The following is a 66,338-nucleotide window of genomic DNA, read 5'->3' on the forward strand; positions in this document are numbered from 1 at the left end:
TAGGCGACACCTAACACGTTCGCTAGATTTTATAGCCTACGTGTAGAGCCAGTCTCCTCCCGTGTTCTCACCCTAAACGGGTAGAAGCACTGATAGGCCCAGCTCTGTCGGCTTGCTGCACCATACTGTGCTCCTTATTGCTCAAGAGTGAAAAACCTTTGAGTCCTCCAACACCCTCGGCCCGTTGAATCCTTGAGAACCGGGTCTAGGCTGGGTCCCATATGTGTGACCCTACGGGGATCCAATATGTGTATTCTTCCACGGCTGCTCCTAATCGAAGCCTGTGTCTTTCCCTTGGGCCAAGTCACCCAGTATTCATATGCAGTGCAATCTTCGGGCTAGTCCATATGTATTTTTCCACATAACTCTTTCGAAGAATGTGGCTTCCGCAGCGTTCCCCTTTCCCATAGAAATGGCATGCTTTCCCAGTGTTATCCAAAAATCTCACTGCTTAGGTTATCACAGAACAACAGTGACAGATACACTCTGTGTAAGCCCTCTCCTATTGTCCTTCCAGGCAAGAAGGGCTAGAGGCTTGCACAGGGCGCTGAATGGGGTGCAGAAGCTATGGCGCTTTGGTAGGGATTCCTATTCGTCGGTCACAGCGTGCGCCGAGAGTGACCGACTAGATAGGGAACATCTCGGTTACGTATGGTAACCCTCGTTAGGGAACGGAGACATACGTCCCGTCGTCACATCTGCTGCTCATTATATACCCGCGCTGCGTGGCTGAACAGCTGATGCAAATGATTGCACGCTAATGTGCATTGGCTCATTTAGTTTCACTCGAAGTAGATTGGCCTCTCTAGCAAGATTCCTATCTGTTGGTCATGACGTACGTCTCCGTTCCCTCCTTCAGGGAACGAGGGTTACCATACGTCACAGAGACGTTATACAGTATAATTACAGTACACAGAAACAGTGGTTTAGATGAGGGGAAACTCACAATTTTCAAATTTATTCGTAGCCAATTTTTTACATGTACTGTATTTTTTGCAGAAATGAGAAACGACTGCCTCAGGGAGGTAAGAGAGTTTCTTGTCAGAAGACCAAGAAATTGCTAAAGAACTGCTGTAAAATGCTGCAATGAAATTTATTGAATATATTTGAATATATTTATTTTCTAGTGTACTGTAATTGACAGTATACTCTTCTGAGTTGCATACAGAGTTCTTATTCAATTCTTTGGTATTCATCTACTGTAAGATCACTTTACAGTAGTGTAATGAAAATCGTTTTTTCCTAAAGCTTATTGTTGTATTTTACTGAATCTGCACTTTTATGTTATATACTGTAATAGACAATGAGCTGCAAAATCATTGCTGATTTCCAATATGAGGTGTTTGTTACAGTGTTATGAATTGATCTCACCAGTTTTCTCCAGGCAGGAAAATAGTCAGTCTATTTGTTATTTGTGTGATATCTGGGGCCAAAGTTTGATTCTGACAAAAGATAATTTGTTTTTGACCGAAATATTTGAGTTTGATGTCGAAGTTTGAGGTTTGTAAAAACTGGTGTGTAGTTATGAGATTGTTTACATTTGTCAGAAAATGGTGAATTGTTTCATGAATTGTGTGTTAGCAATCAAGAAAATCTGTAATAAAAAAAATCTGAAAAGAATCCACATTCAGTGACTTATGTACACCGTGTTAATTGGGGTGGCCATGCTGGTGGCAATTTTTAGGGGACAATTCGCATTACCTTAAATGTAAAATATACATGTTTTATACGTTTCAAGCTTGTTGACATGGCCCCACCTTAGAAATGCCCAATAAATCAAAACAGAGCAAATTAGTCAGATAAATGAAGCACAGCTAAGGAACACAAATTTCAGTTTCAGCACTAATAAAGCATGTTTCAGTATTAGCATTTATTTTATAAAGCTTTGCAGTTTGTTTGACATTCTGTTAAAGAAATATATCAAGACCACTGAGTGAATGTAATTACACAATATGGGGAAATCCAGTACTGCATTTTGCTGTAATAATAAAACCCTAAACCATCAAACAGAAATGACTTATATACCCTTATGCATCAATTGGCTTGTAAGAAGCTTTATGATGAGGTACAATATCAGCATAGATACACAAAGAAAAGGCACATTACAAAACACATAGTGAGGTTGCTTCTAAGAGATAACATGCCGAACACAAGATATTTCTACACAGGAAGTCGTAGGAGGAGGGAAAACATTCTTTGTATGTTAAGACACAACCAAAAAGGAAATGTCTGATTGACATTTTGGTGTTAATGTAACTAGATGAAACTGAAAGGTTTGATGGACATTAATAGTATAGATAAACGTATTTTAAGAACAAAAATTATACATTCCTCCCATATATTTAAAATATATTAAATTAAAATATAAATTACACATGCTCAGCTGGTGCAAGAGAATTACTTAGTGTAAACAATCATTGGAAGACACAAAGTGCCCTCAGAAACCAATATTGCCTCGTGCTAAGCAATAGCCCAGCTTGTTTTGGTTGCCTATGACAGACATCAGACCAACATATGCTTCGATTAGAATGGGTTGATTCAGCACAAGAACCCCGTTGGCTTTTCCAGGTACAGGATTCTTGCTGTGGGCTTTCTGCGCTGCTAAAGTCAGCTCCTCCCTGAAGTTTTCAATCTAAATGAGGAAGAAAAATATGGAAAAGTAATTTATTCAGTACTAAAACACATGGCAAAAACAACTTTTATATGATTATTTGGCTCAACTCGTGTTTGTCAGGTTGGTGGTTTCTGCTTGTCAAAACAATCCTGTTTACGTTTTCTCTTTTTTTTTTTTATCAACCGTTCTTAATTTTTGTTGAACCTGCTGTTCACCTCAGTAGGTGGGGTGGAATGTGAGGAATGGGAATGTGTGGCTGTGGGATTAGACACCCCCCTTAGTCCAAATGACTGGTTATGCGATCTTTGAGGTCACCTGCATAAGACCCTTTGCTCACACCAAGAGTGAGCCAGGGACCAAAACAAATCTAATTTAAAAATGTTGGATTTCAGTGATTTTTCTATATGCACTATTTCTTGTTTATTGTCTAATTAAATGACACAGCCTTAAATCGGGGGTTTACGTATCTAAAAATTATGTACTTTTTCTAAACCAATGACCACTTAACCTCAAACTGTCTACGGGCCCCCTAACTCCAAAAAGATGAATGTGACATAATATAAGGTCTACTTCAGATAATTAGATGATCAAAGATGATCATGACATAATATTTGTCATGCTTTAAATAAGTACACTTACTTTATGTTGGCTAACATACTACACATACAGTACTAAAGTAACTGTAGTGTGTTATTCAGTATTAGGGTAAAACGGGGTTGAAGGCACACCCCAATTATACTCCCATAGTGTATGATTGAAGGAAAAATCTATATGTTTTATTAAACATTGATGGAGCAATAGATTTTGTGTGAAAATAAATCATAAAAGTGGTTAGTTTGTTTAAAAAGTGTATAAATGTATGAGATGGCAAGATGGACCTTTTATCCCACACACAAGGTAAAAGGCTCACCAGCATAGGGCAAAAGGCACATATTATTCATACAAATAATAGAGAATAAAGTCAAATGCACCTTTTACCCCAGTACACCTTTAGCCCCATTGTACGCAATATTTTAAGTTTAATTTATTTAAAAATGTAGTAAATTACAATTTCATCATTAAAAAATGTCTAATTAAGACTAAATATATCTAAATACATAAATACATAACATACAAGTGACATTTAAGTATATTTTAGTTTCCCATAAATGCTTGTCAGCACATTTAGCAGTACACTTTAAATATATTTCAAAGACAGTAGAGAAATTATGAAATTACATATAAAGATGTACTTAAGTCCTAGTTAAGTGGGTCAAAAGGCACTCTAATTTCAGCTAATTGCATTTAATAAATTTAAGTAATAATATATTTTCATTTATTGCAATTAACATAATTGTCTGAAAACATTACGTTCCGTTCGCACTACAGTATATTCTTTTAAAGTGTATTATTAGGTACTTTTTTTTAAAAAGTATGCTAAAATGTACTTTTTTCACAAGGGAAAGATAGATATAAATAAAAGAGGTTGTTTTTATATGCATATAAAAATAAGCAAAAAAAGCATACCAAAAAACCTGCACACATAAAATAAAAAGGTTTTTGGTAAGCAGATGGTAAAAAAAAAAACTTAATTTTTTTAACAATGGCATATAAACTATAATTATCGCCAAATCTAAATGATCAACTTTCAGTGCTCAGCCTCTTAAAACCTGGATCACAAATGTTTTTATTGTCAGGAAATTACTTAATGGCATGTATAAACACAGATAAAAAGTCCAGGTGGAACTGGTGAGCCTTTCATAGATTAATACTTATATTCAGTAACTTGAGTCAATTTATTTATACAGGAAATTTCCACTGACCCCATTTGATTTCGATTGACCCCAGTTTGAGAAACGCTGCCTTGAGTAACCTTGCCTCTAGCCTCAAGCTGTCATTCTTTGAAATCTTAATCATATAGAGAAATAAATATTGCACCACTAATGTTAACTGAACACGTCATTTCTTCCTAAGACGACTTCCAAGAAATTGTGGATTCTTACTCCCCCTCTGCAAGTCCTCTGGCAGGTTCTGTAACACTTGTGAGTAACTGGTTTTGAGAGTGGCTACTGGCTAACTGAGCTCATTTAATGGTTGGGTTTAGTCTGATAGTTTGAAGATCTTATAGGAATATGTCTGAGGTAAGGAATGAGACCTGACTGTGATAAACGTGTTCTGTGTGTTGCATTGTAATACTCACCTCACACAGGTGACCCAGCTGCTCATTGGCACCCCTGACAGGGTGATAGGTGAATGAACAGAAAGGATAGTCAACAGAAAAAGGATTCCAACGAGATGTGAAAGATGGTTCTCTGAGTTTATCCCAAAACACCCGCACACCCTCACCTTCTCTCCTGAAAAACAAAGACATATCGTAATGCTTGTATGCTGGAAGACAATGACAGATAGATGATAGCATTGCTAGAGAAATCTACATTTACAATAAACTCTACAGGGGACTCTACAAGGAAATGCTATGGGATCCACAGAAAAGTTCAGAGAAAATAAATAAATAAATATATTTATTTCTATATATCCTATTTCTATTTATTCATTCTATTTTTTCAATTTCTAATTATTTATTTATTCTGTTTTTCTATTTCTATTTATTTATTCTTTCTATTTTTCTATTTCTATTTATTTATTCTATATTTTTCTATTACTATTTGTTTGTTAATTCTATTTATGCTTATTCATTTACTCATTTTTTCTATTTATTTTTATTTATTCTATTTCTATCTATATTTATTCTATTTCTATTTATTTATTTATTTATTTATTCCATGTGTCATTATAGAAATTAATAAATAAATAAAACTAGAAAAAATATAAATGAATAAATAAATAGATAGAACTAGAAAAATAGAACTGACTGAATGATGTTTATAAAAATATATATATTTTAGGAAGGGGGTATACCTCACAAGAGAACAGTCACATTTGGGTGTCCCTGAAAACCCCTGACATACTGATTGCAAGTCTAGTGGGAGAATTCGATGAGAGCAGAGAAAAACACTATGGAAATGCATAAACGCAGATTTTACAAATATAAAAAAATAGAGTTTCATGAGTTTGCTGAAGCATGCACAAAAAGCACTCGGTACAAAAACAGGAACACGTGGCACATATCTTTTGTTGCAACATCTGTAATCCCTTACTACTAACAAGTGCATTATCTACTCAGGGATTCACAATGTCATGCTTTCAATTAGGTCAGCTTGACCCCAGACCCCCCAGCTTCCCTCCCTGCCAAAACTGTCACCATTTCTCTTCAGGTCGCCTCCTTTATTTACAGCCCAATGTAATGTTTGCTAAGCTTAGAGGCAATTCCCTCCGCTCATCAGATTTTCTTTCATCCCCTCTGCCTTTCTCTTTTGCCATTTTAAGTAAATATTTTTTTTAATGAAAAGCCTAGAGGGGATGTCTTTATTTTCCAGGCTGATGAAACCTCATAAGACAAGAGAGTGCCTGGCAGCAAACACAGGGCTTTAAAACCTCCAAACATTCGCTCTTTGTAATGTGTTGGCACCCTTCCATGTTTTACAAGCATCTTTCACAACAGACAATGTACTGTTTCTCCATCAGTCATGGAATGAAAGGCTGTAATTTTTACAACTGTCCATGCAGTCACACTAAGAGACATTCTTCATTTAACACCAATTTGTAAGTATTGCATCATGTATTGGTGCAACAAAATAAATCAACAAGCAATAAATCGTTTTTTCCTGTTAATATGAGTTTTTGTCATGCTTTCTATTTCTGTGTCATTGCTCCGGGTAGCCCCGCCCACAGTGAAATGTCATTGGTTTAAAATCACATTCCTCGTAAATGTATATTAAACTTTGAATGTGTTCTGATTGGCTGTTACTGTGCCGCATCCCACAGCATTTTCACAAGAAATCTGACACATCATGCCTGGTTATAATATTCTAAATGAGGCAGTATAAAAAACACATTTAACAGTTTTTTACTTCTATACAGAATGATTAGTAATCAAACATATCTGTGAAATCTGAGAAGTTTTCTTAACTTCATGAAAGCTAGCTTTTAATGGAATGAGCTTGGTATGAATTCAATTTCAGGAACTTTCTATCCTTGATAGAGTTTTTGAAATGGAAGTAAAAGTAGTTATGCTTCGCTAGTGACATTTGATAAACGTGTGGCCTGTAAAAAAACTTCAGCACAACACCATAGCCATTAAACAAACGCAACCACATAACCAGTGACCTAGCGGCACCTCCTTCACTCTCATACAGAGAGACTGGGCTCCAGGTAAAGTCAAGAATCTACTGTAATCATTACAAAGCATTCAGTCTTTAGCCTCAGGAGGTCTAATTTTTGTTTAGCTGATAGATGGATACATACTTTTCTCCACATTCACTCGCCCCTCCACTTGACTGAAATATTTCTAAATTATGACACACAGTTCTTGCATTCTAAAAAAAAAATGGTCACATCTAAATCATTTAAATCTAAATCTTTAATTTAAGTAAAAAATATTGATTAATATCACAGAATTGATCTAAATAAAACTAATGTTTATGTGCTAAAATCAGGTAGAAATAGCTCTTTAAGGTAACAATTGGTGGTTATCATTTTTTGCAGTTTAGTAACCACAGTCATGATCATATGATTTTAAGATATGATATCATAATATATGTTGCAGATATATTAAGGGAGGATACATGAGAAATAAACATATCTAACATCAATATCCTGCTACTTTGTAGCACAGAAACAAAAAATAAAGGCTTTAAGGTATGTAATGAAATGAAAGTGGGTAAATCATGACTAAAATATTGAGTAAATAAATGATAAAAGCTTTGTTTTGGGCGGGGGGGGGGGGGTGATTCCTTTAAGTATGTGTAATTTATGATTTTTCATTTGAGCATATGACTCTTTGTTTTAAGAGTACACAGAGGTGTCAGTGCTTGGAATCTTTAAGCATAAAGCCTTTTATGAATTCAGATGCATATCTTCAACACGAGACAATTGATGCAAACATGTGCACACAGTTGCTTAAAACGTGCCTGTTGCATTTCCAGGTGTGTCGTATTTTGGCAAAAACCAACAGACTCCAGAACACACCTTAAGCAGGACCAGTTCCTGCCAAACACACATACCTTAAAGCTACAGAGAAAGAGTGACTCTTTAGATAAAAAAAAAAACTAAAAAAACACAAAAAACATAACTACAGGGCAAGGCTGTGTCTCCAGCTCTCACGATGCTGCCTATGTTTACACTAACACTCTCAGACCTTGACAATGGCTGCTGAGGTCTCGCGGGCTACACCCTGCTGAATAAACTGTTGTGTTGAGAGAAAAAGAGAAGAAAGGTGATCATGGGGTGGCACAAAGCCCGACTCAGAAAAAAGGCTGAAAATTTGACTTTGTTGAGTAAGGTTTTTGTATGTTTGCTTAAAAGCGTAAAGTGTGCTTTTGTGTGTACATGAGCAAGTGCACACGCATACATTGTTTGTGCCAAAGCAGTTGTGTATTTTACTGTGTGTGTGTGTGAGTTGATCCAGATGATTCCAGAGGAAAGCTATCAGTACGCGTGGGCCAGTTGAGACAGGCAGAGGGCTGGGCTGCAGCAGCCAGCGGGCTGGGACATTCACTGTTTGTGGTAAAGGCTTGAGCTTTCACTGATCATTGCCACTCACTCTCTTACACACACACACACACACACACACACACACACACACACACACACACACACACACACACACACACACACACACACACACACACACACACACACACACACACACACACACACACACACACACACACACACACACACACACACACACACACACACACACACACACACACACACACACACACACTATTTCATTCCATCACTCTACATGATTGAGAAAGATTGAGAAGGGGAGGGAAAGAGAGGGATGAAAAGAAAAGGTGAAAAATGGATGCTAAGATTTGTCATGCATGAAGCTTCTCCGAGACAAGTTACACACATGGGTGCATTCCTAGAAATAAAGTCACACTAAATTTGATATTTCCTGCTTGCCATAAAATTGAAATAATGGCCAAGAGGAAACATTAAATTTAGTGTACAGTACTTATGTACAGTACACTAAATGTACAGTACTTGCAGGAACGTTTCTCAAACATAAAAATGAAAGAGTGATTTTTAAAAATGTCAATTGTAAAAAAAAAGTGATACAAAATACAGAATATTTTAAAACAATTTAGATAGTATATATAATCTTATAACTTATATTTAATTTTATTAATATTCAATTGTGTAAAACAAATATTTTGAAAGTTGTTTTAAGCATGAAAATGTCTTATTATTCCATAGTGCATATTGTTTAAATAAAGTAATAATCATAGATGTGTTGTAACATATCACATTTTTGTAAAAAGGTTCATTACTAAAATTCAAGTTAAAAAAAATGTATTTGTAAAATTTATATTTATTAGGAGGGCTGTCAAAATTAACGTGTTAACCAAGTGGCAACCTTCCGGTCTTCTCTTGAATCCAACACGGAAGTGACTTAAAATGCAATTCATCGACTGGTTGCTAGAGACAGGCTCCAAAAGAGAGTCAATCCCATATACCCCCAATGTTAATATGCCCAACTTTACAGAAGAAAAAAAAAAATGTTTATAGCCTGGTACAAAAAGTGGTTTTGGTCTTTATAGCTAATTTTGCCCTTCATGACAACTGTGAGGGGGTGAATATTTTTACAACATCCTCTTTAAAGGGGTGGTTGATTATGATTTTACTTTTCTAACATAAGTTAGTGTGTAATGTTGCTGTTTGACCATAAACAACATCTGTAAAGTCACAATGCTCAAAGTTCAAAGCAAAAGAAGATATTTGCTTTTAAAGAAATTGTTTTTGAAGGGCTACAACAAACGGCTGGTAGGTACTACACGAGATTCCTCCCGGGTTAGTGACATCACTAACCCTACAATTTACATAGACCCCGCTCCCAGGAACACGCAGTCCATGTTGAGAAGAGGAAGAGTTGTTGTAGTAGAGCACATTTGTGAGTCTGCTCAAGCTGTCACAGTACATAACACAAATGCAATAGCATGTCACTCTGTAGGCATCTTACAACAGTTCCCACAGATTATCATGACAGAATATGCTAATCAAAAACTTGAAGATAGTTAGCTCCACATCAGCAACATAAATTTATCAAATAACCATTCAGAAATCCTGTTGCTTTCTACATGTTGTCACTCTTCTTGAGTCTCTCCATCATTGTCCGACTCCAGTTTAAACATAAAAGGCAGAGCGGTTTCTGACTTTTTAGTGCTTGTCAGCGTGAGGTAATTGAAGCTGCTAACACACAAGCTCTTGAAGTTTCACCCTCTGTGACGGGAGCAGCAGCTCATTTGCATTTAAAGGGACAGACACAAAACGACACGTTTTTGCTCACCCTCAAAAAGGGACAATTTTAACATGCTGTAAAAAATAATCTGTGGGGTATTTTGAGCTAAAACTTCACATACACACTCTGGGGACATCAGAGACTTATTTTACATCTTGTGAAAAGGGGCATTATACCACCCCTTTAAATAATATTAAGCCTTAAAGTTCTGCATAATTCCGGTGTGGCCACTTGAGTGACAGGTGGATTATGGCTGCTGTCACTACTAGCCGCTTGTCTGCTGTCTGTTAACCGTCACCTCAGCTAATCCCGCCTCTTTGCCCATTTTCAGTTATCTGGGATTGACAGGCGGTGACGTGCTGCCAAGATGTCGACGGCAGGTTCCGCCCACTTTGGCCTTCAAAAATGCTCTTCAGAAACCTACGGGTGACGTAACAGACACTACGTCCATTTTTTTTTACAGTCTATTAACATATGCGCTTAATTTTTTCAGTTTAACTCAGTTTAACTCAGTTTAACTGGTTTAACCATGTCGTTATTACCATAGTCCCGAGATGACAACACGTGTCAAATTATATTCAGAGCTGTTCACGTCCTCGGACTAGGAATTACTGGCGTTTCTATGGCACCACTAAATCTATGGCGGTCAGGTGGTACAGTAGTCGCATGGTACAAGTAGGAACTCTAAGACAACTCCAAGCTGCAATTACGAGCTCAACGAGGACGTGAATGCTTTTTACAAGTTTTTACAAATCACGTAATTGCAGTAATTACGACCTACACACACGACTCGTGCGCACAGAAAGCCACTTCAGACAGCACCTGAATGGACAAAAACAAAATTATGCCAAAATGCCTGTCTTGCCGAGTATCCCCGCAAGCACAGTCTTAAATTAGTTAAATGAACTTAAAGAGTAGTGAGAAAATGAGATGTGTCAGATCCTCATCATGAGCGGCAAGTCTTAAAGTGAGAGTAGCCCAATAAACCTGCTGTTGTTTGTCATTAAAGGGCACCTATTATGAAAAATTCACTTTTACATGGTGTTTGAACATAAATGTGTGTTGTCAGTGTGTGAGCAAAACCACCCTAGAATGATAAAAATCCACCCAGTAGTTGTTTTACTATCTCAATAAATCACAAGCACTGTCTCAGAACGAGCTGTTCTAAGATTGCTCTCACTGTGACGTAGAATTGCGCTAAGCCCCACCGACGTGTTTGATTGACAGTCTGGTTTTGGCATAGATCCCGCCCTCGGTGATCTGTCAGCTGGTAATGTCTCCTAAGAAGTGTAGGTGTTCTGTTGTGGGATGTAAGAATGGACATACTAGTCTTCATTGACATCAGAGCCACTGAAAACGCAGCGGATGGATTTTATTTATGAAGAAAAGGCGCCACTTAAAACTTCCTAAATACAAGAATCATTTTCTGACTGACTGTTTAGTGAACGAGGGTCAAAGTTAATCCTCAAGTGTGGATCGTTGCCTACTGTTCGCGATCCAACGTCACCTCCAGAAGAATTAAATGTATTTTATTATTTTTGAGCAAATAGTCATTTCAATCAATGTCAGCCAGTTCAACAACAAATCTGCGTCTAAAGCTATTTATTGTCGTCGTCATAGGATGTCTCAACAAAACAACGTCAGACAGTTTTATGTCACGTACATTATTTTTTGCAGCAATAACAAATGTAAAATGAATACCTCTATCTCCATAGACAGTATATAAACGTCTATCACCCTTCAGCATTTGTTTTCTGGTTCTGTAACGTTAGCCATCTTCTCATATTTGCCACATAAGCGTGTGTGTAAGTTAGTTTAAAAAATTGCGCGAAAGTTATCACAATTTGTTTGTGTGTGTGTGTGTGTGTGTGTGTGTGTGTGTGTTGCACATCCATAATTGCAAAGGGGACGCGATTAAAACTCTATAAGTACATAAATGTATCAAATAACCATTCCGAGACGTTTAGTCCATTCTCTTTCGTGTTTATTCTGCCGGAGTCTCTTCATCATCTGGGTCCAGAAGGGCGGGGATATGCAGCTCATTTACATTTAAGGTGGTACACACCAAAACAGCTCTTTTTAAAACAGGCCCCAAAAATGACATTTTCAAATGGTTATAATAAATTAACTGTGCTGAAACTTCACAAATACATTCTGGGGACACCCAAGACCAATATTACACCTTGTAAAAAGGGGCATAATAGGTACCCTTTAAGGATAATCAAAAAACAAAGGAAAAAGAGAAAATCACTCACTGCTCTTGACTGAATAACATTTGTAGCTTTAATAAGGATTAATCTACATTTAATTTATAATTTATGCAGTGAAGACTGAAGTATTTGATAACTATTCAATTCCTGTATATACCCTTAGACCTACCTAAAAATCTTAAAGCATTATTTACAAGGTTACACGGGTCAAAAACAATGAAAATAATTCATTTTTGTGCATTTTGACAGGGCAAGAAAAAATCTGAACTGGTCTGACTGGGCCAATAGAAAAAATTGAGCCCTGATATATTGAAGGGCTCATTTATATGTGACATTAATTAATGGGTTTATGTGAATATTGTTTTAACTTCACTTAAATTAAAAGTTTTTAGATTTTTTTAATAAATATTAAGCGTAGCGTCAGTTCTGGCAAGTCACGTTAGTCAAGCTCGCATCAGCTGATTCACGTCTACCTATAGGAATACGACTCCTATTACAGTATACATATATAAGCTCCTTTAGTATTATCAGCAGCTATCGCGTTTCTCAGGAGCTAATTACCCTCCTCCATCCCCAGCTCCTCCTCTCATACAGTCAGTATGGCATTCTGATTCCCCTTGAATCAGAATAAATTCTCGAATTATGTTGTACTTTAAAATCTTGAATTAATGATATCTACAATACATTCATGTTGGTTCTGTTCTGTTTACCCCAAGGGTAGGCAGCATGGATGCGCAGGGAGTTCTCGCCCAGGGGTGCGTTTCCCGAAAGCATCGTTTGGCCAACTATGGTCGCAAGTTCATCGCAATGTCCATTGAACTCTATTGGTAACGACGGAACTTGCGATCATAGTTGGCCAACGATGCTTTCGGGAAACGCACCCCAGAACAGAACCATACCGCCAATCCTAACTGTATGCAATTGCCAATTGTATTTGACGATAGTGGTCCTGACAGAAATTAAAATGTATAGCTTTCAATTATACTGTAATGATTAATAGCTATGATTATTGGCTAAAATTGAGAAAAAAAAAAAAAAAAAATTCATAGACACATCAGTAGCACTAGCAGTATTGGTATCGGTGATGCCTTTCATAAAAAGATGACATGAAACAAATATTTAAAATATAGGCTACTGTCTTTGTAGTTTCTACATGTGAAATTGTAGAAATTTCAATATATTCAATATTATTACAATATAAAAATATATTAAAAACTTTAATGTTAGGTGTGATTAATCGTGATTAATTACAGAAAAATGTGTGACTGATTACTTAATTTTTTAATTGATTGACAGCACTATTTATTTATTTTTCATATTTACACAAAAGCAACTGTCACTCTTAATGATGTTTTATTAACAAAGTTCGAGAAAAGCACGTTCAGATAATTAAACCTAATTAAACACAGGTGGAGCACATTCAGATAATCAAACCTAATTAGACACGAGTGGAGCACACTCTGTTAATCAACCCAATCAACGAGTTAAGAGGTGTATATATACAGCAAACTTACCTCCGTTCGTTGACAGTTTAACAGCATCCCTCCACCACCCCATCTCCTCACTTCTAGTCCTAAATACTCTCAATGGGGGGAGTACTCTGGGTTCAGGCAAAAATTCTGAGCTTGGAGCCCTCCCCCCCGGACAGCACGCAAAATACATATAATCTTTACTCTGTTTAATTGATGTAAGTGTGAACTCGTGAAATGTCAGTAGTGTCCTAGTCCCTCCCCCAGAGGAAAACTTCAAAATCAAATTCCTTAAACTGCTTTTGTATGAAAACCGCTTCTCATGTTATAAACTGACAGCCTGTCTATTAATTTTCATCATGTTTACATGTTTGTTTTGGAGTCTTACAAAAAACAACAACTGTGGTTTATTTAAAGATTTTGGACACTTATGCAACAGTTGTGACTCATTATACGCAATTACTCGTTGATTTCAAATGTATCTGCAAATGGTGACAAGTAAATCACTGAAAGTGATTCAGTGACATCAGGGCCCTTATATGGTTGGCTTACTGGATACTCGTTAGGATCATTGGAGAAATTTTCGAATGCCATTTCATCCTTCAATGCTAGAATCTAGTCTATTGCAATACTGAAACATCAAAAAGAACCTTTATAGAAAAAAGCTTCATTCCTCATTACATCAGTGCCACTGAACGCCTAATGAGTTATATATTTTTGTGAAGTCACAAATGTTACTAGTTGCTATTAGCTTTAATAAGGAGCAATCTCACTGACAAGAACATAGCAGTCAATGGTAAATTGTTTTAACTATAATCATTTATCATAACCTCGAATGACACAAGAAGATACATTTAATCAAATAGCACATTTGAAATTAGGATTGATGGGTTTAGTTTTTGAACAACTTCCATATTGAAATGTCACCTCAATTGTAGAATGACTCAAAAATAAACACAACAAGAAACACACACACACTCAAATGTATTCTTAGTTAATCTCTGGTGCAGCGTCTTGAAATTCCTGTAGCGGTCGACTGCACTTATGTATGGCTGAGGACTAGTAAGTCAACACTCTAGATGAATATCAGAGGTCTGCTACAGCTGTCAGGGCAAGTGGCTCGCGGAGTGCCAGAGCCAACAAACAAATCCCCAGATTGCTCAACAGATACTACTATTGAGCAGCACGGCCATTCACTGTGGTGGGCCATCCGTGAACCAGTCTTTTACTTGACATGATCGTAAAATAAAATTCATGCAAAATATTTCAGAGCAAGAGAATAAGGGCGAGAGGAAAAAACAGGTGGGGCTTTATCCCAGTGACTAATTTCCTTCAGGAGGTGAAGATCCAGGAAAGTAAATGCCAAGAAATTATGCATCATAATGCTTCTGTTTTACGTAGGCATATCTTATTGCAATTAGGCATAAATCAGCGCTCTCCATATACTGTAAAACACCACAAGATTTAGAGATTTAGCGCTATGCTTCCATTTCCTGACAATGACAAATGAAACTAGAGTCTCTCAGGTCCAAACAGTGCTGACACATTATTCTACATGCGCGCAGTGGACACAGTCAATACAGTAAATGACCTGGCAAGCACTAGCATGTTGACACATAGTTAAGAAATGGTTAACAAATCCCTATGTAAACTTTAGCTAATCCTTCCCAGGAAGTCAATCACAATGAATGCTTCAATACAGTTCTTTTGTTTGTGTAGTTTTTACCCCACCCAGTGCACTTAATGGAAACAGCTCAGATTGATTGCAAGGTCTAGGAAATCTGAAAAATTAAAAAGCTTAAAGTAATTCACAAGTTATATCGGCAATGTTGTTCTTAATCAGGTAATGTGTGCAAGTTGGTTTTGGTTACGGTGCAGTTGTGGGAGGATATGAACTGGATGAGGACGCTGTGCACAGCTGGTCTAAATGTGTGAAATTGCCCCCTCTGCTGACAAAATGATTCATTATCAAGTGTCTTATATATATATATATATATTCCATCCTATACAGTCTTTTGAACTTTCTACTCAACAAGAACTTCTTGAACAACAAGAAATCTTTCTTGAGCATCAAAGTTTATAGAAAGACTTCATGTGACACTGAAGACTGGAGTAATCGTGGGCTTAGAATTATAAGGTTCTATCTCAACTTTTGGTCGAAATTGAGTTTGAGACATAATCTAATCCATTAGGTGTTTATTAATGCCTGTGTGGTGTTATTTTTGTAAAAAAAAATATTTTGTTAGTAGTTATTAATAAAATAAAAAGGTTCCATTTCTCCATTGCCAGGTGGGATGTAAAAACTTTGATGCTCAATATCTCAGAACTACCCTAAACGGAGATAGAACCTCATAATTCTTAGCTCACGTAATGGCTGCTGAAAATTCAGCTTTGCCATCACAGGAATAAATGACATTTTAAAGTATATTAACATAGAAAACTAGTTGTTCTCTACGTCTTCTCTGTGGCAATATACAGTTATCGCTTTGCCTATCCAAGTTTTGTAATGACAATCTTCATGCTTAATTTCATATTTGGTTTTCTGCATGTTTTCATTTGACAGAAAGCTGAAAATTGCCTTCAAGTCTGACACATTTTATGTTTCATAAACATCCTCTTTACACTTGAAATGCTGGATATATTTTTATAGCAACATTCCGTCAAAAAAGACACACAAAAAAAGGCTCGTCAGCACGAGCTACCGAGGACTCATGAGTGATGTTCAGGATAGATGGCTAATTACCTTGTCTAGACAGTCTGGGTGAAAAGCACTTTTTGAAAACAGCCACAGTGAATGAACTCTCTTTGCACCACACTGAGGCTAAGACTCATTCAAAACCACCGTGAACCATTCTCCCTGCAGTTAAAGGAAGGTATCAGTGGCCTACAGACATCTGGAGTAAACCCTTACTATAACCCATGATAGAACTTGGTCATGGTGGAGCCACTGCATTTTCTGGGCTGCACTGTAAATAAATCTGATTATCATGCACAAAATAAAATAAAAAAAAATTACTGGACGGTATGAATATCCATCCAGTGCTCTTTCTTAAGAGGTGTACTGTCTACACAGTACAAAATTAAAAACAGAAAGGGTAGAGAGTCTCAAATAGAATTGCATGTCTCTCTCATTCTCAGTAGTCCAATCATTTATCACTGTAATGACCCATGGTAAAAGCCCACAAGGTTTTATGTATGACTAAACGTTTTCAAAAGAGCTGAGAATATAGGAATGCACATTTATATTCTGGCTGATATAGTTAATTATTTTAATTTTAATGTTAATAATTAAATTCTATACTACTTTGAAAAAAAGTAAAAAAATACTATACACAAAATTAAAATCAATAGTTTTAAATTCTACAGCTGAATTTAGGCATCACAACGTTACGTACAATATGAAAAATGAATATTCATATTGAGATCTTCTAAAATCATGCAGTACATAAAATACTACTAGAGATGACAATAAAGGTAACCTAAATGTGAAAACAGGTGGACATAAATATACAATATTGGCCGATATACACTACCATTTAAAAGTTTGGGGTCACTATGATTTTTAAAGAAATTAATCATTTTATTCAGCAAGGATACAATAAATTGATCAAAAGTGAAAGTAAAGAAATTTGTAATGCTACAAAATATTTGTCAAATAAATGCTGTTCTTTTGAATTTCCTATTCATCAAAGAAAAAACAATCACAGTTTACATTGATAATAATAAGAAATGTTTCTAAAGCAACAAATCAACATTTAAAGGTATAAAGGAGGATCTTTCTGAATTTTAGATAAGACCCGCCCTCTCCACTTTTTGAAAAGTTTGATTGATTCACCAGAATGATTGACAATTAGGAGGACCAATAGTACAGTATAAGTTATCCACCCGGAAGTAAAAAATCCTCCGCTATACCTTTAAGAATGACTTGTCAAGGATCATGTGACACTGAAGTTTGGAGTAATGATGCTGAAAATTCAGCTATTGCCATCACAGGAATAAATTACATTTTGAAATATGTTACAAACAGCTGTTTAAAATTGTAATATTTCACTAAACTTTTGAATGGTAGTGCATTTAATCTTGACTGATACTGATAAATTAATAAAGAACACATCCATATCGGTAACAAAATGGTAATATATTCCAGTAATATACTCATAGTGGTAGCAGAAAATTTGTCAGATGATACAAAACCCATGGGGTCCTGATCACCCTGTCTGGGATATTACAATAATATTCAGCTGATACTTTGATAAACTAATGACCAAAAAATCCCCAAGTGTCAACATCCAATTGTTTAAAGCAACACAAACACAACTGCACAAAAAGTCACACACTAAGGGTGTGCTGAGGGTGTGTTTGGTTCAACTTAAACAGACTCTCCCTTACAAAAAAGTAGTTTATTCAAGTGTTCTATTAGTATACTTCTTTTAGACTAAAAATAAGAAAGTATCCTTTCAGTCTACATTTTATATACTTCTCAAAAATACTTTTTGTATTTCTCAGAAATATACTTAAAATTACACTTAAGTGTACTTGACTTATACTGACAGAAAAGTCCAAGTATATTTGGCCTGTACTAGTACTCAATCTTTTGATCGAGATATACTTAACCCATTTAATCCCACTGGTCACAATTGTGACCACAATTTTTCTTTGCATATTTTAGTGTGAAATTAAAAAGTAACTCATATTATGAAGTACATATTCATATATAATGAAAATGTAAGATGTCTATAAGAGTTTATGGCAGGTATAACATGATTAGTTTGTTTGGTTATGTGACCACACACATTTATTTCTTGGTACTGTCGTCTTAACGAAAGGATGACATAAAAGCTCAGAAAGGACAGGTAAGAATACTAAGTTCCTTTTTGAATAGCTTATACATTTTTTGCACATATCATCATGAAAGGGTTACCTATACATACACATTGAAATTAAATTAATACATGCTTTATTCTGTTGTGAAACTGCAGATAAATGAAGACGGTCACAATAGTGACCGGTGGTAGAACACAGGGAGTCTATGTTCCCCATATGTAATTCTGTGTTATTTTTATGAACTCTCTTTCAGACTGACTTTAAGTCAAGTTTTGGATTTACTTAATAATAATAATAATAATAATTAATAATTTGTTACATTTATAAAGCGCTTGGGTACTTTAAGCGCTTCACATATGGAAGGGGGAATCTCCTCAACCACCACCAATGTGCAGCATCCACTTGGATGATGCAACGGCAGCCATATTGGACCAGAACACCCACCACACACCAGCTTACTGGTGGAAAGGAGACAGTGATGAAGCCAGTCAGTATATGGGGATGATTAGAAGGCCATGATGGACAGAGGCCAAGGGGCAAATTTGGCCAAGATGCCGTGGTTAAACCCCTACTGTTTTTCGAAGGACATTCTGGGATTTTTAATGACCCCAGAGTGACTCTCTGAGCACCGTTATTCTCACCCGAAGGACGTTCCTCTTTGCCAGTAGTGTCCCCGATCACTACACTGGGGTGTTAGGACCGACACAGACCACAGGGTGAGCGCCCCCTGCTGGCCTCACTAACACCTCCTCCAGCACCAACTCCTGGTTTTCTCAGGAGGCCTCCCATCCAGGTACTAACCAGCCTCAGCCCTGCTTAGCTTCAGTGGGAGACCACTCTTGGGCTACAGGGTGATATGGCTGCTGGAGCTGGATATGCTCTGTCTTCCAGAGACTGGGTTAGGTCATGGGCCCAGTGTAGTGATGGGTTTGGCTGAACAAGCTGGTGTTCCAGGTGGATGCAACTTCAAGCATGACATGACTGCAGGTTGTGGTCAACAGTTGTGGTCAACAGTTGTGGTCACAGTGCTGTGGTCAACAGTTGGCTGTTCCACAGAGATGTCATGAATTGTGACTATGATCTCCTTGGATTTCAGCAAGTAGTTGCCCAAAGTCTCCTGAAAATATTTGGTACTGCACCAAAAGGACAAGGGAGGCCATCCTCAATGTCAGCTGCTGTGACTGATATACCCAGGTTTGATGGTGTTGCCCACTGGCTGATAAACACAGGTAGGCAGGACACAGTTGTGATTTAAAAAAAAAAATATATAATTCCACTGTTATTTCTTTAGGACGGTGATATATAATGAGTTCCACACCAGCACACAGTTGTGACTGTTGATTGATAATTTTTGTGATGCTTTCCTGTTATTCATGAATTGTTACATGTTCCTTGACATTGTTACGTGTTTCCTACCATAGGCTAATTTTTAATCATTTGTTTATTTTAATTTGTTTATTTTAATTTATTATTTTATTTCTGTAAGTTTTTTTCTTTTCATTTTGTAATTTTAAGTATTTTGCATCATTTATAATGATTGAATTCTAAGCAATTTCCTATAATTTATTATTTCATCATAATTTAATTAAAATATTTGTGCCATGTTACTGCATAGGATTGCTATTTTGTAATTTTTTAAACTGGGCCAGACAATGTTTAACTATTTGTTAATCGAATAAACACTTCAACAATTTAATTCTGTCTTCAAACTAATTTCTGGAGATTTTTGATTTATTATATACCCCATAGACTTAGACTCCCTGTGTTCTACCACCGGTCACAATTGTGACCAGAGATAAAACTCTTATTTTCATGGACTTTTCAAATATTTTTTTACATTATTGACATTGATTGTTTAATATACTTGCAAATACCACACAAACTCATAAATTTCATCTCTGGGAAAAATTTGGGATTAAATGGGTTAAAGTATAATTAAGTATTCAAAGTATACTTGGCTTGTAGTTGTGTTAACTCTGTTGATCAAGTAGCCTGTTAAATATTTTTTTTACTTTTCATTTACAGTCTTATGAAGCTTACATTGTTTGAAAATGTTGATTAGGATATTGATATAAAACAGATATGTTTCTAATTCTGCGTATCTGGATTTTTGTGTAGGCTAGTCCACTGGTAGTGTATAGGAATTTACTTTAATTCTACTTTACTCTTTACCCACCACTGACTGAATTTTCCAGCTATCCATGTTTTCACTGGTATACGGTAGGGGGGCCTATATGACACATCTTCTAGTACAGAATCTCCGGATCAAAACAAAGGAGAAGAAGAAGCTGAAACAAGTGATAGAAGATTGCTCACTTAAATGTAAAATAACGTGATCATCAAACATTAAACAGCGTGTAAATCAAAACTGCTTAATGTTACCAAATTAAATTAAGCGTACCCAATGAAGAGAAAACGACTGTGAAGCTTTGGGGGTGTTGGACTCGATCTACTCCATCTGTGTTTTGATCATCATTCTGAATCTAATCAAGATGTAGTCTTTGACAAAAATGTGATTTTCTCAACTTTTTTGTTTAAAATGTTATGTTCACTTAAAGAAAACTTACAAGTATACTTGCAGTATAAACTACTAGTAGTTTACTGAGAGTACATTTCAGTGTGTACTTTCATAAACTAAAAAATGTACTACTTGTATTAGAATAGTAAACTACTAGTATACTTATAAGTTCACTTGTAGTACAGATGCATTATAAATGAGAAACCTAGTTGTGTACTTAAAGTTTACTACTCTTACACTTACTCTTAAACGTATATTTTTAAATACTAAAAGTGGGCCAATTTAGTCCCAAGCAGTATTGAAATTGTACACTTACAAGTTTACTACAAGTACACATTGATATTAGTATACTTAGGCCTACAACATAAAGTATACTTAAAAATATACTTGAACATTACTTAAGTATACTTCATAAAATGAACTTGAAGTATACTTCTTTTTCGTAAGGGCTGGTGCGATTGCTCTGTTAGTGCGGTCCATTTGAATAAGCTTGAAACCTGGTGCATACCAAACAAGCATACAGAGACCACTGAAAAGGGTCAATTTCCAAAGAAAAGGTGCGGTTTAACTGAAATACAAATGCAAAAGACAAATGACATCTAAACTAACAAAAAACAGGATGTGATGTAACAATATGCAACCCTAAAAAGGACAGAATACTCAAGCAAACCTGCGCTGCATCCAAAATCATATACTTCCCTCAAATGTAGATTTCGGACAGTTTTTCTCATCAAAGGAGCTACGTTACCCATTAGTTCGGTAGTTTTGACTCCTTTACACATTTTATAAGCTCTTCACGAGTTCTCAGCTGGTAAAAATACTATGTATGCACTTACAACTAGCGCATTTAGCCCAGCACACAGTACTGGTTTAGATGTTCGGTAAGTTCCGTCTCAAAATATATGTCATAAAAGCTGTATCTTTTTGTTTTGTATCTTTAGGTTCGGTCTTAAAAATGACAGTGTGAACGCTAAGTGAACCAACGTTAAATGTATCATTTTCTTTGACCAAAAGAACAAGAAGATTGAACTACAAGTGTGAACACACCTTAAGTTTCCTTAGAATGCACAAATGCATGCAACTATACTGTGATGTGGGGCAACACAATTTGCTGTATACATGATTTATTCCATTCACTCAATATTCACTAATTCATCGGACTGATGCTGGACAATGACTGCTGTCCCACTACTGTATTGTAAATTGGGTTCTGTACAGAAACATCTAACAGGTGACTGACAATAACAGAATGAAGGACTGATCAACTGGAGTGATTAAAGCTGAAGAGACGAAAAATATGTTGTTGAAATGACAGCCTGGATATCAGTAAGAATAATATTTAAGTGGTGTGTTGAGAGTAAAAAGGAGAACATGAGCGGAGAACTGCATGCATAGTTGTTTAAAAGAAAGAAGTGCAGACAGCTTGAGCATGAGATTAAGTTTGCGAAAAGACAAAATAATGAGGGAGATGGAAAGAAATTAAGCAAAAATGGAAGGAAAAGGAAAACGAAAGAGAGTGGCTTTAAAGCTTGCCTTTCTCCTCCAGCACTCTAGGGTGGTTTTCATTGGCGTTTTATTTATAATTGAATGTAATGTGGGGAGATAAAGTCAGCCCAATACGGCCTGCCTCTCCTAAGCACTTCATGCCACATTACGTTTTATTCATCAAATTAGTTTTACTTGGGTTGGTGTCCCCTGAGCCAGCTTTAAAAGGTTTGGATGAAAGGACTACATTAATTTCTACCACTAATCGGTTACACAAGAGCTGTACTGACAGCTCTCCCCTCCCTGCGTTATAAAGTCCTCCTTACATCCCATTTCTATTCACATAATCCCTCCACAAAAAAATTAAGAGAAGAAAAGAGGCTCTGGCCTCCTTCCCCTCTGATACCATTTGTCAAATCCTGCTGCATTGTGGGTATTATCACCCTGTAAAAACTGCTAATACGGTTAGGAAAAATGACTCATGGTCTCAGATTTTCCTCATTTGTCTGTTTAAGGCTTTATGGAGGATGGAGAAATGTATAGAAATGAATGAGAGTCAAAAGCCATTGGCTTAAATATTCACAAACATACAAAGTGCTTTAATGTGAGAATATTACAGGCTACTGATGCCAGTTGGAACACCTGGGTACTTCAGTGGCAAGTTATGAGTCTTATGAAAATGTTACTGACATAAATCTAACGACTTAATTCAGTAATGAATTAATTTTGATGTGCAATAACAGTATATATTGCAATCAATTTAGCATTTACTACAGTAATAAAACAAAATAAAACATTAAAAACAGTAATATTGTATAACTTTTTCAAATATAAATAGAAAATGTTTAGAATTATTTAATGAAAAGAAAGTTAAAGGACAACATTTATTTGATTATATTTATTTATTTATTTATTTTTGTAACAATGCAAACGTCAATTTAATGCATTCTTGCTGAATAAAAGTATGGCAAAATAATAATAATAATAATAATAATATTGTACTGACCCCAAACCTTTTGAACAGTAGTGTATCTTCTAATCATATTTCTTTTCAATAACCAACTATTTTCAACCAGGTGTCCAGCTATTATTAAGACCACCAAGAAGATAAAGTAACACTGGCCTCTGTTTACTTGCAGTTATCACATCCACAATGTCCTTACTGAAGCAGAACAGGAGTCCATCTCTCATTCTCGACAAGCCCTGCAAGTTTGTCATCTACATATGGAGCACCTCTCTTTGTGTTCTATCTCTCGCCAGACTTTCCTCTTATCATGCAATTAAGCATGACATGCAAAAGGTGAGGAGGAATTTGCAACTGATTAACAGAACTGGCAATAAGCCAGTGTGGAAGATGTTTCTTAGAAAAATACCTTCTGAGCGCTCTTGAATGTACAAGGCTTCATTACACATGGCAACAGGTGGCACAATAACAATCAGTGGAGCATAGAAAATTTTTCGTGCTAGTATTTTTGGTTCTGACAGTCACAGTTGATCAGAAACTATGAAAATCAGATGTACGGTTAAAAGTTGAGGAACTGCTGGCAAATGAAGAACGTTCAGAAACTTTTTGTTGCATTAGGGAGATGTGACATTTTCAACAAGAAATGAACTGATACTAATGAAGGAAAGGGTGTTACTCACTTCAGGAGGGAATTTGGTGGAAAGCAGAAGGTACCATGGCAGATGCGGTCGATGAAGTTGAGTGGAATCTTCTGGATCTGCTCACAGTGAAGCATGATGAAGTCATACTTGCAGATGAGAAGGGTGTTCTCTGTGATGAGCACCAAACGCTCTTTCTCATTGTTCCAATGATCGATCCTACACCGGAAAAATATGGGTATTACTTGTAAAAATGCACAATATTAAAATTCTGGCCAATGTCAGAGCCAAAGCCTTGTGGGCAGTACTCTGATATATGATGCAGTAGCACCTTGAACAATACTCAACTTCATAAGCAGTTGCTACTTTTCGGAAACTGTTGCTTTAGACTACTTTGACAACACTGAGATGACGTACTAGTGCTCTGCTGCTTCACCCTGAAATATGTCTCAACAGTATGTTTGTGGTAGTCTGGCAGGAACTTCACAGCGCTTAATCGTTTACAGCATCTTTAATTAACATGAGTTTAATTATTTGAAACATGTTAGCATGGGTCCCCTACTGGGCCCGACTGCAGACCTCTGCTGTGTTGCATACAGTACATCAATGTAACTACACCAGCACCGACCTACATTCCCATAAATCTGTCGCTCACAATCCTTCCACAGCTTTGATCAAGCACAGAAGGATTCTAAAACAAGTTCTTGGACTTATGTTAATTTAGAGTTTGACAGATTAGTTTGGCACATATAGATGAATGAATCTTGTCACAGTATTGTTTCTATACCAGTTATTCTAAATGGCAACAGCAGGCTTTTCCATGTCAAGTATGTTATGTAGAAAATATTTACTTTGTATTAAACTGACAGTGTATCTTTTATTGTACCCAATATAAGAGTACAGTTCAAGACAGAATACTGTCTTTAAAAACATGGCTACAACAAAATCAAGCATTCTTGACCTTCACTGTCAGAAGTAATGTGATTTTTTTTTTAACAAAACAATGCAAATGTGATTATATGCTTTTGGTTCTTACTGTTAAAATCTATGGTTGCCAATAGAATGCCTTTTTTCTTTCAAATTTTCCATGGATCCCCTAGCATTTCCCCTGACCCCAATTTTAAAGCTGTTAATACTTTTTATTTTTTAGAGAGAAACATTACTGCAGCTGCAGTAGGTCTGTTTGAACCTACAGCCTATTTAGTAAGAAAAAGAGACCAAACTATTTTATTTTATGTTCATCCACACAAAATGTTCTATAAGCATGTGGGTTTCAATTATATAGGCATACGTATTCTAAAAGCTACAACATATCTGCAATTGCCTTTGGCATTCTTCTTAAAATATGTATGCCCACATTTTTAGATCCCAGATGTTATGTCAAAACAAAGATATGTGCTTGGAAAATGCATAACTAATGCATAAGCTACTTTTGATATGAATTTTCTTTCTTTTTTAAAACACCAAATCTCATTTCTTTTGTCAGAGCTTTCGCTCCAATTGGCGAGTGAAAAGTGCCTTACGTTCTGTTGAATGTATGGAGAGCTCCTGCCCATGAGACAAAGACAGCGAGAGGCTGTGCATGTTCTCCATTTCTTAAAACTTTCTCTCAGCAAGTAATTGTGAAACTTACTCAGTGATGGTAAGGTAAGGTAAACACACAAGACATATCCAGATGTGTATACTTCTATTTGAATGTATTTTCTCTTACTCACAACATCAGATCTGGACAGTAAAAGAAACAGCACATGAGAATCTTACTGAAATAAAGGGCCTTTATGCACCCTGGTGTCTTATTTAGGTATATTTTCACACCACATAGACACAAACACAACTAACAGGCCCTCTGACTCTCAGCAGTGCCCCAAAGCCTTTGGATGTAATACTGCAAGCATAGTGTAAGAGTTGCCCTTGATGTCACAAGACTTGTTAAACTCTACAGTCTTCTGTTACCCCTAACTTACAGGGCTCCAGACTTTTTGCGAATAAAATTTCTGCCAGTGTGATTAAATTTTGTTAGAGGTCGCACTGGTTCCACCATCACGTTACCCAACTGAGATGTGCTATTTCTGTTGCATATGAGAAATATCAAACAGTTAATGAAACAAAAGTGGAACAAAACCGTGCCACTCGTTTGAGCTGTGCAGTGTGGACCGTTTATCAGCTCGTAGCAATAATAGACACGCGACACCATTACTACACAGCGCTGGGAGATCCAGCGAGAAAGCGTTGGAATTCGTTGCAGAATTAACAACATCACAGTGAGATCTCGTAGGAAGCATTCAAATTTACAGATATCAGATCAAACAGCGCTGACATGGAAACCAGGAGAAACATTGTGCCATGAATGAACAAGTAATAGAAGGCTTTTCCAGTCCACAAAACACCAACATTCATCATAGATTTAATGTAGTAATGCAAACTGTAACCATGGTATTGTGGCAGAAATAGTTAGAAATATATATATATTTTTTTCATTATTTATCTCAGGGTTCTTAAAACCTCTTGAGAGTGAATTAGTGCTTCACACTATTACAGAACTTCAAAGCTCTAAAAATTATCCAATTTAAATGTTATTTTTAATGTGATGATTTGTAAAACTAAAAGATGTAAGAAAACCATGGGCCCTATCATACACCCGGCGCAATAGAGTGCCAGGCGTGACGTGAGTGTTTTTTGCGAGTTTCACCCTGACGCAGTTATCATTTTCTAGTCCTGCGCCACGTTGTTTAAATAGCAAATGCATTTGCGCCCATTTGTGCGCCCATGGGCGTGCTGGTCTGAAAACGAGGTGTGTTCAGGGCAGGCGCAATGATGGCGCATTGCTATTTTGAGGCAACTGAAATAGACTGTGCCATTGACCAACTGAAACCTGGTCTAAAGTCGATGGCGCAATATTTTTTTTGTTATTTAAAGAGCGCGTTAGTAATGTGCGCCTATAGGCGGGTCCACAACGCGCGTACACTCTGCTTACGCAGCATCACACAAACATGTCAAATATTAAAAATAAAAGGTTTACAATTTAAAAGATTATTATTGTGTACATATATGACGGAATTCGGCTTGTCCCGTAGATGGTCTGCTCGCGCTCTTTAACCTCATGCAAGAGCAGATCCGTTTGCGCTCTGGAGACGCGTTCAGTCTTTACACTATCAAATTCCGTCATGTAAATGGCAAATCCGCCATGGCGCGAGCGCAGCTGGCATTTAAAGGGAATAGGAGATGAGACTCTGATTGGTTTATTGCATGCAAAGCCCAAAACACACCCATTACTCATTAAGGGACAACCCTTTTAGACCATGCGCCTGGCGTGCCGACCATATTTCCCGTCTAGCAAAAGTGGATTTCAGTGCGCTTTAGACTATGAGCTTAGATCGTAAAATATGGCCCTAACACTTTGTGGCAGAGAAAAACTTTTATTAAAAAAAAAAGACATGAAATGACCACTATAACCAGTAGATGGGGGCAAAGGAGCACTTATTGAGTGGAAGAGTTGGAAGTCACAAAGTCTTATAAAAAACAACAACCTTTCTTCAAATTGTGACTGAATTACACAAACTAAAGTAAAAGTAAAGAGCGCTCCTTTTATAATCACTGAAGCTGTCAGTCAGTAAAGTATGATAATGTAGAAGAAAAATGGTACATTTAATAATAGTAGAATATAACATTTTTCCCCTCAAAAATTTTAGGTTTTTGCAACTGTTGTTAATAAGTTAATTTTACCTGCATCTCAATTCAAGCTCAATGCTTTACTGTTGAATTTCCAATAAACAAATGTGTAATAGTATTATTAGTAACTGTACTTATTAATGCAAAACAGTAGTAATTTTATGAGTAAATTAACTATGATTAAAAATTCCCCCAGCGCTACCAAATCAGGAGCCGGCACCACCATCTGTAGAACTTAGTGGCACCAGTGCTACTGCTCCCAAATGTTAGTCTGGAGCCCTAAATTACTGCTAGGTTTTCAAAGAGTTGAACGACTGTTCACATACAAGGCTTTATGATCTTTTTAAATTAAAAATGCAATGAAATGGTATTACTTCATGTATTACTATGAGGAAGTAAAAGTATATCAAACTTTTACATGGTACTGTAAATTTTTGTATGAGCTTATTTTACATTTATTTTAAATTATGCACATAATCATGCACAGGGCAAGATAATGCATTTAATTATTATAGGAATCCTTTGATAATGAACACATGTGGAATACGAGACTATTTAAAGCTAATTTAAAGGAGCTGTATGTAAGAAATCTATTTCAATTAATCATAAAATTGCCCTGATGTGTCACTAGACATTAAGAAATCATGTTCATTTCAAATACTTATATCACTGACAACAGTAGTATGGCTAGGATATTGTCATTTAAAAAGTGGACTTGCAGCCCTCAACTGATGTTGATGTTGTCATTTTGTGTTTTGGCCTGAGCGCCTCCCTCCACCTATCTACCAATCACGAAGTCAGTAGTGTTTCGGGATCCGGGTTGCCAGCTTTGCTCTAACCTAACCTACCCTAACTCTAGTCGGATAAAAATGTCTAACGTTACTAAATCAAAAAGACCTCGTTATAATTCAGAAATTCGTTGTGACAAAGTCCGAAATAAAACCAGAATTTGTATAGGAGATGCTTTTGAAAGATGGAGACGGCTGAAAACGGAGAAGAATTTGAACACAGACGCCAACGTTGCTAATTTTCTCCTAGACAGGTAAGATTCATCTATGCTTGGCTAACTTGTACTGGATGTCAATGGACATTTCATATATTCATGACAGTCGAACAAAGTTATGCGTGTTCAAGCAACGTAACGTTAGCTCACATGGACGTATGCATTTGCAATGCATTATAGGAGCCCGTTTCTCTGTCATTATGCTGAGACGCTGATGAAAACATTAGCACGACCATTATGGCAATTTGAAACGTAATTGAGACAAGCCTAACTTTACCTCAGAAAAAAATATTCGTCATTCGTTCTTCACGTATATCGTGGACTAAGTTACACATGCTGCAAGTTGACCTGTATGACCATTGCTAATGTAATTTAGTTACTCTAACAATATTTTCTGATGGGACTGAAAACAACCCTGTGATAGCCATTGGTGATATTGAATTTGTCCCGTGTTATAATTTCTGTGGCAAATGTTTATTCTGTTTTTAGCCTATAATATGACAAAAACTTTAGCACTTGTAAATCAAGGTGTTTTTTTTTCGTATTGAAAAATAAGGAAGTATTATTTTGTTGTTTAAGTCTATATGTTTTTTTGTTTTCTTTTACTATTATCCTTTTTTTTTTCTCAGATTTTTTTTTAATTGTAATTGTATTTATATGTTCAAAATAAAGAAATCAAATCAAATTAAATATCAAATCAAAAACGCTTATCTCTTCAGCTATTATGGCCCCAGCACCTCAACAATTAGTAATTTTTTAAAATAAGTAATTACTCATCAAAATATCTCTCATAAAGCATAAACACAATTAACAGAAAAAAAAAAACTTACTGTGTACGTCTCGTCATCACTTGCCATTGGAAGCTCATTGAAGCAGCCTACGTTTCTGCTGAATCCTGCAGCTTATCTGGCAACCTCGAGTCAGGGGGGAGGGGGAGGGGATACACGGCTCTACAGTATTTTTAAAGTGATTGCAGTACCAGTTTTGTCCACAATCCTACATACGGTACCTTTAACGCAACTAACCTATTATGCCTATTAATGTCTTTGTTTTGACAGCCCGAAAAGGCAAGGTACAGCTAAAGCTATTTCTTACAATGTCTATCACAATAAATTTATATCAGTCAAAAAGAATGAATTCCATGAACTTGATTTTTTGTTTCAAGCCTAAGCTCAAACCATGGGAAATATAATATATATTATTAATTATCACAGAGCAAAGCCTTCAAACTGTTTCTTGAAAGCCTGCTCACAGACAGATAGAAGTTGTCATCTGCCAACACATTTATCAAAATGTATTTTAGCAGCTCCATTCTGCTCCCTGTTTATTTCACTTTATTTCCTGTACATTTTACTTATTTACAGAACACAGAGCGAGATAATGGGTTGCGTCCTGGAATGAGTGCCATGTGATGAAAGAACTAAATGAGATTCTCTTACTTCACATGAATGTTGCACATAAGCAGAGCAGTCAATATTTGGTTACTTCAAAAGTGCTCTTAAACTAGGGTGTTTTTTTTTTTTTAGAGAGAAAAAAAAAACAACAACACTTACTCAGCCATGAGCCAAACACCCTGGACAGCACCATCTAGAGTGGGATCCACCAGAGATTTAACATCTTCAATGCCTTGGTCCAATGTTCCAGGCTAAAATGTGACAGAGCACAACAATTACAACATATTACAAACAGTGACATCTGTGCATTAGGGGAAAGTGGGGCCATGACCCACTAGAGGGTGCTCACATTAAAATATGTTTTTCCGCAAACTAAACTTGTTCTAAGTTCCTTTAACAAGACAATTTTATTATGTGAAACTATTTGTTAAACAATGCCTGTGATGTTGAAGCCATATAACTGTACACATTTTTTTCAGTAAATCACTGGAGAAGTGGAGAATGTCACATGTTCACAATGTTCTTCCAATGTTCATATAAAAAAAAATGTTTTTCAAAAAAGGTGTTTGACACTGACCAAATATTAGCATTTCATAATATTTTTGTGCACATTGTGTCCATATGAAAGAAACATTGAAATGGATTAAAACTTTAAAATAAGTAAGCCTTGATGTGCTTTGTATGCCAGATAAAAGTTCCTACAAATTATCTACAAGCAAGTTTGATTTAATTGAACTAATGTGATTCTAAATATTATAAGATTTGATTCTAACTACTATGACAATAACTATTAATTTGTTAAGTGTTGTACCACACCATGAATACAGAGACAAAGATGCCACTGATTACAATAGACACAATACAATATAGTGCTTAGTCATAAAAATGGATTTCTATTTTAGAGTAAGTGGGAACAATGGTTTTGAGGGATGAGTCTCCCATTTCACCACTTTAACAAAACAAAATCTGGTCTTTGAGCAGGCCAACAGATACCATTTGCTAATCAAATGTCCTCAGGTAGACTGAGGAAACAGAAAACAGGAAGACAGCTTTCAGTGATCTCTGCAGGTGAGGAATATATGTTTGACTGAATATTGGCAGACATATGTCAGTACTCGACAAGTGAAGAGTATTAAGACTATCATTGTTTGCTGAGGATATTCATTCAAAAGGTGTGGTCAGCAGATTTTACTACTTCTATTTTACTGCAGGGCAACCGTGGTTTGTTTGCCCCACACCACTCAACATACAAAAGAAGTGTAGATTATGTGACAGAATGATTATAAACACAGTAGAACATAGATTTGCGGTCAACACAGAAAACAGAAACTTCGATGAGACTTTAAAAAAAAGTAGACATTACCCTAAGAACAAAAAATTTCTTGACTTTAAACTGTTCTGCAGATGTTTTCCATTTAGCTTTGACTGCTGAGGCACGTGGAGAGGGGTTGGTTTCTGCCTTGGCCTCTGCAGCAGGTGTGCTGGTTTTTTCTGTTTCACTGGGAGATTGTTGAGGATGGATGTCTGGTTCCGGAGACTTTTGAGTTTGCTGCTTCAGGTCCACAGACTTGAATGTTTCCTCATCTTTCTCTGACATAGTGACCGGAGACTTTTGAGTTTGTTGCTCCAAGTCCACAGAATTGAATGTTTCCTCATCTCTCTCAGACATAGTGACCTAAAAAGCCTAGCTCGTTTGAAAAGATAATTAAGATAAAGCTGTCATTAAAAACATACATTAAGCATAAATGATCAATAATATGTATAGGCCTAAGTTTAAGAAGCAAAACGTATTCGACGGCATGAAACGTTCGACAATAGTTCGATTCCCAGACAACGAATCTTTTGTGTCGGTTCTTTTAAGTGAATAAGCAATAGTAGACCGATATCCAAACTCTTGAACCGATTTTTTATAATGAATCAAAACACCTGTTGAAATCTCGTAAATGTTTGTTTATTTATGTTTTGCCCTCACTATTAAAAGAATGAAATATCGCAATCTAAACGATGTCGCATAATTCTTACAATTTCCATATCTATTCTGTAACAGTATCCGCTTAAGTTATAGGACTACTATTATAGATTTATTATAAAATGCGGGCAAGAAATGTTGTATCTTACCGATGGCTGAATGTTTTAGGCTACTAGACGGTTTGACTCTGCGTCAGGGGCACCAGAAACTATTTCCTGCTTCCGTGACCTGATGGGCGTTTCGCAAAGTACGCAAAGTTTGGACTTGTCAGGTTCGACTCAGGAGAACGAACCTCTGCAAATGGAACAGCAGCGTTCTTGATGGCGCCTCTCAGCTCGCTCGTATAGTCAACAATAAAACGAAATAAAACAGCACGCTACCTCCTTTCGTTTTCATTTTTAAAAATCTTAAAACATAGCCACACAAATGTGGTTCAGGCAAAGCGTGCATTGATTAGGCTTCACTGCATGTATTTATAAAACATAATATAAGCACAACCCTATAGCTGCCTCTTTTACATTTGAAAAATATTAAACATATTAATATGTGCATATAATCTGATAATAAAATGAAATATGACCTAAACAACCCTTTCTCTTTTTGTTAAACGTCATTTTTTTAATGATCAATAATAGAAATTTTAAAAGTAGTAAAATGAATAAGAAGCTATACAATGAGAAATAAAGACAAGCAAACAAGTCAAGTTACAGAGCCTAAATTTGCCCTCAGCCAAAACGATAAGCAGGGAACAATAGATGGGCGATCTTTGGTCTCATGAATCGATCTTTGATCTCGTTACACACGAGAATAATTATATTAGTCTAGATGGAAATAAGGGTCCACGCGCACCCCCCGGCTTTTTTATGCCACCTGATTTTTTTAAATCTTTAAAGTGTCTATTTTCAGAATCTGCCAGGTACCAAGCTGAAATAATGTCCCAAAGGCTTCATTTTTAACCCTTTGCTGCACCCGACCGGAACCCGAAAAATCTAAAAAATATATAGAGAGTGGAATAACATTTGAAGTAAACAACATACAGAGACAAATGAACACATTTTCCCATACAATTCTGACCCCAGGAATTTAATGGAATGGTTATTTTTGACATTTGACAACATATTGACCCTATTTCTGGACAAAAATAGCAAAAAATGGCCAAAGATGTGTAGAGGAGCAACTATATTTTCGTTTTCTCAAGGGCATAGGGTGATTTTTTTTCACAACCTGTTATTTCTTCATCATTCAAGTGTCTATTTTAAGATTAAATTGGGTACCAAGCTGAAATAATGTCCAAAATTCTTTATTTTTAACTCTTTCAAACCCGAAAAATCTAAATATGATTTGTGGCACAACTTTTGATGTAAACAACTCAAAATGGACACATTTTTCTATACAATTCTGACCCAGGGAAATTGTTATTTGTTATATTTTACAACATCTTGACCATCTATGGTCAAAAACATAAAAAAAAGCTAATTTGACAACGTTTTTATTAGTTAATAGCAGCCTGAAATGGGGTTTATTTTAACCTTTTACTGCACCTATTCTGAACCTGGAGAAATTGAAAATAGCTTTACTTTTGAAGTAAACAAAACAAAGCAAATTCACTTAAAAAAAAAAAACTACAGAAAAAATTTCAAAAAGGTCCAAAAAGTTGACTAACTGCCAGTTAGGGAATGTTGGGGCTTTGCAGTTGGCAGTTGGTGGCCATTGGTTGGTACCTGCAGATTGCCATCTCCCACTGCTCTCTCTTTTGGAACAATTTCAGTAAGTATTTGAAACTATAATTAAGATATACCTTTATAGTCATAACTTAAAGTAATTTATCAACAGTTTTTACTATAATTACAAGCTTTCGGAAAGCGAGAAGCTATCATATCTACAGTATCCGAGATATGAGACTCTGTTAAGCAGCTATGCAGTTCACCATACCGCATGATAGATATTTGTGACAGATTCCATTAGGACTTGCTTTTGGATACAATTTGATATCACCAATACTGCTATAAAAGCTTTACAGGGAAAATAGATTGTTTACAAGTGTCAAAGGCACTTGTGGTGAATCATCATCATTGAAAAAGGACTCTCTGCGCCATGTCAAATCTCTGTCAATTCAATCTGAAGGAGTTCCAAGAAGGTGTTCCTTCTTGTTTCCCAATCAGTACATTTTCTGTGACAAAGCAAAATCCAAGTTCAAGGGCAAGACTGAAGAGCTTACAAAGTTTCAGAGTTGGAAACACAAGGAACCAGCCTGGAAAGTTATTGAACCTAGGGCACAGGAATTATAGAAATAGGCTCTTTATCACAAGGTGCAGGACAAGGACCTTTTTGCAATGGAAGCTAAGCACAACTGCGGCAACTGCACAACCTATGGCCAAGCGCTTCTGACGTGCGACCCAATCAGATGACTTGGCGCCCAACACGTCAGAGCGCGCCTAAATGGGCGTGGCCTTAGTCTATAAAGGATGCCCATTCTGGCCAAATAGCAGGTTTAAAACGAATGAAGTGATAAATTCCGACAGATTGCAATAGTGCGGCAGGCTACGCAATACTCGTTCCCTTACTCTCAGGGAACCAAGGTTACATTAGTAACCGAGTACGTTCCCTTTCGAGAATCGTCACTTCGTATTAAGTAGCTAATACGCAGTGGGGACGCAATGTAAAGCGTTGCACTATTAGCAACTGGCTGCATACAACTGGAGCCAAGAGATGCACCCCGAGGCTCACAGAAACAAGCCATAACAAACCCCAACATAGTGACAGTAACCAGACGTGAGTATGGTTTCATGAATAAGGGGCTGGAGTATAAGAGCTGGGCTCGCTCCAAACATACGTCCCAGGAAAATTGTGCTAATGGGCAGTAGGTAGACTGATAAGATCGGACCCTAGCTGGAGTACTGACGATGCAGCGGCCATGAGACCGAGAAGCTTCTGAAACTTTCAGCATGCGCTGATAGTTCAGCACGCGCACTCCGTTGCCTCAGGGGAGAAAGCGCTGCGTCCATGCACTTTGTGAAAGTACGGGCTGCTAGAGACAGACCGAACGGTATGACCGTGTATTGATAAGCCTGCCCCTCGAAGGCGAATCTCAAGAATGGCCTGTGATGGGGCGTTATCTGAATGTGAAAGTAAGCGTCTTTCAGATCCACCGTAAAAAAAACAATCCACCGGGCGAACCTGTGCGAGGATTTGTTTGGTAGTTATCATTCTGAATGGCCATCTCATGAGAGCTTTGTTCAGATGTCTCAGATCTAGAATGGGGCGAGTGCCATTGTCCTTTTTTGGTACAAGGTAGTAACGGCTGTAAAAGCCGAACCGGCTCAGCGCAGGGGGGACTAATTCTATCACCCTTTTTTCTAGCAGATTTTGTACTTCGGTGCGAAGCACGTGAGACACTCCGCTTCTCACCGAGGTCTCGACGACCGCCTGAACCGTGGGGATCTGCGAGCGAATTGGAGCGAGTAACCTCGCTTTATAATGTACAAAACCCATTTCGACACTCTGGGATGGCTTGCCAGACCTGGGCCCTTGTGGCTAGGGTTTGAATATACATTGGGGCTGGGCCGCCTAGCATGTGCACAAAACACAACACAAGGGTATTAGGTCCCCCACCTAATACCCTTGTGTTGTGTTTTGTGCACATTTTCTCTTCTGGGCTGTGACAGGCCCGACACAGAGATAGAGTGACAACAGGTGGGGCCGCCTAGTGAAGGGGGACCGATTACCCATGAAACATACTCTTTTTGTGCTTTATTTGGGTCGCTGTGAAAACAGTGTTTGTTTGTATAGGCGCGTGCCGTGCAACGGGTCCATTGGCTACAATATAAAAATCTCCAGCCGCCTGAACTTAACAGGGAGCTGCGAGATTTAAATGAGTTCTTTTCGAGGGCAGTCCGGCTAGAGCGAGACTCAGACCTTCTCTCTTCCCTCCTGTGGCTAGGAGGGCTTCGGCGGCTCGGGGTCCAACACAACACGAGGTCACAGAATTTGGCACCGGGGCAGCGGGTAGCGGGTAGCGCTTAGCTGGTCTTGAGCGATGACGGGTATCAGCCACAGGGCGGGGCTGAGAGACCCGATTTGCTGGCTGAGGAGTCGGCGTGCTCTTGTGGCGGCTTAAGGCAAAGCTGGAGCGCTTAGGCAGGAAGTGCTTCATAGCTTGTGAAGATTTCTGTGCCTAGGTGAATCTCTCAGAAAACCCTTTCACAGCCGGGCCAAAGAGACCGGTGCTGGAGATAGGAGATAGGAGAAAGCCGTTTTATCCGCCTCCTTGATGTCTGTGAGGTTCAGCCACAGATGGTGCTCGAGCACGACAAGGTTAGCCATACCTCTGCCGATCGTTTGGGCGGTAGCCTTTGTAGTGCGCAGTGCTAGGTCTGTGGCGCTGCGCAGGTCACTGAACGCCTCAGGGTTCGGGCCAGACTCGTCCATTGCCTGGAGAAGCTTGGCCTGAAATACCTGTAACACCGCCATGGTGTGTGGAGCCGATGCAGCCTGACCAGAAGCAGAAAAGCCGTGTCCAGCGAGGGCTAAAGTGTTTCGGCAGGGGTTAGAAGGGTGAACCGCTCTGGATCTCCAGCCAACAGCAGTGGGCGGGCATAGATGGGCGGCAACTGCTTCTTCGAGCAGAGGCAGCTTCTCATAACCTTTTTTCGCTGCGTCGTCAACAGAGGAGAGCGTGGCGGAAGTAGAAGCGCTCGTGCGAGCTGAGTACGGTACACGCCATGATTCGTGAGTTCGTCGTGGACCACAGGGAAAAAAGGGGCTGGCTTGTGACGGGGGCCTGCTGGTGCCAAGGCAGAAACCATCCATCCAGCCTGCTTCTAGGTGGCTCCTCAGGCGAAGCCCATTCGAGACCGAGGTCTGAAACGGCCATAGTGAGGATACGCAGCATCTCAGCGTCCGAATTAGTTCCGGTAGCAGCAGCGCTAGCATCAGACTGTGAGAGGGCGGGGTCAACCAAGCCTGTCCACTCTTCCTCAGATGCAGCAATGGAGAGGCTGTTGTCGTGTTCTTCGTGTGATCCGCCGAAGGAGACGAGACCTGCCGCTTGAAGGGAGAGGGGCGTTGGTCTGCCTGAGTGAACAGGATCGGCGAAGTAGACTGAGATGGAGAAAGTGAGTGAGAAAGCATCGGTGTCGCCGTCTCAAAAGAGAGCAGATGGGCAGGCTCTCGCAGTGAGAGCAGCCTGCGGCAGAGAGTGCAGCTTCAGTGGGGGTGGGTCTCAGCCACGTGGCGCACTCCGAGTGCCCATCTTCCTTGTGTATGCGTGCTCCGCACGAGGTGCACGAGGTGCACGAGGGGCGAGACATTTGAAACAACATTCGCTAAATTTGACTCTTTTAGAACTGAGTGTCGCAGCGGCGAACACAACAGTAGCAGTAAAAGGATATAGAGTTTTTCTCGCCGGATGGCCTCAGGAGAGCAGTGACAGAAGAGAAGCGGCTTCGAGGTGAGTTGAAGGCACTGTCTGCTGTATGCAAACCTTGCTCTAGCTGTTCTGGCTTGTTTCGACTGCAAAATCTTCAGAGGGGGTCAGAGACGTGAAGAATCGCTGAAGGAGAGAAAATATGCTATTTGGCCAGAATGGGCATCCTTTATAGACTAAGGCCACGCCCATTTAGGCGCGCTCTGACGTGTTGGGCGCCAAGTCATCTGATTGGGTCGCGCATCAGAGGCGCTTGGCCATAGGTTGTGCAGTTGCCGCAGCACAGCCAATGGGCGAGCTAGATGCTCTGCTGTGTTCGCTGTGCAGCTGCACTGCGTTTTAAATTATTAGCTTCAATATTCTTGAGGAAAGGAGTTTCCCACTGCGTATTAGCTATGCAATACGAAGTGATCCAATGTCTCCATGTACAAGTTGCACATGGGTCTTAGCTGGACAACCTCTTTGCATTCAATCACATTCCTAAGAGTGTAATCCTTTACCACACAATACGACTTGTTATGTGCTGCTATCTTCTGGGCCTACAGGCTGTCAATGTTGTCTGCTGCCTTTTCTGCTCTCTCCCTTCCACGCTCATGGGTTTGGTACTCTGTGTTGAAGTTGTTTCTGCATGATAGATGATACTTAGCTTCCATTGCAAAACGATCCTTGTCCTGCACCTTGCGATAAAGAGCCTCTTTCTTTAATTCCTGTGCCCTAGGTTCAATAACTGTCCAGGCTGGTTCCTTGTGTTTCCAACTCTGAAACTTTGAAAGCTCTTCAGTCTTGCCCTTGAACTTGGATTTAGCTTTGTCACAGAAAATGTAATGATTGGGAAACAAGAAGGAACACCTTCTTGGAGCTCCTTCAGATTGAATTGACAGAGATTTGACATGGGGCAGAGAGTCCTTTTTCAAAGATGATGATTCTCCAGATGTAGAAGCCTTTGACACTTGTAAACAATCTATTTTCCCTGTAAAGCTTTTATAGCAGTATTGGTGATAGCCAATTGTATCCAAAAGCAAGTCCTCTAATGTTAATGGAATCTGTTCACAAATATCTATCATGCGGTATGGTGAACTGCATAGCTGCTTAACAGAGTCTCATATCTCGGATACTGTGTAGATATGATAGCTTCTCGCTTTCCGAAAGCCTGTGATTATAGTAAAAACTGTTGAAAAATTACTCATGACTTAGTTATGACTACAAAGGTATATCTTAATTATAGTTTCAAATACTTACTGAAATTGTTCCAAAAGAGAGAGCAGTGGGAGATGGCGATCTGCAGGTACCAACCAACGGCCGCCAACTGCAAAGCACCAACATTCCCAAACTGGCAGTTAGTCAACTTTTTGGACCTTTTTGGATTTTTTTCTGTAGTTTTTTTCTTTTAATTTCTTTTAATTCTTAAGTTAATTTGCTTTGTTTTGTTTACTTCAAAAGTAAAGCTATTTTCAATTTCTTCAGGTTCAGAATAGGTGCAGTAAAAGGTTAAAATAAACCCCATTTCAGGCTGCTATTAGTATAATTAAAACGTTGTCAAATTAGCTTTTTTTTATGTTTTTGACCATAGATGGTCAAGATGTTGTAAAATATAACAAATAAAAATTTCCCTGGGTCAGAATTGTATGGAAAAATGTGTCCACTTGTCTCTGTGAGTTGTTTACATCAAAAGTTATGGCACTTTATGTCACATTAGATTTTTCGGGTTTGGTGCAAAGGGATAAAGGGGTCATATAATGCCATTTTTGTACAAGCTAATATGATTCTTTAGGGTCTAAATTAAAAGTTTGTAATATACTTTAATTAAAAATTCTCATTAGTATTGTAAGAAAACACTAATTTTACCTGGTCAAAAACAGCTCTGTTTTCAGCACTCCGTTCAAGTGCATGTGTGTGCCTTTAAATGATAATGAGCTTTGCTCACCCCACCCCTCTGTTCTGTGTGTACACCGTTTGTAACACAATAACCATAACGCGTTGTTCATTATAAACGTGGGATTATGAATTATATTGAGAACTTCGTACATAGAAAACATGCCGTAATGTACCTGAGTGTAAAAATAGCTGCATTCTTTGTGAAGCGTGCAGCAAGCGATTTGCAAAGATTAATATAAAGATTAATATAAAGGTCAATAAAACGTTACACTCACTTCAGTTCTTCTGGAGGTGCAGCAGGAACACGAAGTTGGTACCGATCCTTTTTTCAGGAACAGCTTTTAACAAAACCAGCTTTATACGGACCCTCGTTTATAAAGCAGTCTGGTGAAATGATTCGCGCAAACATGAAAGCATGGACGTTGATCGTGGGGAATATTCCCTTCGAAAACAAACTCAGCCACTGCGTCTTCAGTGGTTCGGATTTAGGAACATCAAAATGACTGCTGTGTTCCTTATTAAGTCAAGTCAAGTCAAGTCAAGTCAAGTATATTTGTATAGCGCTTTTCACAATACAGATTGTACAGTATCAAAGCAGCTTCACAGTATTAAATTAAAATAATACAACAAGGTTTGTTTCTAGTGGAATTTATTGATTGATAAAATTAAATTAAATATCCCCAAAATATCCCCAACTGAGCAAGCCAAAGGCAACAGTGGCAAGGAACCGAAAAACTCCATCAAGTGACCTAATGGTGTCCTAAAACTCCATCAGGTGACCTAATGGAGAAAAAAAAAAACCTTGGGAGAACCCAGGCTCAGTCGGGGGCCAGTTCTCCTCTGGCATTTATGAACTAGAGGCCGGATTGTAGTTTGAACTGTAAGATTAAAAATATTATATGAATGCCTGGCCGAAAAGATGCGTCTTTAATCTAGTTTTAAACTGGGAGAGCGAATCTGAGCAACGAACAGTATCAGGAAGGCTATTTCAGAGTTTTGGAGCTAAATGTGAAAATGATCTCCCTCCTTTGGTTGATCTGGATATCCTAGGTATGACCAAAAGCCTTGAATTTATTGATCTTAAAGAGCGCGATGGATTATAGGGCATTAGAAGATCCGTTAAATAGACTGGAGCTAAGCCGTTTAGGGCTTTATAAGTCAGTAGCAATACCTTGTAAATAATACAGAACTTTATAGGTAACCAATGCAGTGATGATAAAATCTGTGTTATATGATCATATTTTCTTGATCTAGTAAGAACTCTAGCGGCTGCATTTTGGACTAACTGTAGCTTGTTTATTGAGGATGCAGGACAACCAGCTAATAAAGCATTACAGTAATCTAGTCTCGAGGTCATGAATGCATGATAGCTTTTCTGCATCAGAAACTGATAGGATATTACGTAGCTTAGCAATGTTTCTAAGGTGGAAAAAGGCTGTTTTTGTAACATATGAAATATGATTTTCAAAAGACAGGTTACAGTCGAGTATAACACCCAGGTCTTTTACTGTAGAGGATAAAGTAACAGGACATTCTACGATGTTAAAGTTGTATTGTAAGAGGTTTTGTGGGCGGTTTTTTTAACCGATAAGTATTACCTCTGTCTTGTCTGGATTTAATAAAAGAAAATTACGCGTCATCCAATCTTTTATATCTTTAACACACTCTGTCAATTTGGATAATTCAGCGTTTTCATCCGGCCGTGATGAAATATAGATTTGAGTGTCATCAGCATAACAATGGAAACTAATTCCATGTTTCCTTATAATATTTCCAAGTGGCATCATATATATTGAGAATAATAGAGGGCCCAACACAGATCCCTGCGGCACTCCATAGTTTATTGAAGTTATGATCGATTTTTCTCCATTCAAGTAGACAAAATGGTAGCGGTCTGATAAGTATGTTCCGCGCCGAGTCGAACCGTACCGAGCCGAACCGAGCCATACCATGCAGTGGAAAAGCGCCATATGATTGACAGCTCGCTCACAAGGGCGGGTCTGTGTTGAAACGATGCTGTCAATCAACCATCGTGGGAGGGGCGTCAATTTTGTGACGTCACAAAATCGAACAGCTTGATTTGAGATGGGGGGAAACATAAAAGAAGATAAAAAAAAACTACTGGATGGATTTTTATCATTTTATGATGTTTGTGTGCAGGCACTGCCAACACACATTTCAGTACAATCAACTTGTAAAAGTGCATGTACCATTATATGACCCCTTTAAAAATAAAGCATTTTGGACATTATTTCAGCTTGGTACCCAATTTAATCTTAAAATAGACACTTGAATGATAAAGAAATAACAGGTTGTGAAAAAAAAAAAATCACCCTATGCCCTTGAGAAAACGAAAATATAGTTGATCCTGTACACATCTTTGGCCATGTTTTTGCTATTTTTGTCCAGAAATAGGGTCAATATGTTGTCAAATGTCAAAAATAACCATTCCATTAAATTCCTGGGGTCAGAATTGTATGGGAAAATGTGTTCATTTGTCTCTGTATGTTGTTTACTTCAAATGTTATGCCGCTTTTTCGGTTTCCGGTCGGGTGCAGCAAAGGGTTAAAAATGAAGCCTTTGGGACATCATTTCAGCTTGGTACCTGGCAGATTCTGAAAATAGACACTTTAAGGATTTAAAAAAATCAGGTGGCATAAAAAAAGCCAGGGGGTGCGCGTGGACCCCTATTTCCATTCTAGACTATATCCATTTTTTGTTTTTTACCACTACAGGGACATCAGAGCCAGCGACAAACATCAGAAAAAAAATAGGTAAGAGCCTAATACTGTTCTCGGCGGGGTAACATTACATGAGTGCTAAGCGCCCGGTGATTAACCCCGAAAACATCAGATCAAATTTTCAAATAGCCTATGCATTATATTTCTAAATAAACCACTGGCTCGACTACAACAGTGTACTACTTACACAACTACATTATTGCCTGAAAAACTCTTAAAACTACATTTCGTGACACATTAAGAGTAGTATTTTTAAATTACGCGGTTTTAACTTACTACGGGCAAATTTCAAATGGAAGTGAGCATCCCTACTGTATGCCCGCCTACTCCTTCAAAGGGCAGAGCCCTAGTGGGGAGTGGGACTTTGGAGTGAGCAGGGAACTTGCGTGCCGTTATGTAGCCGCAGGAAGGCACTTGGGGAAGGGAGCAAATTTCTCTATTATCTTCACGGATGTTCCCAAGAGAATGCAGCACGGTGTCCATCAGCTGTTCTTACGACATTTTCTTATTACTGTTCGACTCGGCGCGGAATGGTTCGGCTCGCTTCGCTTTTCCACTGCGTGGTACGACTCGACTCGTTACGGCGCGGTTCGGCTCGCTTTAGCTCGTTTGCTTTTCCACTGCAGTTAGTACCGCTGCAAAGTGGGTGGGACTGATCGTTATATAGTTGCCCTCTCTACTACCATGACATCATATTAAATGCGAATTTTTCATTCCGTGTTTCCCCATCCACTCCTCAGCAACTGACGAGAGGAACGTCTGCACCTCGTCCACTGACCACGATTCAGCCATTTCTTTTTTTGAAGTTTATACTTTTTTTTTTCGAAGCAAATACTTTTAAAACAGGTTGGCTGTTGTCTACTGGCTATTTAAATCTAGCGGGTTTAGTGTCTCGTTTTGTAAATACAATGAGGCTGGTAGAGATGATTCTGTCTGACCAATCAGTGATCTGCAGTGTTTTCACGTCACATTTTAGTATCGGTACGGTACGCTTGGAACCTCAACAGAGGTGGTACCATTTAAAGCGAGCTGAAGCGAGCCGTACCGTACCGTACCATGCAGTGGAAATGCGCCATAAGTGAGCTGTACTGAACCGAGCCGTACCATACCATGCAGTGGAAATGCGCCAAAGCGTGCCGTACCGAACCGAGCCGTACCGTACCATGCAGTGGAAAAGCGCCAATAGCCCGCACCGACCGGCACGTTCATTGTTCATATCTGGACTGGAGCACTGAGTAGAATGGCGTCGGTCTAAGAGATTGTGGTGTTCTGTTCTTGGGTGTAATAACGAACACAGCAGTCATACTGATGTTCCTAAATCCGTACAGCTGAAGACGCAGTGGCTGAGTTTGTTTTCGAAGGGAATATTCCCCACATCAACGTCAATGCTTTCATGTTTGCGCGAATCACTTCACCAGACTGCTTTACAAATGAGGTCAGTATAAAGCTGGTTTTGCTAAGAAGCTGCTCCTGAAAAAAGTAATCGGTACCAACTATTCGTGTTCCTGCTACACCTCCAGAAGAACTGAAGTGAGTGTAACGTTTTATTAATCTTTATATTAATCTTTATATTAATCTTTGCAAATCGCTTGCTGCTCGCTTCACGATGAATACGGCTGTTTACACTCAGGGTACTTTACGGCATGTTTTCTATGTATGACTTTCTCAATATAATTCATAATCCCATGTTTATAATGAACAACACCTTATGGTTATTGTGTTATTGTGTTACAAACGGTGTACGCACAGAACAGAGGGGCGGGGTGAGCAAAGCTCATTATCATTTAAAGACACATGCACTTAAACGGCGTGCTGAAAACAGAGCTGTTTTTGACCAGGTAAAATGAGTGTTTTCTTACAATACTAATGAGAATTTTTAAAGTATATTACAAACTTTTAATTTAGACCCTAAAGAATCATATTAGCTTGTACAAAAATTACATTATATGACCCATTTAAAACTTGCTGTCTCATCTTTGGACCCTGCATTAACACATTTCTTATGAAACTTATTTGAACATGACAAAAATGTTTGAAATATCACAAACAAAACAAAACAACTTTTTGCTTTGTTTGTAAGTTAACTCGAACTCTCCCGCATCTAGCTTGCCTATTTGCTGGGTCACATGACCATAAATGCTAAATTTACTTCCTTGAAGTAGCCTACCCTAAGCCAATGGCCTTGTGGAAGGGCCCTTCGTGAAGGTATCCAGTTGTTCACTTTCATTTGGAACAACCCTACAAATGGCATCCCCTTCCCGAAGTGCCCTTTAAGGGCACAAAAATGGCCCTGTCCCAAATGGCACCCTAAGCATTTGCGGTCTTCCTAAGGCTCCGCACTTTCGTGATGTAACGCCGCTTTGACTGTCAGGAAGAAGTCTGCAAAATGACAAATGGGACTTGGGACACCATCCGGTCTCATGGACTTAAAGGACATGCGCACGCGGCAGCCATTGTAAGTCCATAAGACCGAAAGTGCATAAGAAGTGTGCCATTTGGGCCAGGGCCAGTGCCATTTGAAATTTGCCCGCTATTGACACTTGCTGGTTGGTGCGAGGTGCATTCTGGGATACCTGGCTGACTTAAGTCTGCACAAGGCACCTCTCAGGCCCTGTCCCAAATGGAACCCTAAGCACTCGCGGCCTTCCTCTGAGTCCGCACTTTTGTGACGTAATGCCGCTTTGACTGTCGGGAAGAAGTCTGCGGAGCCCGCATCAGCGTGGGCTTGGCAAAAGTGTGCATCAAGGGCGCAAATCGACCACATGGGGGTGCTCGCGAGCACCCTTCTGAGATCTAAAAATGACAAATGGGACACACTGCGGTCTCACGGACTTAACGGACACGCGCACGCGGCAGCCATTGTAAGTCCAGAAGACCGAAAGTGCACATGAAGTGTGCCATTTGGGACAGGGCCTTTATGCATCCTCAATAAGAGGGGCGGATCAAGAACACATCTGGCGATGAAAAACTGTAGCCTACTTAAGCTGTTTTTCAATATATATTCTTAAGCAATCTTGCATCCTTTGTTCTCATACTACGTCATCTTCAACTGTCAAAGTTCAATTCCAATACTCAAGAATGCAAGTACAGAGGACGCATGAAAGTACACGGATGTGTTCTTGATAACAAGGATGCATCGAATGCAGACGAATCGAACCGTTAAAAAAATTGCAGAAGGCGCTGCGGGCGGTCAACGTATGGAAGCTTGTAAGCTTTAAACTTATCGTTCTCACTTAAGAGATTAAGGGAATACATGACAGCTCGTGAAAATAAACATTCGTTCATCTCTTTTGCTTAATTTTAAAAAAGTGATAAGGACCTTAAGAAAGCGGCTGTATTTTTATTGACATTAAAAATTATTTTAACATTGACAAAGCATAGGTAACACATACGCTACTCATAAATACACACGGTAAAATAAAAAAGATATAAACTTATATGAAAATAATGTCTATAATAATATGAAATAAATGTTTAATAGGTTGTGATATTTGGTTGTGATGTTATGTTGTATTTATTGTGCGTTAATCTCTATTTGCTGAGATGGTCAATTAAGCAGCAAGATCGCAGATCATCTCAATTCTCACAAGGGTGCGTTCATGTCCTAGCGTCCTTCCCTTGCGGGAACTTGCGTTCTTGGAATTGAGAAACAGCCTTGGCAAGATGAACTTTGAATTGGAACAGTACTTGGGCAGCGACTGATGACGTTTCACATGTCCACAAGAACATAAGTACAGACAAGAACGCATATTGAGAAACGGCCATGGACGTTGAACAGAAAACTAAACCTCCCTACTGCGCAGCGAGGCGATTGCTTTGGTCGTAGCTGCCTCACTGTGCAGTAGGCTATGTAGGCTAAAGCATATTGATTCCAACCACAAGCAACAGGATTTTTTATGTAGAACCAATTAGTTCATAAATCTCTTCATCTCAATATCTAATTCTGGACACCTTGAATAACCAATCAGACTGGGAACACAGGCTTTTACTTTCCCATCTTTGACATCAATAATTCAACTAGCCCAAACCACCCACATTTCTCCAGATACACAATAAGACATAACTGGCAACTGTATTTTTCTCGACAGCATTTAGGATTTCACACTTATGCTTAATCTTCTGGCAGAGAGGGGCATGGGTACAATTTGTCCTGCATGCTTTTCACACACACTGGCCTCAGATAGTACATTGTGCAGTTTACTCTTATTTTACGCTCATGTTCCACCTTAGACGTGTCCTCCCAAAAATACCAATTCAAGCAGCCGATCAAATCCCTCAAATATTCAGTCAAACAATTATATGAGTGGGATGTTTGGGGTTTGCTTTCTTGAGCATTAGAGCCTCCCATAATGCATCAAAAGGCTTTACTATTCAGGTGTCATTTTCCATTCCTGCTAATCGCTTTTGACGTGACATGCTTCGTGGCCACACGCCGCTCATTTAACTGGCCTGTTAGAGAAAGCTTGCTGGATGGGAATAAAAAAATTAATCTGTGCAGTAACAATTCCCTTTCAAAAGCATATTAACTGTGTGCATGTGAAGAGACACTTTGTAATGTTTTTTTTTTCTCACTCCCCCGCATGATAAGATTCTATTTTCAAATGCTTTATATAAGTAAATACACTCAGCAGCCACCGCAGAGCAGCTTTTGCATTCAGCTCAAGTCCAAATTGCTTTGTCACGAACTCTTATTAGCTTGCAAACTAAATATTGTGTCAGTAATTGTCTCATTACTCTAACATAATAGATCCTGACTCTTCCAAGGCAGATGGCTTTCTAGAAAGAAGACTGATGGAGTATTCTTCAAACAAGATATATTGTCTGTGGTCTACAGATCAAACTGCATCTTGTATCATTCTTGTTGTATTCCTATAACACAGATCTTATGGGTCACTGAGAACTACTATTTACATCTACCCCTGCTTTGTCATATTATGCTATTTGAACTCTGATGCTTGGGAACGTATAACGTCTGTATTTTGTTTATCCACAATATGCATCCTCCATATGCGTGGTTAAACAGGATAAGATTTGATGACCCATAAAGCGAGGAAATTTCCCCAGGAGCAAAGAATGAAATAACTTTATTAACCATGGAGAAACACTATCAATTATGCTTATTTGGTCAAGTAAATGACAGAACGAAAGAGGGACCTTGAGGAAATGTGACATCTCATTCTGGATTGTCAAACATTGTAATTTCAGCTTAATTGAAATGAACAGGCTCAGTGCAGCTGAATAATAATCTCTAACAAAAACACTGGACCATGTTTTACCATCTGCTCAACACGGTTGTTAATTTTCCTATACACACCATTGCAGCATCACTTACATCAAAACTGTTTGTATATAGACAAATGAGGCTGTGGATTTTCAGAGCAGAAAACAATTAAAACCTCATACTGTGTAACTCTTTACCTGTCAAAAAATACATTTGCATGATCACATGACCCTTTTAGGTACTGCGGAATCATTTATTTGTGTGCACACTGCACATGTGTTTTGTGTTATGTTCACTATGCACAACTGCTTTTTTGGCAATAGCAAACCTTTGCAAAAGCCATGTGTTCACTTGCTGCTCAAATGCCTCGTTGCACAGTTTAAGCATGTGGCGATCTTCTGTCTTCTCTGTACGGGCGGAGACGCTGTAATTCAATTATACGACTGCATGTTTATCTATGTTGGGCCAAATGCCAGTGAAGCTTAAATGAAGTTCAGGACAGTGCGCCTGATCAGCAGATGCTGTACAACCTTAAATGCCCCAGGGTGTCCACAGCTGTGTTTACTGAGCAAGAATGAGCTGAACTCGGTGTGTATTCATGGGCATGGATGAGTGTGGTGGGAATGTGCGTTGTTTGCATTTGTGCAACTGTATTTATGGTTTGATATGAAGATTATAAGCTTGGGTGTGTGCGCACAGGGTTTCTTATGCAGAGTGACCCTTGCCACTGATTATGTTGTGCAGGGGTGTAAAAACATGGTTATGAGGCCTCATTAACTTTGCAGTTGATCACTCAGTTGGATGACATCCAGCAACACCATGCGCAATGCAGTAATCAGTCCCTCTTTAGCCGAATATGTCACATTTTGTCTCTGATGCATCTCCGCCCGTAACCCCTGCTCTGCGTTTTCTTATGATTTAGGAGGTGCTGTTTTATTCTTCTGGGTTCTAAATTGAGAGTGCACTCCAATGATTCAGCATTTACTGCCTCCACAGGGTAGGGTCCAATTTTCATTATAAACAACTATCAACATCATCATCAATCGGCCGTGAACAGGGTAGATTGACAGTCGGTCAATGATTCAATAATCGTTTGAATTTATTTGGTTCAATAAACGAACTATTGAACCTCAAACTCTTAATTACTGCTTAAGCAGTTTAGGTATTGGGTAGGAATATGGATGTATGGTCATGCAGAATAAGGCATTAATATGTGTTTTATATGTACTAATACACAGCCAATATCCTTGTATGCATGCTAATAAGTAACTTTAGTTAGAATTTGACCCCAAACTGAAGTGTTACCAAAGTTTATAACCTTGAAAAACAGAGAGCTTATTAATTTCACTTAAATAGCAATTAATAGGTCATTTTCATTGCCATTTAAGTGAACAATTACTGAACTTAAATATTCATAAAATATTCTTCATAAAAATGATCATTCTAGAAGAAAATGTCAGATGGCACTTAGAGGCTTTTGCATCTGAACTCTTCATATATATATATACACATATAGATTTATACTGCGCTTTTCTCAATACATTATTGTATTAAATTATATTATAGCCCATTATAATCACACAGTAGTTGCAGGGCAAGTAGGGACAGGATTCAAGTGCAACAGTAAAAGGTACATTAACAATATACTCAGGATAACAAACACGGAACAGAACAACCATCCAAACGCAATGCTAACAGATAACTAAACCATACACAGAGCTTAAATACACAGGGACTAAATAACACAGCTGACAAGACTAACGAGTTAGAGGAACAGGTGACAGGAATAAATCAATGAGAAACTGGATCAAATTAATGGGCACACAGGCAAACATTAACTGAACACAATGAAAACTAATTACAAAACTAAAAAAAGGCACGTCCTCGTGCCATAAAGGGTCCGGTAGTTCAGGGTGCCAGTGCAGTGCTGGCAGTTCAGGAAGCCAGGGAGGGTCGGCCTCCGTAGTCCTGACCAGGGAACCTGGCTTGGACACTATGACCGAGGAAGTATAGCACCTCCCCCCAAATTTTCTTGAGAGGAGCTATGGGGTTGAGAACTGGAGCAGGCTCTTGGGCTGGAGTGGACTCTGGTCAGGGGCTGGAGCAGGTAAGTGTGTGGCCCAGACAAACAAATATTAGAGCCATTATGGATAATACCATGCTCTCTGGGTTGGGCACTGGAATTTCACTCACTGGAACAGACTGGGGAATTTCTCTCACAGGATCGGACTGGAGAATTTCTCACAGGAACAGATTCTGGAATTTCTCTCACAGGAACAGACTCTGCGACTGGCACACTGCTTTCCTCCTCACTCAAAGATGTGGAATGGGTAACCGTTATTGAGGAGAACCCACTCCACGTTCCTCATGAAAGTCCCTAGACTCTCCTTTCCAGGTATGTGCATTCTTGTCTCTGCATTGTGTCATGATAGAAGGACGGAAGCAATCGCAAGTAGCTCAAAACACTCTTTATTTGACAATCAGTGAGAACACAGTAATCCAGGGTGGAACAGGATAGCGGCGCAGGGACTTTGATGGTCAGATGAGTGCTGTGGTGAAGAGTGGTGATGACGATGACAAGTCCAGAGTGAAACATCCACAGGAACAAGAACAGGCAACGACGAGACACTGGAACTGGAACAAGACGAACCACACACTGGGAACCACATAGAACGATCTGACAGAGGAAATGAGAATTGAGTGAGTATTTATATATGTGCTGAGATGAGCTGCAGCTGGTGACGGGAGTGATGAACTTGATTGCCGATGAGTGAATAATCAGCTGACACACCCACACAATCAGCACACAACAACAGAAACACGAGACAAGGAAGAGACATAGGATTTATGAACCGTGACAGTACCCCCTCCCCTAGGAACGCCTCCTGGCGTTCCCAGGCTCCCTTACCTGCCGATTGTAATCATCGATAAGAGAGTGATCCAGGATGTCTCTGGCCGGTACCCAACTCCTCTCCTCCGGACCGTAACCTTCCCAGTCCACCAAGTACTGAAATCCGCGTCCCCTCCGCCTTGAGTCCAGAACACGACTGACCGAATAAGTTGGTTCCCCATCTACGAGTCGCGGCGGGGGGGGAACCGGGACTGGCGGATTAATGCGAGCAAAAAACACGGGCTTGATTTTGGATACCTGAAAGACGGGATGAATCCTCCTGTACACTGGAGGAAGATTGAGACGGACTGTCACCGGACTAATGATTTTAGTGACAGAGAATGGGCCAATAAATTTAGGAGCAAGCTTATTAGAAACAGAGCGGAGAGGAATGTCCTTGGTAGAAAGCCACACTTTAGAACCGACGACGTACACGGGAGGCTTCCGCCGGTGGCGATCGGCTTTGGCCTTAGTGCGCGCCCCCACTTGGAGTAGAGTCTCACGGGCTCTAGTCCAAGTGCGGCGACACCTCTGGACGAAGGCGTGGGCGGAGGGAACCGCGACTTCGGATTCCAGACTAGGAAAAATAGGTGGCTGGTACCCTAAACTACACTCAAACGGTGATAGGCCCGTGGATGACACTGGCAACGTGTTGTGGGCGTACTCCACCATAGACAATTGTTGGCTCCAAGAGGAAGGATTCTTGGACACTAAACATCGCAACGTTCTCTCCAAATCCTGGTTGGCTCGCTCAGTTTGACCATTGCTCTGGGGATGAAACCCAGAGGACAGACTGACAGTCGCACCCAGGCACTTACAAAACTCTCGCCAAAATTTGGACACAAATTGGGGTCCCCTGTCAGAAACCACGTCTATCGGGAGGCCATGTAACCGAAAGACGTGATTAACGACAATCAACGCTGTCTCCTTGGCTGAGGGTAATTTGGGCAAGGGTATGAAATGGGCCGCCTTCGAGAACCGGTCCACCACGGTCAAAACTACCGTGTGACCCTGGGAGGGTGGGAGGGCGGTGACAAAATCTAGAGCAATATGGGACCAGGGTCTCGAAGGCACCGGCAGCGGTTGGAGTAACCCATCTGGGGAACGATTGGAAGTCTTACCCGTGGCACAAACTGAGCAAGCCAGAACAAAATTGTGAACGTCACGAGCCATGAGAGGCCACCAGAATCGTTGCTTGACCAAAAATTTAGTACGATTTACTCCTGGATGGCAAGCCACATTGGAACAATGTCCCCACTGAATAACGCTGGACCGTAAACTCTCAGGCACAAACAAACGATTCGATGGACAACGAGTCGGAGGCGTTACCCCTTCTAAGGCCTTCTTGACCTTCGATTCGACCTCCCATATGGGTGTAGAGACGAATAGAGACTCTGGTAAAATGCACTCGGGAGTAGACGGGCGTTCGGAACGGTCAAAAATACGTGATAAAGAATCGGGTTTGATGTTCTTGGAACCCGGGCGGTACGAGAGAGTAAAATCAAAACGACCGAAAAAAAGAGCCCACCGAGCCTGCCTGGAGTTTAATCTTTTAGCCGTCCGAATATATTCCAAGTTCTTGTGATCGGTCCAGACGATAAAAGGTACCCCCGACCCTTCTAACCAGTGGCGCCATTCCTCCAATGCTAATTTGACTGCCAACAACTCTCTGTTGCCAATGTCATAATTACGCTCCGCAGGGGACAAACGATGAGACAAAAACGCGCAAGGATGCATCTTATCGTCTGAAGGAGAACGCTGGGATAACACTGCACCTACCCCCACCTCTGACGCATCGACCTCCACCATGAACTGACGTGAAGGATCAGGGGTTATCAGGATGGGGGCTGAAACGAAGCAACCCTTAAGTTTGGCAAACGCAGCCTCGGCTGCGTCTGACCACCTGAACGTCGTTCTGGGGGAGGTCAAGGCGGTCAGAGGTGCGGCTAGTTGGCTGAAGTTGCGAATGAAACGCCGGTAGAAATTGGCGAATCCCAGAAACCTCTGTAGGGCCTTACGGGAATCTGGACTTGGCCATTCTACCACAGCCTTGATCTTCTCAGGATCCATGCGCATTCCCTCAACCGACACGATGTAACCTAAAAAAGGAACAGACTGTGCATGAAAATCGCATTTCTCCGCCTTGACAAAAAGCCCATTCTCTAGCAATCTCTGGAGCACTTGTCGGACGTGTTGCACATGTTCCTGGAGAGACGAAGAAAAAATCAATATGTCATCCAGGTAGACATATATGAACTGATCGACCATGTCTCGCAACACGTCGTTGACAAGTGCTTGGAAAACCGCTGGGGAGTTGGACAGCCCGAAGGGCATGACCAAGTATTCAAAGTGCCCCCTGGGGGTGTTAAAAGCAGTTTTCCATTCATCCCCCTCCCTGATGCGGACCAAATGATAAGCATTCCGTAAATCCAATTTTGTGAAAATGGACGCTCCCTGCAACCTCTCGAAGGCTGAAGACATCAACGGCAAAGGATAAGTATTCTTTACCGTGATGCTGTTCAGCCCCCGGTAGTCAATACAAGGTCGCAGGGACCCGTCCTTCTTCCCCACAAAAAAGAACCCCGCCCCCGCTGGAGAAGAGGAAGGACGGATGAACCCAGTTGCTAAAGAATCAGAAATATATTTCTCCATGGCCTGCCTCTCTGGGACAGAGAGTGAATACAACTTGCCCTTAGGCGGAGACGTACCTGGCAGTAACTCTATAGCACAGTCATAGGGACGATGCGGGGGAAGAGAAGCAGCCCGAGACTTACTGAACACTTCCTTCAGGTCCAGGTACTCCGTGGGCACGTTAGATAAATCCACTGCCTCCTCCTGAAACACAGGGACAGAAACAGACGGACAAGCAGACACAAGACAAGACTCATGACAAAAACTGCTCCACGCAGACACAGAATTGGATAGCCAGTCCACTTTGGGGTTGTGACGGGTGAGCCAGGGGTGACCAAGGACGATGGGTGCGAGGGGAGTGTCCAGAATGTAAAATGAGGTAGTTTCTGTGTGGTTTCCTGATGTGATGAGAGTGATGTCTTCGGTGATGAATGAGATGGTGGGGAGTTCCTGGCCGTTGAGAGCGTGTACAGAAATCTTGTGAGTGAGGGGTCTGAGGGGAACTTGGAGTTTGTGTGCAAATGAACGGTCCATGAAATTACCTTCTGCCCCAGAATCCAACAGTGCTTGACAATCAGTGAGAACACAGTAATCCAGGGTGGAACAGGATAGCGGCGCAGGGACTTTGATGGTCAGATGAGTGCTGTGGTGAAGAGTGGTGATGACGATGACAAGTCCAGAGTGAAACATCCACAGGAACAAGAACAGGCAACGACGAGACACTGGAACTGGAACAAGACGAACCACACACTGGGAACCACATAGAACGATCTGACAGAGGAAATGAGAATTGAGTGAGTATTTATATATGTGCTGAGATGAGCTGCAGCTGGTGACGGGAGTGATGAACTTGATTGCCGATGAGTGAATAATCAGCTGACACACCCACACAATCAGCACACAACAACAGAAACACGAGACAAGGAAGAGACATAGGATTTATGAACCGTGACACATTGAGGCTTGTCCGGAAAAGCACACACAGGCAGTCATCATCATAAGGGACATGGCAAAGGTCCAGAAATACCCGTGTGTACCTCTCTAGGGACTGGTTCTCCTGCGAGAGGAGGATGATTCTTTTAGCAGCTGCTGGATCCATTTAAACGGTCTGTTATTCTGTCACACAGTGGTTGCAGGCAGGGTAAGTAGAACAGGATCCAAGTGCAGCAGTAAAATGTGCACTTTTAATGGTTGGTCTGTTTTGTGTTAACCTGTGTTTCATTTCATAATAACAATGAACTCAGGATAACACAAAACAGAACAACCATCCAAACACAATGCTAACTAAACTGAACCAAACACAGGGCTTAAATTCACAGGGCTTAATCAAGGAAACGAGACACAGCTGACAAGACTAACAAGTTAATTGAGGAACAGGTGACAGGAATAAATCAATGAGAAACTAAATCAAATTAACGGGTACACAGGCAAACATGAACTGAACACTGAAAACTAATTACAAAACTCAGGCCCCGTTTACACGATGGGAAAACGCAGATATTTCCCTGCGTTTTGGCCTGTCATTTACACGAAAACGCCGTTTTTATCCCAGAAAACGATTATTTCTAAAAACTCCGGCCAAAGTGGAGATTTCTGAAAACGCCAGTTATGTGTTGCCGTGTCAACTGGGAGAAACGGGGTTTTAGGTTCTCAAACGTCACAATATGCGCCAGAAAATGCTTACGTCATGTGAGCGCCCTATGTTTAGAGTTTGTTTGGCTACTATTTGATCATGGATGCTGTTAAAGTGGTACTCATTTTTACTTTTGTGCAAACGCTTTTGGCCTATTTGCATTTGCTTCGCTGTCTGTCCACACGAACGAACCTCGCGCCATGTCTGTTGTTTTGAAAGGAACAGGAAGTCGCTCGTGCTATTCGTTGTTGTCGATTTTGAGGATTCTGATTGGCTTGCATGGCTTTATCCTTCTCCCTACACTGCCGCCCATTGTATTTATGCGGGTTGATGTAAACGACAACTTCTTTTGAAAACGATGTTGTGTGCACAATGTTATTTTTGAAAACGGAGGGGGAGAAAAATGCGTTTCTCTAAATACCCGGCTATGTGTAAATGTGGCCTCAGACATGAACAGAAAAACTCAAAACATGACAATTATATTATAGCCTTTTATATTATAACCTATTATATAATATTATATTATAAATAAAATCATTAAGTGTCCCAATGTTGTGTAGGCCTATATGGACTTGAGACAATATGGAATTGAGTACAGGGGTAAAGCTGCATGTAGATTAATTTTCTAAACAATTTTGTCTAACACATGCAGAGCTAATTATGCTAGCACTCTGACCCATATCATCACTGCTTCCAGGGTTCTGACCGTGCAGTAACCTGCCTCTTGTCTTCAGCACTGTGGTCTTGCCCTGATATGTCTGGAGGGTATAGTTCCATGTTCATCCATCTGTATTCCACTTGAATGTATCACATCAACACTAGAGTGGAAGACATGTAAGGGGCAGACAAGCTACCGAGCACAGCGGTATATCCCTGTACGTGGAGAGAAAGAACATTTGACCAGAGAGATCTCTTCCAAATGACTGCTGACAGCTACCTCTCCTGAAAGCAGCTCCTCAGAATCAGCCAGTATGTCCAGGAAGGTAAACAATGTTGCACAAGCTGTTGTGACGGCACTTAGTCTGCTGCACTATGACAGAATGTGACAAATGATTGCAAATGAACAATAAATCTTTAAAATGTGAATCACTGGTGACATTTTATAAATAATAGACAGCAATTAATCTCCATTTTTATTTATTAATTTAGGTTATGTCATTTATTTCACATTCTATTGTTCAGTGGTTATTGTCATTGTTCATTGTTGTTTGCTCAGTTGGGGTTTAAAAGACAAGTGATATTTTGTAATATTATTGATTTCACTGCCCTGACATTATGGGAAGAGAACACAATTTGAAGTGAATTGAGTTGGATAATGACATTAGCATTAACCCAGATTAATAAATGCGGTACAATTATATTTTATAATACCTAATGCATTAACTAAAGTTAAAGAATCAAACCTTATTGTAAAGTGTTGTAGAAAAATGTAATTGCTGCTCCTAAAACAGCATAATTCCATATTCTTGAATTATATATTTATATTATTAATAGAGAGGATAGGAATTCATATGAATATTACATGTCAGAACTGAACCTCCTTAGAAGGCATCAAGCTGTAAAAAGAACCATCTGTTACTATTTATACCATTAAAGAATAGAAAACCCTGACATACTTTTCCTCTCTCAGCATTTCCATAGATAGAAACTGAAAACATGAATGGTGAATAACACCCAGGCTTCATGGTTTTTGTTATTTATCGTTGTCTAAACGCTGACCTCTAGCCAAAACCCCAGTAAGCCAGCACTCATCACAGACAAAATACGTGTAGTGTCAGAAAACTGCAGCTGGTCTCAATTCTAACACACATAAGAAGCAGATCTGAGATTCGTTCCTGCAGTGGGCACAGGGTGGCAGTGTTCTCTCAAGTTTGATTCGTACACCACCCAGACACTGGGGAGGGAGCGCTTTAGCTGCCTCTGCTGCTACTAATATACTGTTGACTCTCATTGACCTGAATGGATCAGGCCTCCGCTGAGATGATCTGGTCTGATTACTATTAGAAGTTTGGAATGGACTCTGCTGTGGGGGACATGGGTCAAATAAATCTATCCACGATATCTTTACATTCCTAATGAAAATCTCATGATGATTAATCCCTGCCCTTAAAAATATCCGATGATGAAAATAAGCTTTGATGAGGCAGAAAAATTACAAAGAATATCTCATCCTCCAAATGCTGATCTGTTATGAACTGATTTAATATCATACAGGCCTGTTTTGACCTCAGAGGCTGTGCACCTTGTGCTGAACATCAGGCAGCTTCTGTCCCAAAAGTCCACAAAAAAATGAAGCTATGTTGTGCGGCACATCTGATTTGTTTGACGCACATCATTGCTGTGACCCTTGCCTGTTTTGAGGTCATTTCTGGGTGACGGAGTAACTTTTTGACCCTTTTCAAGAACTCCAGATCCGCTCTAATCCGTCTTAAGGTTGTGCATTTCTGCCTCGTTTCACTCCGGCTGCATCTTATTGCACTGGCCCACATAGTATCTCTCCACTTCATTTGACTTTTTTGGCCTGAGGTAAACAAACAAAGCATAAAAAAAGTCAGTGCTTGTCAGGTGGTGTAAACTGGTGAGATTTAGGCACAGAGTAATTAACAAAAGTGTTTTGGGGGGGGTTTTGAGGGAAGTTTTCTTTTTAAACGACTTCTCCTTCTTGCACGAGTGATCTGCTGTGAGATGTGTATTTACCTTGAGGTATCTAAGTGTACTGACCCTCTTTCCGTGACCAGATGGTCCCATACACATCTGCACTTGTCTTGCTGTTAAACTCTGTAAATGTGTGCGCACAACCCTTTGGATGGCAGTGGCAAACTACAAACATAAATGCACCTGCTCTTTGTGGAGCATGTATGCAAATAACCAGTTTTCTCCATGCTCACTACTTAGTCTGAGGTGATCTGTGCGTAAATAATGGTGAAAAGAACAATATGCTCATTTATTGAAGTCAAATATTCATTTCCCCAAAATAAGAGGAAGTCGACACAGACACATGTAAATGTAAATGCTCAGCAGTCCAAGAAATTCTCCAACTGGTTCGAATAAGGCTAATTCGGCATCTCTGGATTTAACGGCAGATGCTTGTGTTGTAGGCTGCACAATGCCTATAGGATTAGGGTACATTTTCAGCCTGGTTGCCCACTTGTATTCCGCTCTACTGGGCCTGGGCTCCTTATATGTTTGAAGCGCTGGAGTATGTAAATGTGTGTGGTTGCAGTGTGCTGGATGACTGGATTGGCTGCGGTAATGCACTGTATAACAAAGTAATACTCTCACCTATATATATTTCTGACAGTGTGGCCTAACTGCATTTGGGCAGCCAAATTGCAGGGTATGTCTCCCCGATTCATTTCTGTGTCATCCTTAATCAGTCAGCTAAAAACCTGACAGCAAACATGAGAGCATCTCCTTCTAAAGCAAAGTGAAAGTACAACACCTCAGCAGGAAAAGAGCTGAGAGGCTGATGAAACAGGGGTCCACTTAGAGGGTTTAACAAATCCTACACGTCCCTCGACCATCAAAGACAATCCACGCAGCTCTCCCCTCACACGCACATGCACGTGCACGATGCTCTGACATGGCCTCTCATCCCCGCAGGAGGGCATTAAAGTTTGAAACCGGATTAATAGCTAACTCGACTCGCCGGCAAATTGAAAATCTCGACTCTCTGTATGTTCGCCTGATACATTCGGCTGATGTCTCGTACAGAAACTCCGCATCTGCAGTTGCCCATTTATAAGGAGTGTGCGTTAGGTTCTAAAAATAACCTTCCAGTGACCTACTTTTCCTTTAGGATTCATGTGTATTGTTTGCTTGAAATAAACAGAAAGGCGAGAAAAGCTTCAAAATTGTTCAGAGCGTTTATTTGGGAAATCAGATTGGGTACCTAAAACTTGTTTTGCTCATGATGAAGAATCACAGGAGGCAGAGTGGTTTTGTGACAGGTGTAAGGAGGGTATATCAGCCAGCTAGGGTTGTGTTTGTTGACTGTTGTTGTGTTTCCACATCTTTTTGCCCTCTGGGACCTGATGCGCCGTGAGACGCGGAGCAGGGCAGCAGTAAAAGGGAAGTCGGAGATATCGGCACTGAGGAGATTGCTCTGACATGCTTGTCGGATTCTGTTCTGACCGATGAGGTTACCATGGGCGATGAAAAATGACACCTCCTGCAGTCTCCTCCGTCCTCCACACACTTTCTTAGTCCTGTTGTTAATAAATGCAACCTGTCAACCTGAGCAACTCAGGATGTGGAGATGAAGAAGAACCATAAGAAATTAGCAATCAGTCTTGGGCTTATGTAACGTAACCCTGCATTTTAAATGACTTGAGCATGAAATGATATTCTTATTTGAGGAATCTCCAAGAAGATGGACTGTTTCCTGTTGTAGTTTTCCTTCTCTTGCTCGCTCATGTGATTTGATAGTGAAGCCAGTAAATTCAACAGGCAGGTCAGGAAAGTGGGAGGCTCATTGCCCCTCTGGGCTTCGATACTCTGACATGTGTGTGTTTGCACTCAGCCCCAAGGGTACGTTCTATGCCTCTCAGTAACACAACAGCAGTGTATGCTGGGACTTGCAGGAACTGTCTTATTCATGAAACATAAATAATGAATTTCTGTGGAAATTAAGAAATCCTTTATCATTCATAAATTGTCCCATTTAAATAAAAGCAAAATACACATACAGACATTTCAAGCACTTCAGAAGTAAGGCCCAGAGGTTTTAACATACATGAAGCACACCATTTTATTATAGAAGTTTGCATAAACATTCAAGAAGCATTAGAACAGTTCCGCAAATGTGTTTGGCCACTTGGTGTTTTTACAAGAGCGCTAATACACATTCCAACAACAGGGGGAATATTGTGTTGTATATCCGAGTGAAACTGCTTCTCGAACAAGAAATAATGTAGGGTTGGATTTGCGATCGCATGTGACAGGGATGTTCGATTTTAGATTTTGACTCTGGGAGTCAAAACCTGGAACTCTGACTCCCAACTCCCACCATATAGGAGTCCATGGAATCAACTCCTTGACTCAATTAATTTAACATAAAAAAAGGGTCTATAATAATACAAGACTGCAGTCGTTATTACACAGAAAAGTTATTTTTTTATTAAAACAATACACTTTTACTGTGACAGTCCAAATTAGTCAAATTTAACAATGACTAAACCTTGAAATTTTGAGTAGAAATCAACCTCGTTACCAAGTTGTTGCAGATACATAATTTTACAGAGGTCACGAGAAAAGGCAGTGAGCAAATGTTATGTCAGAATGAAATAAACCAGAAAGTAGGTCATTGGCCTATCCAAATACCCAGTTTTGGCCACTTGACATGCACGAAACCGTCCCAGGTCTGAAAAAAATGCCAAAGCGAAGTACACTTAACGCACACTAAATCCACAATATCTCTAATACCGCTTCGGAGCGGTCTTTGAGGCTAAGCGTATCACGTCATTCATCATGTTCAGGAACTGATGTGACCAGATTTCACGTCATGTCAAATCTTTCCTGTGTAAGTTAAATTAATTAAATGTTACATATGTAAACCATTATTGGTGCAGTGTCAACAGAGATTATATGTATTTGGTAAAACGTTTACAAATGACACACCACAGTCACTCACTGTTTAAGTGTCTCCAATTAAGTAAACAAAAGTCTTCAAAACACTTGCCGTCTTAACGCCCATTGAATACTTTGGTCGTCATGTAAACACCCATGATCATCACTTGTTTAGGCACAAAAATCTGGACAGGAGAGATGAAGATACTAAAAATGGTAAATAAAAATACATTCAATAATGTCCACTTATTTATGTGTTTATTCACTATGTGAGTTTTTAATGATTTATGGTTAGTTTACTGATTATGAACACAAGTTAGCATGGAAAACCAAATGTATATTTATTGCATTAATGTAACATCAATTATGGTACAAAGCTGGCACAGATGTTATTTATTTCTAAAGTAAGCTAATGTCGGATAAAAAACAAAAGTTGTTTCTGTGAAAGCTCCAACTCTCTGATGCAGGATATACATCAGTGTCTGAATTCCTTGCTTCATTTTGTTCACTCCTTGCTGATTTAATGCACTCAAATGCCATATACTAGGACTGCATTTATCTCAACTTTTAGACATACACTCATGAACTTCCCTTAGCACTTTCCCATTTGGGGAGTCCCCATCGCCATTTTGAAGTTCATTCAACTTCGTCAAGTGGATGACGGAAGCTAGTTGAACAGACCCTCGACCTTTGGAGTCGACTCCCCATCCATCACTACTGTAGTTGTCCCACCCTCGTGCTAGTAAACAGGTCATCAGAGAACATAAGAGATGTAATTGCAAGAGGGAGTGGAAGTTATTTTGATTAAAGATAACAAGGGCAAAGTTGTCAAAGTTGTGTAAACTTCTATAGCAGTGAATGAGAGACTAAATATAGATACATTTTGTGTGTCCAAAAAAAAACAAAAAAAAATCCACAATAGTGTTTTCACAACTTCAAAAAGAGGAAAAAAATTGAGAGATTGATAACGACAGTCAGAAGAGAGAAAGATGTCAACTTGACCGTCACTCTCACAGCCACTGTTAACTAGTTTTTTTTGTCATTTTTTTTTTTTATGCAAAGGTAATATAATACAAAGTATAGTGTTATAAATATTCATATGAAAATATAAAAAACGTTGCAGGATTTATGCTGATGACTGTTAAATGCATCATCACAATCTATGAATGTGCATAGATAAATTGGTAAATCTTCTAAATAAATACTGCAATATTTCATTAAAAAGAGACTTGTCCATTTTGATTTCATGGTGACTTTGTTTGTTGTCTATGCTTGCGTGTTCAGTGTGCATTGTTCAGTGACTAGTTCCGCAGGTTACCATTACGCCAGTAGGTGGCGAAAACTGAACGAAACACAATATTCGTTGCAGCGAGGAATTCACGTTGCATTGTCTTCGTTTGGAATTATTTTCGTTGGCGTAACAAAAACAGACCAGAAACTGGCTACATGTAAGTATACTTATTATTATTATCTTATTTTGAACTGTTAAAAGAAACATTACACTCGCATTTGTGCTGCTTGTCCTAATATCATCGTAGCTGTGACCTGATGATTCCGTTCTATTCTTGAAAACAACTCTCTCTCTCTTGCTCGTGCAATATTGCTTAAGCATAGCTGTTGTTTAGTTTACAATTTCGTCTTTTGGTCAATGAATATCATTCACAGGAAAGGATAAACAACACACATACGCACGCACGCACGTACACACACACACACACACACACACACACACACACACACACACACACACACACACACACACACACACACGTTAATGATTTTTAATTGATTCGGAAGCACAACAGTAGCTAATTATCCATATGGGTAAAGTTGAACGTTTCTCCTCTGAGAGGACTACAGAAAGTAAAGTGGAGTATTCTCATTTTACCATGTTGTATTTTACCAATGATTCAAGTCTGCTTGATACAGAAAATACAGTTATAAAGTTACATAGCTACAACTTTTTGAGTCATTATATCTTAGCAAACCAAACCTAAATCAAAGTATGACTGCAATACACCAAGAATCTGCTCATATTGCTATATTTGAAACCATCTGCTGTCCAGTTTCTGCCCTTTGGGAGGAGATAAAGGTCTAGGAAATTCCTGAAGCATAATTCATTATTAATTCAATGATTCCAGAGAGTTCCAGGAATGTCACCCTGTGAAATTAGAGCAATCTTGCTAAGTTGTAAACACAAATAAAGAGACATTAAAAGTAAAATGGAGAGTCTGATTTCTGTTTAATTAGCAACAACAATTAAATGATTAAAGCAGTTTAAATTATGCGATCGTGAGCTGGTCTGCGTTTCCATGGATAACTGGCACTATATTATACAGACTTAGTTTGATTTAATGAGATATTAACAGATAAATTACTACACATAAAGGTAGGTCATGTATCATATCAAGGCCTAGGATTGTGTGTGGATCTGTAGTAGACACATTCTACTGGAAAAATGAGCCAATCATTTAAATCAACCTAAGGTTAAATTTTTATGGCTTATCATTTCAGCCTTAAACAGGCAATTAATCTTCATTACCGCTAGGTCACTGGCTATTAACCAGTTAATACTGCATAAAAGCACAGGATAAGTACTGAACCAGACTTAATTCATACCTGTATTCTTATCCAACAACAAGGATGCTTTGAGGTGCAGCAATTCCATTTCATAAAAGGGTAAAAAAGGAAGCATGTTTCCATAGCAACAGAAAAAATACAGTTTAAATGATGACAAACAGTAGGTCTCTGAACCTCCACCTACGTGTGTACTTGAAAAATACAACCTCTCAGAACCTCTCAACGTGGCAACTTAGTGAATTCTCACAACACTAATGGCTGGCAGCAGTCTTGGCTTAAATAGGTCACGGCAGGGGAATAATTGTATTAAGTCTGCTGCAAATAGACTAGGAATTGAACAGGAAAGAGGACTTGCTGTATTTGACATTTACACGATAAAACATCATAAAGATATTTAAATCAATTACAGAAATGATAGAATTGCTGAAAAGCTTCACATGGTAAAAAACTAAAAACAGAAGAACTTGAGCTCTTAAGAATTTCAGGAACTTTTTTTTAACCTCTTTGAGACAGACTTTGAGACAAAATGGACACTTAGCTGCCCCTGTTATAGCCCTGCATGCAAATCTGATTCCAGTGTTGAAGTTTTGGCTATTAAAGCAAACTTTTGCAAAAATGTCCCTAACTTCCAGCACTGGCCAGTTGCAAGAAAGGAGGAGGAAGAGATGAATCAGGGTCATTAAATGATGACAGAAATTTCATTCTTTGGTGAAGCATTCTTTTAACTTACTGTTCTCATTTTATTTTGGCTGGGTGGTGTGTGTGTGTGTGTGTGTGTTTTATAGATGTCATAGTTGGGCCATCGTTTGAAGCCAAGTACAAGTTGTACCCTGGAGCAAGGCCAGAACTGAGCACAGGAACATGAAAAGGGGACAACTGGGAGGAATTAAAACTTTGACAATAACAACAGGTATATATACTCACCAACAAAACATACATACACATAAATGTATGGAAACAGAACAGTGCATTGGCATAGAAATCAATTCACAAAAATTAGGAAAGTGCAATTTCTTCTTTATTATTTTAACCTTTAGAATGTTACTCAACAGCTCACTCCTTGTACACAACAGCAGCAGTTTTTCTCTCTTTCTTTAATTCTGACAAACTTAAAGATGTTTGTGCAGATCACTAAATGCTGAGACTAAAAATTACGTGGCCAGGGCACATACAGATAGTACGTGCACACGTGTACAAGTGTGTGTTGGAATACACCCCTTATAAATCCTCCTCTGGGCTGGGAGCCTGAAGCCCTTTTCTCATCCCGTTGGACAAAATGCAAACCAATCGACCAAACCAACCAAACACAAGCAACTAATCATTGAACGGGAACTTTGAGTTCACATCAGAAACATTCTGCAACAAGCCTTCCAGGAAAACAAAGGCTGTGCAACATTAAAGCACTCATGATCAAAATGAGGTTTTGTGAGAGATTAAACTGCAAGTCAATACTCCCAAACAACAGATTAGACAAATAAACATAGGCACATTTCCAATGCCGGAACTAGAGTTTTACATATGGGGGGGCTAAGGCTACTTTAGGGGGTCCAGAGAACATGAAAGAAAATTTGTGTCTAACTCTAACCTGGCAAAATGGATGAATGAATTATATAATTGCTGATTAGAGGTAGAAGTTATAAACTAAGCAACCCCCGCAACATAAAAAATAAATAATTCTAACATTTCGAGAATAAAGTCGAAATATTTCGAGATTAAATAAAATAAAAGAGTTCTGAAGCAAAACGATGAGTTTTTGTAAGAAAAATATTCATTCATATTTCAAACTTTATAAAGTAAAATAACTAGCTTCTGGCCAAACGAACATATGGATTTGACTCAAGTGTAAAGCGCAACTTATGCGAGTAATGTGACATACTGCTGATATTTACGCTTTGCCATGATGCACTACGATACTTCCGACGTCACAAGTTGCATAGGCAATGGTTGCAATCCACTGCCATTACAAAGCTCTGAAGCGTCAGGGTGTTTATTAATATAACACATTTGTAGTTGGTACCTTGACCTTACTTAAAAGGGATAGACAATTCTGCCATTATTTACTCCCGTTCATGTCATTCCAAACCTGTTCCTTTCTTCTGTGGAACATAAAAGGAGGTATTATTTAAAGGGATAGTTCACCCAAAAATGAAAATGCTGTCCTCATTTACTCACCCTCATTTTGTTCCAAACCTGTATGACTTTCTTTCTTCTGCTGAACACAAAAGAAGATATTTTGAAGAAAGTCGGTAACCAAACGACTGATGGACCCCATTGACTTCCATAGTAGGAAAAAAAAAATACTATGGAAGTCAATGGGGACCAGCAACTGTTTAATTACCAACCTTCTTTAAAATATCTTCTTTTGTGTTCAGCAGAAGAAAGGAAATCATACAGGTTTGGAACAACATGAGGGTGAGTAAATGATGACAGCATTTTCATTTTTGGGTGAATCCCTTTAAGAATGCTGGTAATTAAACAGTACTGGTACCCATTAGCTTCCATTGTATAAACAAAAAAACATACATTTGAAAAATTGTATCTTTTAGTATCATTACAGTTTTTGGAACAACATGAGCATGAGTTATTGATGACAGAATGTACATTTTCTGAACTATTCCTTTCAATGTGAATTACCATATGCAACCAAATACACTTCTATAATTTGATGGATTTCAAATGGAAAGTTCCGACCAGCTAAGTGGAGTTCCGACCAGCTGTGAATGCATGATTTTTGGATCTGATTGGAACTTTGGTTATGTTGAAATACTATATCTAATCAAAAGGCAAACTTCTGAACAGATGTGTTATTCCATACATCTATGTGCGTGAGCTGAGAATTATTGATATTTATTAAATATTTTGTCTGACTTTGTGAAACAGCTATTTCTGTTGAATGAATAGGAACACATTGAGAAATAATTACTAACTGTACTGTAGACTTGTGCAACCTATGATATGTTTCTTGGAAAATTATTAGGGCCATACAGTAACTTCCTAAATACATAACCTAAAGAGAAAGAGACTCTGACACAATATTCAATGAGAGGTAATTCTTTGGGAGCTGATTGGAACTTAAACAAGAATATTTCCGGATTGTGCCAGACCGACTGCTAAATTTGTGGTATAATTTTGTATTTAGGAAATTATGCCACAAATAGTTATGGGGGAAACACATCAAGGGTTGCCCAAGACTACAGTAAGAAGAAGAAAAAAATGTTAAAGATGTACAGTACTTCCAAGGTGTAATGTAGAGATTAATCCACACCATTGGTTTTTAAGTATGGAGTCTGCCACACGGCTGGGAAAAGGGAGGAACGAAACACTTTACTGCGCATACCCTAAACCGCTATCAACATCTTCAGATGTCTTTGATCATGTAGCTTCTGAATGATTTACCATGAAGATGAGGAGCATTCCAAACATGCTTGGCCAGCATGGGATACGAGTAACCAGCACAACACGGAAATCAGAAATGCCCCCAGAGACACCATTAAACTTTAACAGGGCAACGGGTTCAGGGGGCTTATGGCTGCCAAGTCGATTTTGAGCAGTGAATGTCCCATCAAATGATCCATCCACACTCGAGAAACAACTTCATGTGTAATCTAATAACAAACAAGACAGAAGTGTCAAACCTTTGCTCACGTGATGCAGGGATGAAGATGACTG

At 39.2% G+C, this 66,338-nt stretch overlaps 1 protein-coding gene across 1 annotated transcript; it reads right to left on the bottom strand.

The window, feature by feature from the left end:
- Window positions 1-1,837: 1,837 nt before the first annotated feature.
- tprg1 (tumor protein p63 regulated 1) lies at window positions 1,838-32,344 on the bottom strand. The gene is made up of 6 exons (XM_081381849.1): window positions 32,255-32,344; window positions 31,500-31,820; window positions 30,296-30,387; window positions 24,113-24,289; window positions 4,794-4,947; window positions 1,838-2,632 (listed from the first exon to the last, which is right to left on the bottom strand). The coding sequence occupies exons 2-6, from the start codon at window positions 31,803-31,805 to the stop codon at window positions 2,438-2,440; spliced, it is 924 nt and encodes a 307-aa protein (XP_081237975.1). The 5' UTR covers window positions 31,806-31,820; window positions 32,255-32,344; the 3' UTR covers window positions 1,838-2,437.
- Window positions 32,345-66,338: the final 33,994 nt, after the last annotated feature.

Source organism: Scardinius erythrophthalmus (genome assembly GCF_964197995.2).
Source record: "Scardinius erythrophthalmus genome assembly, chromosome: 12".
In the NCBI taxonomy this organism is placed as follows: Eukaryota; Metazoa; Chordata; class Actinopteri; order Cypriniformes; family Leuciscidae; genus Scardinius; species Scardinius erythrophthalmus.

Coding starts and splice junctions, on each gene's coding strand:
- tprg1 (XM_081381849.1), bottom strand. CDS start 31,805: ATGTCTGAGAGAGATGAGGAAACATTCAATTCTGTGGACTTGGAGCAA. Junction 30,388..31,499: donor AGAAATTTTTTGTTCTTAGG/GTAATGTCTACT, acceptor GTCACATTTTAG/CCTGGAACATTGGACCAAGG. Junction 2,633..4,793: donor AGCTGGGTCACCTGTGTGAG/GTGAGTATTACA, acceptor TTCCTCATTTAG/ATTGAAAACTTCAGGGAGGA.